Raw genomic sequence first — 72,089 nt, 5'->3', positions numbered from 1 at the left:
GTCAAGCAAAGAATTTCTTCTTTGGAGGGCTCCAGGCCTTCCAAACCACGGAGCTCATGGGTGAGCGAGCTATCCCTAGAAGTTGGGCATTGTACATGGATGTGGCGGAGTAGTACCCGTTGGTCGTACGCTTCCAGTAGATGGTGTCCTTAGTGTCCGCTGCAATGGGAATGGTCCTCAAGCCATCCCAGAGAGTAATAATTTTCCTGGTGCGAGCCATCATGTAGAGGTTGGGAAGCTTAATCTTGGAGAGCCATGTGTCTCCACGCATGGCTTCCTTGACCTTCCAGTTTTTTTCTTGTGGAGGCCTTAAAGATGAGCGGAGTGTTGACGATCGGCTTCTCCCCGTTAACCCAAGGGGAGTCCCAAAAGGGCGCACATGCTCCGTTGCCAATGGTGACGTGCGAGGATGCATAGAATAGGTCATGGTCCAACTCATCACACGGGTTCCCAACCCAACCCACATCTTGGAAGGCTATTTCCATTCAAATCATAGCCATCTAAGTCGAAGAGCCCTCACAAATTTAGCGAGATCAAGGATTCCCAATCCCCCAAGATCAGTCGAGTGGTAGACGTGTTGGGGAACGCAGTAATTTCAAAAAAATTCCTACGATCACACAATATCTATCTCTAGGTGATGCATAGCAACAAGAGGGGAGAGTGTTTCTTACGTACCCTCGTAGACCGAAAGCGGAAGCGTTATGACAACGCGGTTGATGTAGTCATACGTCTTCACGATCCGACCGATCCTAGCACCGTAGGTACGACACCTCCGCGATCTGCACACGTTCAGCTCGATGACGTCCATCGAACTCTAGATCCAGTTGAGATCGAGGGAGAGTTTCGCCAGCACGACGGCGTGGTGACGGTGATGATGAAGTTACTGGCGCAGGGCTTCACCTAAGCACTACGACAATATGACCGAGGTGGAAATCTGTGGAGGGGGCACCGCACACGGCTAAACAATCAACTTGTGTGTCTATGGGATGCCCCCTTCCCCCGTATATAAAGGAGGGAGGGAGGAGGAGGTCGGCCAGGGGTGGAGGCGCGCCAAGGGGGGGCAATCCTACTCCAAGTAGGTTTCGCCCCCACCCCCTTTCCTATTCCAACAAGGAGAAGGGGGAAGGAGGAGGTGGAGAGAAGGAAGGAGAGGGGGGCTCCGCCCCCTCCCCTTGTCCAATTCGGACTAGGGCAAGGGGGGAGCCACCTCCTGGTTGGCCCTCTCTCTTCTCCACTAAGGCCCATGAGGCCCAATAGCTTCCCGGGGGTGGTTCCGGTAACCCCCGGTACTCCGGTTTTATCCGAAACTTATCCGGAACACTTCCAGTGTCCGAACAACATGGTCCAATATATCAATCTTTATGTCTCGACCATTTTTAGACTCATCGTCATGTCCGTGATCTCATCCGGGACTCTGAACAATCTTCGATACATCAAATCACATAAACTCATAATACCAATCGTCATCGAACGTTAAGCGTGCGGACCCTATGTGTTCGACAACTATGTAGACATGACCGAGACACGTCTCCGGTCAATAACCAATAGTGGAACCTGGATGCTCACATTGGTTCCTACATATTCTACAAAGATCTTTATCGGTCAAACCGCATAACAACATATGTTATTCCTTTTGTCATCGATATGTTACTTGCCCGAGATTCGATCGTCGGTATCTCAATACCTACTTCAATCTCGTTACCGACAAGTCTCTTTACTCGTTCCGTAATACTTCATCCCGTAACTAACTCATTAGTCACAATGCTTGCAAGGCTTATAGTGATGAGTATTACCGAGAGGGCCCAGAGATACCTCTCCAAAACACGGAGTGACAAATCCTAATCTTGATCTATGCCAACCCAACAAACACCTTCAGAGACACCTGTAGAGCACCTTTATAATCACCCATTTACATTGTGATGTTTGGTAGCACACAAAGTGTTCCTCTGGTATTCGAGAGTTGCATAATCTCATAGTCTGAGGAACTTTGTATAAGTCATGAAGAAAGCAGTAGCAATGAAACTGACACGATCATAATGCTAAGCTAACGAATGGGTCATGTCCATCACATAATTCTCCTAATCATGTAATCTCGTTCATCAAACGACAACACATGTCTATGGTTAGGAAACATAACCATCTTTGATTAACGAGCTAGTCAAGTAGAGGCATACTAGGAACTATATGTTTTGTCTATGTATTCACACATGTACTAAGTTTCCGGTTAATACAATTCTAGCATGAATAATAAACATTTATCATGAATTAAGGAAATAAATAATAACTGTATTATTGCCTCTAGGGCATATTTCCTTCAATCTCCCACTTGCACTAGAGTCAATAATCTAGATTACATAGTAATGATTCTAACACCCATAGAGCTTTGGTGTTGATCATGTTTTGCTCGTGGAAGAGGCTTAGTCAACGGGTCTGCAACATTCAGATCCGTGTGTATCTTGCAAATCTCTATGTCCCCCTCCGACACTTGATGACAGATGGAATTGAAGCGTCTCTTGATGTGCTTGGTTCTCTTGTGAAATCTGGATTCCTTTGCCAAGGCAATTGCACCAGTATTGTCACAAAAGATTTTCATTGGACCCGATGCACTAGGTATGACACCTAGATCGGATATGAACTCCTTCATCCAAACTCCTTCATTCGCTGCTTCCGAAGCAGCAATGTACTCCGCTTTACGCGTAGATTCCGCCACGACGCTTTGCTTGGAATTGCACCAACTGACAGCTCCTCCATTCAATAAAAATACGTATCTGGTTTGCGACTTAGAGTCATCCGGATCAGTCAAAGCTTGCATCGATGTAACCGTTTATGACAAGCTCTTTTTCACCTCCATAAACGAGAAACATATCCTTAGTCCTTTTCAGGTATTTCATGATGTTCTTGACCGATGTCTAGTGCTCCACTCCGGGATTACTTTGGTACCTCCATGCTATGCTTATAGCAAGGCACACATCAGGTCTGGTACGCAGCATTCCATACATGATAGAACCTATGGCTGAAGCATAGGGAATGACTTTCATTTTCTCTCTATCTTCTGCAGTGGTCGGGCATTGAGTCTGACTCAACTTTACACCTTGTAACACAGGCAAGAACCCTTTCTTTGACTGATCCATTTTGAACTTCTTCAAAACTTTATCAATGTATGTGCTTTGTGGAAGTCCAATTAAGCGTCTTGATCTATCTCTATAGATCTTGATGCCCAATATGAAAGCAGCTTCACCAAGGTCTTTCATGGAAAAACTCTTATTTAGGTATCCCATTATGCTATCCAGAAATTCTATATCATTTCCAATCAACAATATGTCATCCACATATAATATCAGAAATGCTATAGAGCTCCCACTCACTTTCTTGTAAATACAGGCTTCTCCAAAAGTCTATATAAAACCATATGCTTTGATCACACTATCAAAGCGTTTATTCCAACTCCGAGAGGCTTGCACCAGTCCATAAATGGATCGCTGGAGCTTGCACACATTGTTAGCACCCTTTGGATCGACAAAAACCTTCTGGTTGCATCATATACAACTCTTCTTCCAGAAATCCATTCAGGAATGCAATTTTGATATCCATTTGCCAAATTTCATAATCATAAAATGCAGCAATTGCTAACATGATTCAGACAGACTTAAGCATCGCTACAGGTGAGAAAATCTCATCGTAGTCAACTCCTTGAACTTGTTGAAAACCTTTCGCAACAAGTCGAGCTTTGTAAACAGTAACATTACCGTCTGTGTCAGTCTTCTTCTTAAAGATCCATTTATTTTCTATGGCTTGCTGATCATCGGGCAAGTCCACCAAAGTCCACACTTTGTTCTCATACATGGATCCCAACTCCGATTTCATGGCCTCAAGCCATTTCGCAGAATCTAGGCTCATCATCGCTTCCTCATAGTTCGTAGGTTCATCATGGTCTAGTAACATGACTTCCAGAACAGAATTACCGTACTACTCTGGTGCGGATCTTACTCTGGAAGACCTATGAAGTTCGGTACTAACTTGATCTGAAGCTTCATGATCATCATCATTAGCTTCCTCACTAATTGGTGTAGGAATCACGAGAACTGATTTCTGTGATGTACTACTTTCCAATAAGGGAGAAGGTACAACTACCTCATCAAGTTCTACTTTCCTCCCACTCACTTCTTTCAAGAGAAACTCCTTCTCTAGAAAGGATCCATTCTTAGCAACAAAGATTTTGCCTTCGAGTCTGTGATAGAAGGTGTATCCAACAGTTTCCTTTGGGTATCATATGAAGACACACTTCTCCGATTTGGGTTCGATCTAGCTTTTTCACATAAGCATCGCAGCCCCAAACTTTAAGAAATGACAACTTTGGTTTCTTGCCAAACCACAGTTCATAAGGCATCGTCTCAACGGATTTTGATGGTGCCCTATTTAAAGTGAATGCAGCCGTCTGTAAAGCATAACCCCAAAATGATAGCGGTAAATTGGTAAGAGACATCATAGATCGCACCATATCCAATAAAGTATGGCTACGACGTTCGGACACACCATTTCGCTGTGGTGTTCTAGGTGGCGTTAATTGTGAAACTATCCCATGTTGTTTCAAATGAAGACCAAACTCGTAACTCAAATATTCTCCTCCACAATCAGATTGTAGAAACTTTATTTTCTTGTTACGATGATTTTCCAGTTCACTCTGAAATTCTTTGAACTTTTCAAATGTTTCAGACTTATGTTTCGTTAAGTAGATATAACCATATCTGCTCAAATCATCTGTGAAGGTAAGAAAATAATGATACCCACCACGAGCCTCAACACTCATTGTACCGCATACATCAATATGTATTATTTCCAATAAGTCAGTAGCTCGTTCCATTGTTCCGGAGAACGAAGGTTTAGTCATCTTGCCCATAAGGCACGGTTTGCAAGCACCAAGTGATTCATAATCAAGTGATTCCAAAAGTCCATCAGTATGGAGTTTCTTCATGCACTTTACACCGATATGACCCAAACGGTAGTGCCACAAATAAGTTGCACTATCATTATTAAACTTATATCTTTTGGCTTCAATACTATGAATATGTGTATCACTACTATCGAGATTCAATAAAAATAGACCACTCATCAAGGGTGCATGACCATAAAAGATATTACTCATATAAAAAGAACAACCATTATTCTCTGATTTAAATGACTAACCGTCTCGCACCAAACAAGATCCAGATATAATGTTCATGCTCAACGCTGGCACCAAATAACAATTATTCAGGTCTAAAGCTAATCCTGAAGGTAGATGTAGAGGTAGCATGCCGATAGTGATCACATCAACTTTGGAACCATTTCTCACGCGCATCGTCACCTCATCCTTAGCCTATCTTCGCTTAATCCATAGCCCCTGTTTCGAGTTGCAAATATGAGCAACAGAACCAGTATCAAATACCCAGCCCCTACTGCGAGCATTAGTTGAGTACACATCAGTAACATGTATATCAAATATACCTTTCACTTTGCCATCCTACTTATCCGCCAAATACTTGGGGCAGTTCCGCTTCCAGTGACCAGTCCCTTTGCAGTAGAAGCACTCAGTTTCAGGCTTAGGTCCACACTTGGGTTTTTTCTCTTGAGAAGCAACCTTTTTGCCGTTCTTCTTGAAGTTTCCCTTCTTCTCTTTTCCCTTTTTCTTGAAACTAGTGGTCTTGTTGACCATCAACACTTGATGCTCCTTTTTAATTTCTACCTCCGCAGCCTTTTGCATTGCGAAGAGCTCGGGAATAGTCTTGTTCATCCCTTGCATATTATAGTTCATCATGTAGCTTTTGTAGCTTGGTGGCAGTGATTGAAGAACTCTGTCAATGACACTATCATCAGGAAGATTAACTCCCAGTTGAGTCAACTGGTTGTGGTACCCAGACATTCTGAGTATGTGTTCACTGACAGAACTATTCTCCTCCATTTTGCAGCTATAGAACTTGTTGGAAACTTCATATCTCTCAACTCGAGCATTTGCTTAAAATATTAACTTCAATTTTTTGAACATCTCATATGCTCCATGACGTTCAAAACGTCTTTGAAGTCCCGATTCTAAGCCGTAAAGCATGGCACACTGAACTATCGAGTAGTCATCAACATGTGTCTGCCAGGCATTCACAATGTCTGCAGTTGCAGGCGCGGGTGGTACACCTAACGGTGCTTCCAGGACGTAATTCTTTTGTGCAGCAATAAGGATAATCCTCAAGTTACGGACCCAGTCCGTGTAGTTGCTGCCATCATCTTTCAACTTAGCTTTCTCTAGGAACGCTTCAAAGGAACGGTAGCACGGGCCATTGATCTACAACAACATAGACATGCAAAAAACTATCAGGTACTAAGTTCATGATAAATTAAAGTTCAATTAATCATATTACTAAAGAACTCCCACTTAGATAGACATCCCTCTAATCATCTAAGTGATTATGTGATCCAAATCAACTAAACCATGTCCGATCATCACGTGATATGGAGTAGTTTTCAATGGTGAACATCACTATGTTGATCATATCTACTATATGATTCACACTCGACCTTTCGGTCTCAGTGTTCCGAGGCCATATCTACATATGCTAGGCTTGTCAAGTTTAACCCGAGTATTCTGCATGTGCAAAACTGGCTTGCACCCGTTGTATGTGAATGTAGAGCTTATCACACTCGATCATCACGTGGTGTCTCGGCACGACAAACTGTAGCAACGGTGCCTACTCAGGGAGAACAGTTGTTAGTCCTGGCCATCTCAGGCCCGACCATGTCGGTCCACCCAGGCCCGGCCCTAAAATCCAGGGCCTAGGCCGATGGGCTTGCCCGTGGGCTAGGCTTGGGCCTGAGTTTTGAGCCCACCAGCAGGGCCTGGATGGGCTTGGGCTTGGCATATTGGCATTTTAAGGAAGAGGCCCGGCCCATGGCCCTAAGCCCTAAGGGATTTTCAGGGCTTTTTACTAGATGGGCCGGGCTTGGGCTTAAAAAGGAGGCCCGATGGTAGGGCCTGGGAGGGCCTGGGCCTCAGTTTTTTGCCGTGGGCTTTTTCAGGACCGACCCAAGCCCGTCCCGGCCTGGCCCATGGCCAGATATAACACTTGTACCTTGAAATTTAGTAAGGGGTCATCTTATAATGCTACCGCCGTACTAAGCAAAATAAGATGCATAAAGGATAAACATCACATGCAATCAAAATATGTGACATGATATGGCCATCATCATCTTGTGCTCATGATCTCCATCACTGAAGCATCATCATGATCTCCATCGTCGCCGGCGCGACACCTTAGCATCGTTGTTGTCTCGCCAACTATTGTTACTATGACTATCGCTACCGCTTAGTGATAAAGTAAAATAATTACATGGCAATTGCATGTGGAGGTACAACCCTTTGCTGTGGTGATTAATTTTACTTCCAGACACAATAATGAACAGTGGACTCTTGTCACTGTTTATGGGCCTTGTCAAGGGGAGCCTATGTTGGGGAACGTAGTAATTTCAAAAAAAATCCTACGCACACGCAAGATCATGGTGATGCATAGCAACGAGAGGGGAGAGTGTTGTCCACGTACCCTCGTAGACCGAAAGCGGAAGCGTTATGACAACGCGGTTGATGTAGTCATACGTCTTCACGATCTGACCGATCCAAGTACCGAACGTACGGCACCTCCGAGTTCAGCACACGTTCAGCTCGATGACGATCCCCGGACTCCGATCCAGCAGGGTGTCGGGGATGAGTTCTGTCAGCACGATGGCGTGGTGACGGTGATGATGTTCTACTGACGCAGGGCTTCGCCTAAGCACCGCTACGATATGACCGATGTGGAATATGGTGGAGGGGGGCACCGCACACGGCTAAGGAACGATCACGAAGATCAACTTGTGTGTCTAGAGGTGCCCCCTGCCCCTGTATATAAAGGAGCCAAGGGGGAGGGGCGGCCGGCCAAGGAGGGCGCGCCAAGGGGGAGTCCTACTCCCACCGGGAGTAGGACTCCCTTCTTTCCTAGTTGGAGAAGGAGAAGGGGGAAGGAAAGAGAGGGAGAGGGAGAGGGAAAGAGGGGCCGCACCCCCCCTCCCCTAGTCCAATTCGGACTCCTCATGGGAGGGGGTGCGCCACCTCCTGGGCTGCTGCCCTCTCTCTCCCCTCAGGCCCACTAAAGCCCAATACTTCCCCGGGGGGTTCCGGTAACCCCTCCGGCACTCTGGTTTTCTCCGAAATCACCCGGAACACTTCCGGTGTCCGAATATAGTCGTCCAATATATCAATCTTTATGTCTCAACCATTTCGAGACTCCTCGTCATGTCCGTGATCACATCCGGGACTCCGAACAACCTTCGGTACATCAAAACTTATAAACTCATAATAAAACTGTCATCGTAACGTTAAGCGTGCGGACCCTACGGGTTTGAGAACTATGTAGACATGACCTAGAACTATTTCCGGTCAATAACCAATAGCGGAACCTGGATGCTCATATTGGCTCCTACATATTCTACGAAGATCTTTATCGGTCGCATAACAACATACATTGTTCCCTTTGTCATCGGTATGTTACTTGCCCGAGATTCGATCGTCGGTATCCAATACCTAGTTCAATCTCATTACCGGCAAGTCTCTTTACTCGTTACGTAATGCATCATTCCGTAACTAACTCATTAGCTACATTGCTTGCAAGGCTTATAGTGATGTGCATTACCGAGAGGGCCCAAAGATACCTCTCCGACAATCGGAGTGACAAATCCTAATCTCGAAATACGCCAACTCAACATGTACCTTCAGAGACACCTGTAGAGCTCCTTTATAATCACCCAGTTATGTTGTGACGTTTGGTAGCACACAAAGTGTTCCTCCGGTAAACGGGAGTTGCATAATCTCATAGTTGTAGGAACTTTGTATAAGTCATGAAGAAAGCAATAGCAACATACTAAACGATCAAGTGCTAGGTTAACGGAATGGGTCAAGTCAATCACATCATTCTCCTAATGATGTGATCTCGTTAATCAAATGACAACACATGTCTATGGTTAGGAAACATAACCATCTTTGATTAATGAGCTAGTCAAGAAGAGGCATACTAGTGACATTATGTTTGTCTATGTATTCACACATGTATCATGTTTCCGGTTAATACAATTATAGCATGAATAATAAACATTTATCATGATATGAGGAAATAAATAATAACTTTATTATTGCCTCTAGGGCATATTTCCTTCAGTCTCCCACTTGCACTAGAGTTAATAATCTAGATTACACTGTAATGATTCTAACACCCATGGAGTCTTGGTGTTGATCATGTTTTGCTCGTGGAAGAGGCTTAGTCAATGGGTCTGCAACATTCAAATCCGTATGTATCTTGCAAATCTCTATGTCTCCCACCTGGACTTGGTCCTGAATGGAATTGAAGCGTCTCTTGATGTGCTTGGTCCTCTTGTGAAATCTGGATTCCTTTGCCAAGGCAATTGCACCAGTATTGTCACAGAAGATCTTCATTGGTCCCGATGCACTAGGTATGACACCTAGATCGGAAATGAACTCCTTCATCCAGACTCCTTCATTTGCTGCTTCTGAAGCAGCTATGTACTCCGCTTCGCATGTAGATCCCGCCACGACGCTTTGTTTAGAACTGCACCAACTTACAGCTCCACCGTTTAATAAAAACACGTATCCGGTTTGCGATTTAGAATCGTCCGGGTCAGTGTCAAAGTTTGCATCGACGTAACCATTTACGACTAGCTCTTTGTCACCTACATAAACGAGAAACATATCCTTATTCCTTTTCAGGTATTTCAGGATGTTCTTGACCGCTGTCCAGTGATCCACTCCTGGATTACTTTGGTACCTACCTGCCAAGCTTATTGCTAAGCATACGTCTGGTCTGGTACACAACATTGCATACATGATAGAGCCTACGGCTGAAGCATAGGGAACATCTTTCATTTTCTCTCTATCTTCTGCTGTGGTCGGGCATTGAGTCTGACTCAACTTCACACCTTGTAATACAGGCAACAACCCTTTCTTTGCATGATAAGAGGATACAGAAGTGTGAGTTTAACGTAGGAGATTATGTGTTATTGTTCAACTCTCGTTTAAGATTTTTTGCAGGAAAACTTCTCTCAAAATGGGAAGGTCCCTACGTTATCGAGGATGTCTATCGTTCTGGTGCTATAAAAATCAACAACTTCGAAGGCACAAATCCGAGGGTGGTAAACGGTCAAAGAATTAAACATTATATTTCAGGTAATCCTATCAATGTTGAAACTAATATTATTGAAACCATAACCCCTGAGGAATACATAAGAGACACTTTCCAGAACGTTCCAGACTCCGAAAAGGCATAGGTACGTGGTACGGTAAGTAAATCGACTCCAAAACAACTCTAATGGCAATTTTTATCAGTTTTGGATTATTTAGAGATTTTAGGAAGAAAGAAGTAGTCCGAAAGGGGCACGAGGCTCCCACGAGAGAGGAGGGCGCGCCCCCCCTGTAGGGCACACCCCAGGTGCCTCCCGGATTCCGTTTTCTTGTATGTTACATATTTTGGTCGGTAAAAATTCATTATATATACTCCCGAAGGTTTTGACCACCGTATCACGCAAATATCCTCTGTTTTTGTTTTGAGCTGTTCCTGTTGCAGATTTGGAACAAGATGTCGTCCCAAGATTCGGAGGGAGAGAGCTACATGGCTGATTATATTGCAAACCCAAAAGTATGATCCGAAGAGTAAGGAGGAGACAAGCTCTGATGAAGAGGACGATCCACTGCCTCAACCTGGTGATATGCATGTGGAGTTCAAGAAGTCAAGCCTCCCTAAGGTCCAATCTATCCCACCACGTTTTTTGCAGGACAGCAAGGCAACACTATGCAAAAAGATAATGAAACTTGAGCTCGAGAATGAGGATCTGAGGGAGGAAAATTTTAGCCTCAGACTCAAGCTAGAGAAGAAAAGTGCAACAACTCCTACTTCACCACCTCCGAAGAAATAATCACATGGGTATGGGCACTCCCCTTGGAAGCTGCCAAGCTTGGGGGGAGGTGCCCCGGTATCGTATCACCATCACACTCCTATTTTTACCGCTTTATTTAGTTCGATCCTTTTAGTAGTATCTTGATCTATTAGTTCGAAGTTTTGATATCAAGTAGTTTTGAGTTTTTCATTGTGATCTCTTTATGTAATCGAGTCCATGTGCTATCTATAATAAAGATTAGTGTTGAGTCAAGGGCTTTGATATGTTGCTATGATCTTGAGAAAGTAGAAAGAACAAAAGAGTTCATTTGATCTTATGGATAGTGATAACTTCACACATAGAAAGTATGAGTTATAAAAATTGTTGAGAGTTGATGAACGTAGCCTTGGTCATTGTTGCAATTAATAGGAACTCATAAGGAAAGAGGGGTTCACATATAAATATATTATCTTGGACATCTTTTATGATTGTAAAGCACTCATTAAGTATGACATGCTAAAAGAGTTGATGTTGGACAAGGAAGACAACGTAATGGTTTATGTTTTCCGACATCTCAGTTAAAGTATATTGTCATTGACCTTCCAAACATGTTGAGTTTGACTTTCCCCCTCATGCTAGCCAAATTTCTTGCACTAAGTAGAGATACTACTTGTGCTTCCAAATATCCTTAAACCCAGTTTTTCCATGAGAGTCCACCATACCTACCTAAGGATTGAGTAAGATCCTTCCAGTAAGTTGCCATCGGTGCAAGCAATAAAAATTGCTCTCTAAATATGTATGACTTATTAGTGTAGAGAAAATAAGCTTTGTACGAACTTGTTGTGGAAGTAATAAAAGCGACAGATTGCATAATAAAGGTCCACATACATGGGGCAATATAAAGTGAAGTTATTTTGCATTAAGATTTCATGCATCAACCCTAAACGCGCATGACAACCTCTACTTCCCTCTGCGAAGGGCCTATCTTTTACTTTATGTTTTTACTTTATGCTTGAGTCAAGGTGATACTCACCTTTCCCTTTTTATTTTTATCCTTTGGCAAGCTCCTCGTGTTTGAAAGATCATGATACATATATCCAATTGGATGTAAGTTGGCATAGGCTATTATTGTTGACATCACCTAAAGGTGAATATGTTGGGAGGCAACACAATAAGCCCCTATCTTTCTCAGTGTCCGGCTGAAACTCTATAACCACAAGTATTGCGTGAGTGTTAACAATTATAGGGGACTACGAGATAGTTGAGTATGTGAGCTTGCTGAAAAGCTCTATTATTGACTCTTTCTGATGTTACGATAAATTGCAATTGCTTCAATGACTGAGATTATAGTTTGTTAGTTCCCAATGAAGTTTTTGAAGCATACTTGACATTATGAATTGCTTATTACTTGAACATAGGAAATCATATGACAAAATCCATATATGTTGCTGTTATTAGAATGATCATGATGCCCTCATGTCCGTATTTTATTTTTTATTGACACCTCTATCTCTAAACATGTGGACATATTTTTCGATTTCGGCTTCCGCTTGAGGACAAGCGAGGTCTAAGCTTGGGAGAGTTGATATGTCCATTTTGCATCATGCTTTTATATCAATATTTATTGCATTATGGGCTGTTTTTACACATTATATCTCAATACTTATGGCTATTCTCTCTTATTTTACAAGGTTTACCATGAAGAGGGGGGATGCCGGCAGCTAGAATTCTGGCTGGAAAAGGAGCAAACGCTGGAAACCTATTCTGCACAACTCCAAAAGACCTGAGACTCCACAAAACAACTTTTTGGATTTAATAAGAATTTATGGGCAAAAGAAATAGGCCAGGGGGCCCACACCCTGTCCAGGAGACAGGGAGCGCCCCCCCTAAGGCGCGGACCCCTATCTCCTGGGCCCCCTGGTGGGCCTCCGGCGTCCATCTTCTGCTATATCATCACTTTCCCTCTGGAAAAAATGGTGGGCACGCTTATGGGACGAAACTCCGCCGCCACGAGGCGGAACCTTGGCGGAATCAGTCTAGGGCTCTGGCGGAGCTGTTCTGCCGGGGACACTTCCCTCCGGGAGGGGGAAATCATCACCAACGTCATCACCAATGATCCTCTCATCGGGAGGGGGTCAATCTCCATCAACATCTTCACCAGCACCATATCCTCTCAAAACCCTAGTTCATCTCTTGTATCCAATCTTGTATCAAAACCACAAATTGGTACCTGTGGGTTGCTAGTAGTGTTGATTACTCCTTGTAGTTGATGCTATTTGGTTTACTTGGTGGAAGATCATATGTTCAGATCCTTTATGCATATTATTACCCCTCTGATTATGAACATGAATATGCTTTGTGAGTAGTTACGTGTGTTCCTGAGGACATGGGTGAAGTCTTGCTATTAGTAGTCATGTGAATTTGGTATTCGTCCGATATTTTGATGAGATGTATGTTGTCTTTCCTCTAGTGGTGTTATGTGAATGTCGACTACATGACACTTCACCATTATTTGGGCCTAGAGGAAGGCATAGGGAAGTAATAAGTAGATGATGGGTTGCTAGAGTGACAGAAGCTTAAACCCTAGTTTATGCGTTGCTTCGTTAAGGGTTGATATGGACCCATATGTTTAATGATGTGGTTAGGTTTACCTTAATACTCCTTTTTGTAGTTGTAGATGCTTGCAATAGGGGTTAATCATAAGTGGGATGCTTGTCCATGTTAGGGCAGTACCCAAGTGCCGGTCCACCCACATATCAAATTATCAAAGTACCGAACGTGAATCTTACGAACGTGATGAAAACTAGCTTGACGATAATTCCCAATGTGTCCTCGGGAGCTCCTTCTTCATTATAGAATTATTCCAGGCTTATCCTTTGCTACATAAAGGATTGGGCCACCTTGCTGCACTTTATTTACTTTATTTACTTTTGCTCGTTACTATTTATCTTATCACAAAACTATCTATCACCTACTATTTCAGTGCTTGCAGAGAAAACCTTACTGAAAACTGCTTATCATTTCCTTCTGCTCCTCGTTGGGTTCGACACTCTTACTTATCGAAAGGACTACGATAGATCCCCTATACTTGTGGGTCATCAGTCAGATGCCGAAAACAAGGGGAAGGGGTCTCAAAGTGACGATGACGACAAGGATCCCGGACCATGGAATATAGGAGGACAGAAGAAATTCCCTCCCCAGGTGAAAACGGTGAATATGATATACGCAAGCCACATTCCCAAGTGGAAACATGCACTAAGGGAAGCCTATACAATGGAGCCAGTCGACCCAGAGTTTAACCTATGGCCCTCTTGCCCGATCACTTTCGATCGCAGGGACCATCCTACCAGTATCCGTCATGGCGGTTCGGCCGCACTGGTCCTCGACCCCATCATTGACGGATTCCACCTCACACGAGTCCTTATGGATGGACGCAGCAGCCTGAACCTGCTATAGCAGGATACAGTGCGCAAAATGGGCATCGACCCCTCAAGGATCAAGCCCACAAAAACCACCTTCAAAGGTGTCATACCAGGGGTAGAGGCCTGTTGCACAGGCTCAATCACACTGGAAGTGGTCTTCGGATCTCCAGACAATCACCGTACCGAAGATTTAATCTTCGACATCGTCCCCTTCCACAGTGACCATCAAGCACTGCTCAGACGAACCGCGTTTGCCCGGTTCAACGCGGTGCCACATTATGCCTACCGTAAATTCAAGATGCCCGGTCCGCACGGCGTCATCATGGTTAATGACAGGTCCGAACTCCCCCTCACCGCCGAAGAGTCTACAACCGCTTTAATAGCAAGAGCAACAGATGGCACCTTCCAGTCGAACCTCGAGTCGATGGCCAAGCTCCCGGACACCGCCAAAGGAGTCCAAACTACTGCGCGGCAGGACAGCCCAGCTCGCCCAGAGCTTAATTAAAAACACTCAGGAAAAAGATAATACAAGCCACATACCGCGGCTCAACCGCTCTGTGGCGCAAAACCATTTCTTGCATTTTCTTTGCAGGTTCACCTTTACGTAGGCCAGGATGGATGGCGTGGAAATAGTTCGAGCGCGTAAGGGAATCTCTAGATATTCCCCTCTATGATCATCCGACTACACCCCGGATCCGAACACAACTTCCTCATGCCGGGTATCAGCAGGTTCCACAATCATATTTCTTTTTCTCGCATCATCTGTACTCATACGCATTGACGTATCATTCAAATACAACATGTGAATTTATGCGATGCTCATCTGCTGCTATTTCTTATTTAAAACTCTTTTGTTAAAAGGCAGCTGCTTATCGCGATATGCCTTAATATGCCAGGGGCTTCATCATACCCATACTACAGCAAAAAAGTCCGAACACCTTCATGGCAGTTCGGCACCCCGAACTTATAGCATTATATGCATCAGCTCCAAATCATGTCTTGGGTCAATAGTTGGGTTTGCCCGGCTCCTATGTTTTGGTACCTTACGTTCCGCTATATCGGCTAAGGTAGCACTAGGAGGACTACTGCGATTGTGTCCCGGTTCTTCCGGACGAGCACCTCAGTAGAGAAAGCTGAAAACTGACTGTCATGATGTAGCGAGAGCTAGTCAGCTGTTTGAGAGGTTCTAAAATCTTTAAGAATTTCTTCCGCATAATGCCATAACCAATGCAGCGTGTGATGGATCGGCCGTTTCCGATCAGGCGCTTATAGAGCCCCTCGTGCGGTCTTCCGAACACCAGGGGCTGCGCCTACCTTCCTTGTAAAAACTCCTATGGCTAAGTGAGAGCGATAAAGCCCTATAGTCCGATTGCCTGGCTCGTTGTGCTGAACACCTCCTTTAGGGACCCAAAACTGGGATAAAGAGTGCTCAGGTTTATCCCAAACACCCCCGTACTTACTACGTGTGGGCGGAAGCTGACGACTGGACGACTCTCAGGATTAGTATATAAAACGGCCGCACAGGAGGAAAAACTTTCAAACGACAAGCAATAAATAATAGAAAATGACCTTGTCTAAATATTACAAAGGACAAACATGACCGTATTCATGGAAATATAATGTCCTTGGTGCATTGCTCCATCGCAAGGCGGGCTCCTTTCAAGGCACCTTCATAATACAGTTCGGGCTTGCGGTGCTCCTTCGCCTCTGGCGGTCCCTTGGTCATCAGCTTTTCTGCATCCATCTTCTCCCAATGCACCTTTGCACGGGCGAAGGCCATTCGCGCACCCTCTATGCAGACCGACCACTTGATGACTTCGAGTCGAGGGCAGGCACTCACAAGCCGCTTCACGAGCCCGAAGTAACTGCTCGGAATCGGCTCAGCGGGCCACAGCCGGATAATTAAATCCTTCATGGCTAGCTCGGCCGCCTTATGCAGTTCGACCAGCTGCTTCAGTTGATCGAAGAAAGGCACCGGATAATTCGGCGCCAGATACTGCATCCAGAAGAGCTTATCCGCAGTATTCCTCTCTTTGGCTCGGTAGAATTGGGCGACATCAGATATGCTGCGCGGCAGCTCCGCGAATACCCCTGTAGAAATCAAAATTCAAGCTATCAAACTTGATTTTATCCTCTCCAATACCCGCTTTGTACAAAAAGCCTTACCAGCCGCAATCTTCCTCGCCTCTTGGATTTCCTTCATGGCACCTTGGGCTTCCCCTAGGCATCACTGGCGGCTTGGCGAGCCTGGGAGAGTTCAGATTCTTTCCCTGATAAGCTCTGCTCCAAGGACTCGTATTTCTTCACAGCCTCCTGAAGCTCCTGCTCAGCTTCAATAACTCTAGCCTCATGCTTCTCATGGAGGGCCTGCTCTGGGGCTACCTTCTTGTCGGCTTCGGCCACAGCCTTCTTAAGAGCCTCAATTTCGGCCGTCGCCCCTAGACCACATTATAAAAATATTTTCATCATGCACACTTATTCATTTGTGCTAAATAAGCAAGGTTTCTGCATACCTTGGTTACCCTCCAGCTGTTTCTTCACTTGGCCAAGTTCTCCTTCGGCCCGCTCCATACTATGCCTCAGTCCGGATACTTCCGCAGCATGAGAGGCGGCAGTCGCTACAGACGCCTGCTTATTAAAAAGAGTGATAGATGTCATCAAGTGAGTCTCCTGCAAACATAAATTTGATCCTCTGTCCGGTTCTTTCTTTCACCGAACAGTGTATCAGGGGCTGCTATCTATACCATGACACTCTCCCAAACTTCATAAAACATACCTCAAAGCCTCTTATGAGGCTAATACAGGATTCATTCAGTCCACTCTCAGCAGACTGAATCTTCTCAATCACCGCACCCATAAGGGTACGGTGTTCATCAACGATGGAGGCATCCTTCAGCGTCGCCAATAAAGCATCCAACACCTCTGGTTGGACAGAGGTTACCGGTGGAATAGACACACCTCCTCCAGCTGACGGAGGTCGCCCGCCTGACCCTACGGCCTTATGGGTCTCCATGATCGTGTCCAGCTGGGGGATGGATTCAAGATAACCCCCGTCATCGATGTTCACGGGAGCCTTCTCTCCCGTATCTCCGGACCCTGAAGTTTGGCCTCCTAGCGCCGCCTTTGCGATCTTCCCCCCCCCCCTCCGTGGCCTGGGTCCTTCTGGGACGAAACCTCAGTTTCAGTCATATGTTTGGGGGAGGGGGCCTTCGGGGGTGTCCCACTCTCCATTGCATCCGAACCCAGTAAATCCTCTGACAAGGATTGTTCGGTGCGGGACCTCGCCGGACTGAAAAAGTACGGCTTAGATTAAAATATCACGCCGTGACAAGTCTGGACACATGAGCGTGTTCGGATTTTATACTCATGAGTTCACCAGGGGCTCGGCCCTGGGATCCCACTCCGGGCTGCTATCGGCGGCGGCGGTGGACTCCTCTCGAAGAGGAGTCTTTCCCCTCTTAGGCAAATCGGCCTCCAAGGATGTGGAGGCCGTCCTTTTCTTTTTTTTCCTGCAGGGGATTCGTCTTCCTCCTCCTCCCCGTCCTATTCGAAGGAAGAATGGGCATTGGAGTCTTCGGATTTTATGTCTGAGGCTCCACGGCGACGGAGGCCACCCCTGGTCTTCTTGGCCTCCTTTTCGGCCTTCTTCTTCGCTGCCTTATAAGGCGCCGGTGTTGGGATCTACGGTAGGGTGCGTCGACTGCAAATTCAAATTTTCCTACGCGCAGAACAACAGGAACATGCTACGGGAGATGGATCACAGTTTGTTACCACTAGAAGCGAAGTGTCGTGCAGCGGAAGAAGAGTTGGGGCAGCGCGTCCGCGTGGATCGTCTCCTCCTCGTCCGATCTCCCTCGAACAGCCGGTCGTCCGATCCCATGTACAAGTTCGCCGGAGCGGCACAAGTGCACCGCCTCTAACGGTATCCGCGCGTGCAGGAGGAACACCATGCTGCGGACTGCTAGGTCCGATCACACAGTCGGCAGCGAGTGGAGGTGGCTATTTGCAACACATGCAAACCCTAGTCGCAGCGCCGAAGCGATCAACCGCATGAGTGTGCCGCACCTCCACTTTATATAGGCGTCCATCACAGGCTCAACACTTGGGCCTCGTACGGACCCTAAAGCCCAAAGTCTACTCGGTCACGTTCCTAGTCCAGTTCGGATCACATCCGACCAGTGTCCTATGAACCGACCTCATAGGTTCCTTCCTTTAAGCGCGCGACCCCTTAGGTTCAAGTCGGCTTGGTCGCAGTTCGGATCACCTCCGTCCTGCACGGTTGGTAGCGGCCTCTAGCAAGGCATGCCGACCACCAAGAAGACTATGAAGCTGGTTAGGCGAACCTATACAACGTGTCACAGTTCTGTTCCCTTTGCCTCACGATATATGTTGTCGGGCTCAAGGCGAGAGTGTCATCCTTGTGCTAGCCCGACATCTTTCTCGTTCCAGTGATACCGACCACAAACCGGATTATCTCATAATCCCTGTCGCATGGCCATGCTTATCCTGGTCGGATCACACGAGGGGCCCAGAGCATATCTCTCCTGATCGGAGGGGCAAATCCCATCTTGCTCGACCATGTCTCGCAGCATGGGACTGGACAAACCCTGAAACCTACCTTTGTAACTACCCAGTCACGGAGTAGCGTTTGGTCGGCCCAAAGAAAGTATGTCACCATCCCGAGTACATGCGTCAGCTCAGGTCTTAGGAAATAGAACGTATGTTGTACTAGAGACTCACAGTTGACATATCGCTGCTTCTCATAGTTGGGTCTGTCCAACTCGGACCTTATCTCGACTCGGATCCGACTACGTCGAATCCGACCAGACCTTTCCAAGTCCAGATTATCCGGTTAGCATCCAATGCTCCATGGCTAGTGAGACCAAGCCATCGACCGTGTCATATGCTAGTCTAGTCGGCTGCGCATCCACACAACCCTTTCGACTAGGGACCTTTTAGGACACTCACCATACAATGCATAGTCCCACAAACAAGTCACATACTTGCCGATACACATCATTGATAATGTCCAAGGACTATCTTTATTCATAAACACATAGGAAATATCATCATACATGATTGCCTCTAGGGCATATCTCCAACAGTCTCCCACTTGCACTAGAGTCAATCAAATAGACATCGAATGCCCATAGCTCTAACGTGGCCCTCATGCTTGGGTTGTGGAAGCGACTTAGTCAATGGATCTGCAACATTTGCATCCGTGTGAATCTTGCATAACTCTACATCACCATTCTTTACGATCTTTTGTATCAGGTGATATTTCCGGTCTATGTGCCTGACCTTGTGGTGATTCCTCGGCTCCTTGGCTTGTGCAATGGCACCAGAATTATCACAATAAAGGTCCAACGGTTTCACCGAGGCTGGGAAAATACAAAGATCATCCAGAAAATGCCGGATCCAAACATCTTCCTTTGCAGCTTCACAAGCCGCAATGTATTCGGCTTCTGTGGTAGAATCGGCCACCGTATCCTGCTTGGAACTCATCCAGTGCACTGCTCCTCCGTTCAGGACGTACATCCGGACTGTGATCGACAATCATCTCTGTCGGTTTGGAAACTAGCATCGGCGTAACCCTTTACGATGAGCTCTTCCTCACCTCCATAAACTAGGAACATCTCTTTAATCCTTTTCAGGTACTTCAAAATAGTCTTTACCGCTACCTTGTGACTCTCACCTGGGTTGGCTTGGTATCTACTTGTTAGGCTTATTGCAAAAGCAACATCAGACCTTGTACATATCATGGCATACATGATGGATCTGATTGCTGAGGCATGCAGAATCCTACTCATCCTGCTTTGCTCATCAGATGTCGAAGGACTCTGAGTCTCGCTTAGCCTTATACCATGTGAGAGCGGTAAGAACCCTTTCTTCGCCTCACTCATGTTGAACTGCTTCAACACTTTATCTATGTATGTGCTCTGGCTTAAGCCAAGCAGCCTCCTTGATCTATCACTATAGATCTTAATGCCTAAAATATACACTGCCTCACCAAGGTCTTTCATCAAAAACTTGATATTCAATGATTCCTTGACCGTGTTTAGCATCGAAACATTGTTCCCGATCAACAATATGTCATCCAATACAAGATCAAAAACACTATCGAGCTCCCACTTAACTTCTTGTATAAACAAGAGTCTTCTTTGCTTTTGATGAAACCGAGATCAGTGACGACCTCATCAAAACGAATGTTCCAACTCTGAGATGCTTGCTTCAACCCATAAATGGATCTCTTGAGCTTGCATACCTTACTAGTGGTAGTCGAATCGACAAAACCCTCGGGTTGTATCATATACACGTCCTCAGTTAAATTTCCGTGAAGGAAAGCCGTTTTGACATCCATCTGCCATATCTCGTAATCGAAATATGCAGCTATAGCTAGTACGATCCTCACCGATTTCAGCATCGCTACCGGCGAGTAAGTCTCGTCGTAGTCAATTCCTTGAACTTGTCCATAACCTTTAGCGACAAGCCGAGCTTTGTGGATATGAACATTTCCATCCACATCGGTTTTCTTCTTAAAGACCCATTTGCAACCAATGGCCGTTACGCCAGGCGGCGGATCAACCAAGTCCCAGACTTGATTCTCATCCATGGAATTTAACTCGGATCTCATGGCCTCCAGCCATGCCTCTGAATCTGGGCTCACCATCACTTCTGCATACATGGCCGGCTCGTCGCTTTCTAGCAACAATACATCACGCACTCTGTGCAATCTTTCCGACCTCCGTAGTTCCGGTGCCGCTTCCACTACAGGTTCCCTGACTGACTCCGATATGACCTCATCACCAGCCGAGCCGTCCCCAAGTGGTCCTCGAATTTCTTCGAGTCGAACCGTCCTCCCACTGGCCTCCCGACTGAGAAACTCTTTCTCAAGGAAAACCCCGTTTCGAGCAACAAAAAATTTGTTCTCTTCCCGGTTGTAGAAGCTATATCCCAAGGTTTCCCTCGGATATCTCACGAATATGCATTTATCCGATTTAGGTGTAAGCTTGTCTGACATAAGTCGCTTGAAAAATGCTTCACAACCCCAAATCTTTAGAAAAGACAAACTGGGACTCTTCCCGGTCCACATCTCATGTGGTGTCTTGTCTACGGATTTTGATGGTACCCTGTTAAGTGTGAAAGCTGCTGTTTCTAGAGCGTATCCCCAGAATGACAAGGGTAAATCCGATTTGCTCATCATAGATCGGACCATGTCCAACAAGGTCTTATTCCTCCGTTCCGACACGCTGTTTCTCTGTGGCGTACCCGGAGGTGTGAGTTGAGGTACTATACCTCGACTTTTCAGATGATCGTCAAACTCCTGGCTCAGGTACTCACCTCCACGATCAGATCACAGAAGCTTTATAGTCTTGCCGAACTGATTCTCAACCTCATTCTGAAACTCTTTGAACTTTTCAAAAGTCTCCGACTTGTGCCTCATTAAATAGATATATCCATATCTACTCAAGTTGTCGGTAAAAGTCACGAAGTACTGATAGCCACCTCTGGCAGTTGTGCTCATTGGACCACACACATCACTATGTATGAGTTCCAATAGCTCAGACGCCCTCTTGCAACTCTTTGGGAAAGGAGACTTTGTCATCTTGCTGAGCAAGCATGCTTCACATGTCTTGAACGACCCGAAGTCAGACGAAGTTAGGAGCCCATCATCATGGAGCTTCTTCATGCGTTGCAGACTAATGTGTCCAAGCCGGCAATGCCAGAAGTATGTCAGATTTATCTCATTAGGCTTATGCCTCTTAACATTCACGTTATAGACCGATTCCTGTTCTAGATAGCCCATCAACAATGGGTGCATAGTCGTGGAACATACCATTCAAAAATATCAAACAACCATTGTCCTTTAAATTGAATTCATAACCTTGACTCATCAAACATGAGGCAGAAATAATGTTCCGACTAAGTGCAGGAATGTAATAACAATTATTCAATTCCATTATGAATCCGGAAGGAAGCTGGAGCTGCATCGTGCCGACCTCCAACGCAGCAACTCTTGCTTTGTTGCCGACCCTGATGTCAATCTCCCCTTGTTCCACACGCCTAGTTCTTACCAGGCCCTGCATCGAGTTGCAAATATGAACAACCGATCCTGTATCAAATACCCAAGAGCTACTAGGTATGTCAGCAAGGTAAATGTCCATAACATATGCAACAAGTGTACCTTTGCCTGAAGAAGCATTTCCGGCCTTCTTGCCATGCTCTGCAAGCCACTTGCTACAGTTCCTCTTCCAGTGACCGGCCTCCTTGCAGTGAAAGCAAACGGTCTTCGAGTCCGGTCCAGACTTCGGCGCAGCGGCAGAGGTTACCGTCTCCGTGCCCTTTGCCTTAGCCTTTTTCTTGGACCAACTCTTCTTGAACTTAGCCGATTTCTGCACCATCAGCACTTGATGCATGCCTTTCTTAATATCCTGCTCTGCCACTTTAAGCATCCCATGCAATTCAGTGAGCTTCTTATCCATGCCATGCATATGATAGTTCAAGATGAATGTCCCATAGCTGGGCGGAAGAGAACCCAAAACAGCATCAGTAGCCAGCTCATCCAAGAGCGGGAAGCCCAAACGATCCAAAGCTTGCACATATCCAATCATCTTGATCACATTTGGGCTTAGTGGATCACCTTCCTTCAGCTTGCAATCCATCAAGGATCGCTAGACGTTGAACCTTTCGGTTCTAGCCTGTGTCTGAAACATGCTCTTGAGACTCTCGATCATATCGTAAGCCTCAACATTTTCGAAATGCTACTGCAAATCGGGCTCCATACAAGCTAGCATCAGACAGTTCATATCCGTTGATTCATCAACGAGTTTCTGGTAGGCATTCTTGGTTGTGGCATTAGCATTATCGACAGGTTCCTCTGGAAGTGGATCCTCTAGAACATGTTCCTTTTTATCATGCTTGAGAACAATTCTCAGATTTCTGTACCAGGTGGTAAAGTTTGTTCCATTCAGATTATCCTTTTCCTGAATTGATTTCAATGCAAAGTTGGGTTGAGCAGGTGGTGCCATTGATCTACAACAGAAAATATGCAATCACTAAGCAATGTGTTTATGTAGAGTAGTTCTAGCCTAAACAGAAATACTCCCACTGAAGTTGGCATCCCTCCGCAAACTCTCAGTGATTCAGGATCTGACTAGTGCATGCGACTAGTGAGATTTAGCATCACTGCTAGCCAGCATACCTATCCGGTAAGCAAATCCTTGCTAATCGTATCTCTATACGACTCCTGTCGGTCGGGAAGGTATCTCATACCCCGGCTCCCAACCTTCTTTGCCACAAGACCCAAAACCGTTTTGATAGCCTTGTCAAGTTAACCTGATACAGTGCATGTCCGTGTCCGACACAAACCCTTCAGTTCAAGGACATCCAACAACACCCCAATTTTATGAGCCCACTACTAGACGTACTTGACGTGCGAAGGTGCAACATCGGGGATGGCAATTAGCTTGATATTCATGAGGGATCTTTCTACCATTCTAACATGCATAGAAACAAAGAAGCATAACAATCACAAATATAACACATATTGTGAAATAGTATGGCTCCTTCATGGACGTTCTTCCAGGTCGGCTCCGACTCCGATGACCATCTGCGAACTCCATCTTGTTTGTCACGCCGGGACGCCAAGCCACCAACCTGATCTCTATTATCCAACTACTACAACTAGTAATGAATTTTACATAGAGTCACAAGCCGACACGTAGGTCGTTATACAATATAATGACAGCACTTTGGCTCTTGCCGGCTGACAAACATGACACACAGATCACGTATAAATTACACACATGCATCACATACACATGAGCCGTACTATTCACATCAAACCTGCAAAACAAAGTTATGCATAGAATCGCATTCTACCGGTTTGTGTGTCGGGTACGAAATACACGGCGCTACGCACACGGTGTTACGCATTCGGAAATCACAGATCGCGTCTGAACTCCGTTCATGCTGAATTTTCTGATCTGACCGATCATATCGATCATCGCGAATCTGATTCGGATTTACGTTTCACTGTTAAACCCGATGGCGGATGACCGACCAGTAGGGGTAGATTGTGTCACGACCTCATCGATCCCGATTGACAGAAAACATAGCCTCAACGATCCCCATGTGCAGTTGATCACATTAACCGTGCACATAGCCGATCTTATCAACGACAACAGATCTCATCTGCCGCCTCCACATATCTAATATGCATACAATCTGAATCCAAATCCTATAGCAGAGGCTCTGATACCACTTTTGGGATCTACGGTAGGGTGCGTCGACTGCAAATTAGAATTTTCCTACGCATAGAACAACAGGAACATGCTACGGGAGATGGATCACAGTTTGTTACCACTAGACGCGCAGTTCCGTGCAGCGGAAGAAGAGTTGGGGTAGCGCGTCCGCGTGGATCGTCTCCTCCTCGTCCGATCTCCCTCGAACAACCGGTCGTCCGATCCCATGTACAAGTTCGCCGGAGCGGCGCAAGTGCACCGCCTCTAACGGTATTCGCGCGTGCAGGAGGAACACCGTGCGGCGGTCTGCTAGGTCTGATAACACAGTCGGCAGCGAGTGGAGGTGGCTATTCGCAACACATGCAAACCCTAGTCGCAGCGTCGAAGCGATCAACCGCATGAGTGTGCCGCACCTCCACTTTATATAGGCATCCATCGCAGGCTCAACACTTGGGCCTCGTACGGACCCTAAAGCCCAAAGTCTACTCGGTCACGTTCCTAGTCCAGCTCGGATCACATCCGACCAGTGTCCTATGAACCAACCTCGTAGGTTCCTTCCTTTAAGCGCGCGACCCCTTAGGTTCAAGTCGGCTTGGTCGCAGTTCGGATCACCTCCGTCCTGCACGGTTGGTAGCGGCCTTTAGCAAGGCATGCCGACCACCAAGCAGACTATGAAGCTGGTTAGGCGAACCTATACAACGTGTAACACTTCTGTTCCCTTTGCCTCATGATATATGTTGTCGGGCTCAAGGCGAGACTGTCATCCTTGTGCTAGCCCGACCTCTTTCTCGTTCCAGTGATACCGACCACAAACCGCATTATCTCATAATCCCTGTCGCATGGCCATGCTTATCCTGGTCGGATCACACGAGGGGCCCAGAGTATATCTCTCCTGATCGGAGGGGCAAATCCAATCTTGCTCGACCATGTCTCGCAACATGGGACTGGACAAACCCGAAACCTACCTTTGTAACTACTCAGTCACGGAGTAGCGTTTGGTCGGCCCAAAGCAAGTCTGTCACCATCCCGATTACATGCGTCAGCTCAGGTCTTAGGACATAGAACGTATGTTGTACAAGAGACTCACAGATGACATATCGTTGTGTCTCATAGTTGGGTCTGTCCGACTCGGACCTTATCTCAACTCGGATCCGACTACGTTGACTCCGACCATACCTTTCCAAGTCCATATTATCCGGTCAGCATCCAATGCTCCACGGCTAGTGAGACCAAGCCATCGACCGTGTCATATGCTAGTCTAGTCGGCTGCGCGTCCACACAGCCCTTTCGACTAGGGACCTTTTAGGACAGTCACCATACAATGCATAGTCCCACAAACAACTCACGTACTTGCCGATACACATCATTGATAATGTCCAAGGACTATCTTTATTCATAAACACATAGGAAATATCATCATACATGATTGCCTCTAGGGCATATCTCCAATAGCTGGGACCAGCATCTTCATCAGAAGTGGGCCGGCCGGTTCTTCTGGCAGCGGGGCCGGACAGTAGATCCGCCCTGCCTTCTTCGCCCAGCCCTAGGAAATTGATGGGAAAAACGTTAAGTATTTTCCTGAGGATGTGCAGATAAAACACATGAATTGTCAACGTACAACTACTTACTGAACTTGCGGGGCGGGACAGTTGGTACCCGCGGTCCTCGGCGGAGTCTGACCACGGTTTACCGGACTTAAAAAGCACCTTCCAGATGTCCTTATGCATAGAGCCAAAGAGCTCTAGCAGGGTCTGGTGCTTGGCCGGGTTGAACTCCCATAGATTGCAAGCCCGGTGTTGACATGGTAGAATCCGGCGAACCAACATCACCTGGACTACATTGACGAGTTTGATGTTCTTGTCTTCCATGTCTTGGACGCGCGTCTGGAGCTCTGATAGCTCATAAGACGAAGCCCAGTTCAGGCCCTTCTTGTGCCAGGACGTAAGTCGCAGGGGGCACAGGATCTAAACTCAAGAGCGGAGGCCCATTCCTTGCCACGCGGCTCGGTGATGTAAAACCACTGCTGCTGCCACTCCTTGACGGAATCATTAAAAGTACCTGTTGGCCATGTAACATCGGGCATCTTGCTCACCATGGCGCCTCCGCATTCGGCATGCTCGCCGCTCACTACCTTGGGCTTCACATAAAAAACCTTCAGCCATAAGCCGAAGTGCGGCGGGACGCAGAGAAAGGCCTCGCACACGATGATGAATGTCGAGATGTTGAGGAAGGAATTTGGGGATAGATCATGAAAATCAATCCCGTAATAATACATGATGCCACGAACGAACGGATGAAGGGGAACCCCTAGCCCAGGATAAAATGAGGGAGGAATACCACCCTCTCGTGGGGTTCCGGAGTGGGGATGATCTGTCCCGCCGTTGGAAGATGGTGGCCAATTCTATTGGCCAGATACCCGGCCCCCCGAAGCTTTTTGACATCCTTCTCCTGGACGGTAGAGGCCATCCACTTGCCTCCTGCTCCGGATCCGGACTTCGGGAAGCCTTTTTGGGCAGAGAAGAGGAGCGCTTGGGAACTAGGGCTCGGGCGAAAAGGAATGAATGAGTAGAGGAGGGCGTGGGTGAAAAAGGGAGTTCTTATCCCCTTATAAAGGCAACAAAGATCCTGCGCCTCCCCACTTGCTGGCTAAAATCGCTTATTCCCTAAGCGCCACGATTGATGGCACGGTCGGGTTACCCACACCCGTATTGATGAGAATCCCGTGATAAGGGGACACGATCTCTGCTTCGACGAGACGTGCCGATAAAGCTGCCTCGCGATATGTGCGGTGGCAGGTTGTGAAAAACGGTTTGAATAATGACCGGGCCGTGGCGTGATGTCACGCTATGAAAAAGTTGTCGGCAGATTAGATTTGTGGAATGTTGTACTCTCTATGGTGGTATGTGGAATTTGTTTTGCAGAGCCGGACACAATCCTTGTGTTCAAAATCTTCTATGGTGTATTCGGAGAAGGAACCCGCCTTGCAATGCCGAAGACAATCTGCGCGCCGGACTCATCGTCATTGAAGCCTGGTTCAGGGGCTACTGAGGGAGTCCTGGATTAAGGGGTCCTCGGATAGCCGGACTATATACTTTGGCCGGACTATTGGACTATGAAGACACAAGATTGAAGACTTCGTCCCGTGTCCGAATGGGACTCTCCTTTGCGTGGAAGGCAAGCTTGGCAATTAGGATATGTAGATCTCCTTCTCTATAACTGACTCTGTGTAACCCTAGCCCCCTCTGGTGTCTATATAAACCGGAGGGTTTAGTCCGTAGGACAACAACAATCATAATCATAGGCTAGCTTCTAGGGTTTAGCCTCTACGATCTCGTGGTAGATCAACTCTTGTAATACTCATATCATCAAGATCAATCAAGCAGGAAGTAGGGTATTACCTCGATCGAGAGGGCCCGAACCTGGGTAAAACATCGTGTCCCCTGCCTCCTGTTACCATTAGCCTTAGACGCACAGTTCAGGACCCCCTACCCGAGATCCGCCGGTTTTGACACCAACACTCGTCTCCGGCGATGAGTTCTAGACCGCGTGCACCCGCGCCCATCGAACCTGATTGGGCGCCGGTCTTGGAGTTTAGCTCCGCGGACATCTTCCAGCACTCGCCTTTTGGCGACGTATTAAACTTATTGAAGTCCCTCTCCTTGTCGGGGGACTCCCGGCCAAACTATGTCCAGCTCGAGTGGGAAGTGTACGACAAAGAACTTCGTTCCCCACCCACCACCCACTTCATTGCCACTGTCGAAGACTTAACCGATGCACTCGATTACGGCTCCAAAGACATCGACGGTATGGATGACGATGCCGGAGAGGAGCAAGCACAAAAACCACCACCTTTAGGGCAGTGTACAGTTACATCGTCATACGATATATACATGGTGGACACACCAAAGGAGAATGAGGCCGACGGCGATAACAACATGCCTGTCGATGAACCTCCTAAACGCCGGTGTCCCAAGCGCCGACCTCGATCCGGCAAAAGGAAAAACAGCAACATCGCCACAGACAATGATGGTAATCTGAACCAAGATGAGGACCCCGCAGACCCAGTGTTGGATCAGGGCGTGCGAGAGGACAGCGAACACAGTCCGGAGATGTTATCCGACCACAGCGACGCCGAAGATAGCAATTACCAACCTGTCTCTGAAGAGGAGATCAGCCTAGGCGACGACGAGTTCGTCATCCCAGAAGAACCATTAGAAAAAGAACGCCTCCACCAAAGGCTTATCGCCACTGCAAGGAGCCTGAAGAAGCAGAAACAACGGCTTAAAGCCGCACATGATACGCTCAACGACAGATGGAACAAAGTGCTAGACACTGAGGAAAAATACGGCGGTAACCGCCAAACAAAGAGCTATCCTAAATGTAAGCTGCTGCCCAAATTCGACGATGAGGCTATTGCACCTATTCCGCCAAAAAACAATACGGCCGCCAAGCCGGACCGACCATCTCGTGGTCGCGACAGAGCGGCTAGCAATGCCGTACACAAGCCCGCACCCCTCCCCGCAAAGGAAGGAAGGCTGCGGCCCAGGACCAGAAACACGATCTACGTGAGGACCTGGACAAAAAATAGCAAAACCAGGTCCATCTATGGATCCAGGGAACGTGCTCCTACACAGGATCATGATTATCAAACAAAATACGCCAGCCATTTACCATCTTGGGAACCAATACCGAACATTACAACCGTCGGACCCAATCCAGGACACAGCCAGATACAGGGGTGCCGCACACCCCCTATGCTTCACCGATGAGGTGCTGGAACACGATTTTCCAGAAGAGTTCAAACCCGTAAACATTGAGGCATATGATGGAACGACGGACCCCGCGGTTTGGATAGAAGACTTTATTCTTCACATCCACATGGCTCGCGGAGATGATCTCCACGCCATCAAATATTTACCCCTCAAGCTAAAAGGACCAGCTTGGCACTGGCTAAAAGCCTCCCTGAAGATTCCATCAGAAGCTGGGAGGAACTTGAGGACGCTTTTTGGGCTAATTTCCAATGGACCTATGTCCGCCCCCGGACGCAGACGATCTAAGTCACATAATCCAACAACCCGGAGAATCAGCCCGTAAGCTTTGGAACCGGTTTCTCACTAAGAAGAACCAAATTGTCGACTGTCAGGACGCCGAAGCCTTAGCGGCCTTCAAACACTGTGTCCGAGACGAATGGCTAGCCAGACACCTCGGCCAGGAAAAGCCAAGGACAATGGCCGCCTTAACTACACTCATGACTCGCTTTTGCGTGGGCGAAGACAGCTGGTTAGCCCGTAGTAGCACCAGTGATCCCGACACCTTGAGGCCCAGGATGGAAATGGAAAACCACGACGCAAAAAAAACAAACGTCGGAACAATGAAGAAAGCCCAGACAATACAATGGTAAACGCCGGATTAAGGGGCTCAAGACCCGGTTAACGGAAGAAGCCATTTAAAGGCAACAAAGACAGTCCATCCAACCTAGATAAAATCCTAGACAGGCCCTGCCAGATCCACGGCACTCCCGATAAACCAGCCAATCATACCAACAGAGAATGTTGGGTCTTCAAGTAGGCCGGCAAACTGAATGCCGAACAGAAAGGGAAGGGACCTCAGAGCAAAGACAAGGACGAATCTCGCCAGCCGAACACAGGGGGACAGAAGAAATTTCCACTGGAGATAAAAACAGTGAACATGATCTATGCCACTCATATCCCAAAGTGGGAGTGCAAACGTGCACTCCGAGATGTCTATGCCTTTGAGCCCGTTGTCCCCAAATTCAATCCATGGTCGGCCTGTCCGATCACTTTTGATCACAGGGATCATTCGACTAGTATCCATCACGAGGGTTTGGCTGCCCTAGTGCTCAACCCCATAATCGACGGATACCACCTCACTCAAGTCCTCATGGACGGCGGCAGCAGTCTCAACCTGATATATCAGGACACTGTCTGCAAGATGGGGATAGACCCGTCAAGAATCAAGCGAAGCAGCACTACCTTTAAAGGAGTTATACCGGGCGTGGAAGCCCGCTGCACAGGCTCTCTAACATTGGACGTTGTATTCGGCTCTCCCGACAACTTTTAAAGGGAAGAACTAATCTTCGACATAGCTCCATTCTGAAGTGGCTATCACGCACTAGTCGGAAAAATGGCCTTCGCCCAATTTAACATAGTCCCGCATCATGCTTATCTAAAACTCAAAATGCCTGGACCACGGGCGTAATTACGGTCAGTAGAAATACGGAGCGCTCTCTTTGTACAGAAGAATACACGGCGGCTCCAGCAGTCGAAGCACAAAACAGCCTATTCAAGCCGAGCAGCTCATCGGTCGTTAAGACCGCTGACACAGCTAAACGTGTCCGGCCCACACCTCAATGTGGAAGCTCAGGTAAACCTGAGCTCGATTAGCAGCTACGCCCCCATCGACCGCCCCATAAGGAGATACACTCAAAATCCCTTCGGCGGCTTCAGGGGCACTCTGCACGCAAAAGGTCCATAGTTGGGCTTAACCCTATTCGGACCCTAGAAGTTATCCTTCACGGTTCATTAAAACGAACCAGCTTTGCTCACGGCCACACCAAATTCTTTTACCTGTTTTTTTCCTTTTTCTTTATAGATGGCCATCATACTATACCCTTCAAGGACACTTCACAACGGAGACAAAGGCGCAGACGTGCAGCAGGGCCCCGCATTAAGGTTTCTTTTTTAGATTAAGACCCTGTGTAAACCTTTTTTATCTCTTGTTGTTTTGTAGTTTCCTGGCATGTAAAATGTCCAAGAAAGATACCGGCATTATCTGTAAACATACGACTCGCCGTACTAAAGTGGATTTTATAGAAGCAGCCCGGTTCATATCATGTTTTGAGATTTATGCTCTCACCACCTGTGCTCTTTCCCCACGTCGGATTGCCACACATGCTTTGATACCATGGGTCTATCACCAGGGACTGTATTCAGCCCAGTGTATATTGTAAAGTCCGAACACCTATAAGGAGTGTTCGGTGTCGCGAGTTTGGCCTTATATGCATCAGCTCCGAATCATGTCTTTGGTCAATAGTTGGGTTGCCCGGCTCCTGTGCTTACTACCTTACGTTCCGCTATATCGGCTAGGGTAGTAAAGGGAGAACTACTGCGATTGTGTCCCGGCTAGCCCGGATGATGAGCACCTCAGTAGAGAAAGCCGAAAACTGACTGTCATGATGCGGCGAGAGCTGGTCAACCACTCGATGACTCATCAGAATCTTTGTGATTCCCTCCGTATTAAACGAAGGACCATTACTCTGGTCTCGTATGTAAATGCCCGTATTCGGATAACCACGGACATACCAGGGGCTATATAGTAGCCCCACCGGCAAACTCCTCTGGCTAAGTGAAAGTGTTAAAGCTCTATAGTCCGATTGCCTAGTTCGCATCACTAACACCTCTTTAACGGACCAAGACGTTGGGTCATGTGTGATCAAGTGCTTTTCCGAACGCCCCTGCATTATATGCGAGGGGGCTGAAGCCGACGACTGCAAACTTTCAGATTGTATATATATTAAAAAAGACGGCCGCATAGGAGGCATTAAAACTTTTCGGGCAAAAAGTATAAAAACATAGCCTTAGATATATCATAATATTGTTATTACAATTTTGATACACCTCACTCAAACATTATATTCTTCGAGCACTGGCCCTCTATCAAGCAGGCACCCTCTAGGACATCTTCAAAGTAATGTTCTGGCATGTTAAGGTCCTTGCCCTCGGGTGGACTCTTCGCTACAATATCGCTGTCCTTCATCTTCGCCCAGTACATCTTGACACGGGCAAGGGCCATCCGTGCACCTTCAATGCATGTTGAGCACTTCACAGTGTCGATACGCGGCATGACATTAACAAGTTCCTGCAGCAAACCAAAATAACTATTCGAAATTGGCTCATTTGGCCACAGCCGGGCTATGACATCCTTCATGGCAGTACCGGACATCTTCTGGAGCTCGGCCCACTGGTCCATCTATTCATTCAACAGTGGACGCTTCGGCATGTCAAATTGCGATCAAAACAGTTTTTCCGTTGCATGTCCCTCTTGCGCGTGGAAAAACTGATTCGCATCGGCAGCACTCTTCGGCAGGTCCATAAAGGGGTCCGAAGAACTCCACCGTTGATTAAGCGGCGCATACTTCAGATCGCCAAACTTAGTTTGCAATAAAAAGGGCTTACTAGCCACGATCTCCCCAGCTTGTTGGATCTCCTCCCGAGCCGCTCTAGACTCAGACTGAGCTTCCTTCGCCTCTTGTAAGGCCTTGTCAAGATCGGCCGCTTTGGCTTAGTTCTCTTTCTCAATAACTTGGCATCGGCTAGTGGCATTCTTCAGCTCGAGTGCCATGGTAGATATCCTCTCCTCGCACTGATGCCGAGCAGTCTGCTCGACTTTCAATTCGGCGGCTACCTTTTTGGCAGTGCATTACTCATCCTGGCTTGCTCCTTGGCCCGGGAAAGTTCGGTCCGAAGGGTTTCAACTGCGGTGACACTATCTGCAATTATGCATATACAAAATGATCAGTATCATGCTCATGTTATAATACTAGCATGTACTGAATACCCCAAAGACATACCCTGTGCCTCGTCAAGCCGCCTGTTAATAAGCATGATGTCATCATCCACCACATCAACTTTCTGCTTCAAATGTGCTACCTCGGTAGCTTGGGCAGTCCCCACGGATGTAACAACCTGTGTTTCAATTAGTCAGATCATCTCCCTGGGGATATTTGATCCTCTAATCGCATTCCTTTGGATGTCAACCAGAGTCTCAGGGGCTACTATCTATACACAGGTGCAATTTGCACTTACAATAGAATTGAAATTACACTACGTACCTCAAAGACTCTTAGTAGGCTAGAAAAGGCTTCATTCAATCCACTTTTCGCTGACCGAACTCTTTCAAACACTGTATCCATCAAGGTATGATGTTCCTCTGAGACAGAGGCATGCTGCAATATGTCCATCATAGTATCCGATGCCTTCGGATCCGGAACAGGTGGCGTCGGCCCTCCGACATTGGATAGTCCAGGACTTTTATTGTTCCCTGTGGGGTCCGCATACCCCGGACCCTGGGTGGCCGAAGTATTACCTTCGGCCCCAGTCTTTACTTCCCCTTGCACCATTTGTTGATCGGGAAAGATCCTCCGGGATGACACTTCGGCGTCACCTGCCTTATCAGGCAGGGAGATCTGTTGAGGCATCTCGCTCTCCATCATCTCCGGAAGAAGATCCCCCGAAGAGGAGGACTGTTGAGGAGGGCTGCGTGCCAGACTGCAAACATGTGTTTAGAATGTTACCCCTACGGCCAGGAAAGAATGGGATATGTTTAAAACACCCGGGTTCACTTACTATCCGGCTAGGGGCTTATCTTTACGAGGTGACTGCGTATCAGCGTCATCCCCTGACAGGGATATCTTCCCTCGCTTAGAAGCTTATCTCTTCAAGTCTTCGGAAGAGGTCCGCTTCTTCCCATAAGGAGAAGGGATGTTAGCTTGCCCTTCCCTTCCGCCTTTAGAAGTGGAAGTCCCGGTCTTCCCGGACAAATTCCCTGGTGTGCCTCCAGAATGAAGGTCGCCTTGAGCTTCTTCGCTCTCCTCCTTATCTTCCCCCATCGGCACTTGATATGGTGCCGGAGCCAGCATCCTTGTTAACAATGGATCGGCAAAGTCTTCAGGAAGTGGAGCCGAACACCTGATTCTCTCTGCCTTCTTTAGCCAACCCTGGCCGAGTGGAGTTTTATCAATACATTGTTATGAGTAATCTAACTAAACTGTGTTCGGGAGTCAAGTACTTACCGAAGTGTCCTGATGATTGCAGTCAAGACCAAGGTCTTCTGTTGTATCTGGCCGCTATTTTCGTGCGCCGAAGAACAATTTCCACATCTCTCTGAGCATTATGCCGGAGAAGTGCTCAAGGGTCCGTGGACCTTCCGGATTGAACTCCCACATGCGGAGAGGACGCCTCTGGCACGGAAGAATCCGGCGGACTAGCATTACTTGGACGATATTGGTGAGGTCGGTGCCCTTCTTAATGAGGCTCTGAATACGACTTTGCAATGTATGCACTTCATCAACGGAACCCCAATCCAACCCCTTGTTGACCCATGATGCCAGCTGAAGCATAGGGCCAGATCGAAACGCGAGTGCAGCTACCCGCTTTGTACCACGGGGTTCGGTAATGTAAAACCACTCCCGTTGCCAAAGATCAGAAGATTCTGTGAAGGAGCCCTTCGGCCAGGGGGAAGTGGTGAGTTTGCTTACTGAAGCACCTCCGCACTCTGCTTGTTTCCCGCTGATTACCTTCGGTTTCACGCTAAAGGTCTTGAGACATAAGCCGAAGTGTGGGGAGATACGGAGGAAGTCCTCGCGCGCGGTGATAAACGCCGAGATGTGGAGGAAGGAGTCTGGAGCTAGATCATGGAAATATATCCCGTAATAAAACATAAGCCCTCGAACAAAGGGATGGAGATCAAACCCAAGCCCTCGGAGGAAGTGAGATATGAACACGACCCTCTCATAGGATCTGGGAGTAGGAATAACCTGCCCTTGAGTAGGAAGCCTGTGGTAAATTTCCACAGTCAAGTATCTTGCCTCCCCGAGCTTCGAGATATCTTCCTCTGTGACAGAAGAGGCCATCCATCGGCCTTGAAGGCTGGGTCCGGACATGGCTGGAGGCCCGAAGCGGCTGGATTGACCCTTGAGTGTTGGAACTTGAGGTGGGAGGTAGAAGGAAGAACTAGCATGGAAGAAAGAGGACATGCCTTAACCCGTTTATAAAGGTGACGAATATCAAACGTCCCCTCCGCGGCCTTAAAACATGCCTATTCCCAAGGAAACATGCCAACAGAACGGTTGGGTTACCCACGCCTGTGTTGATGAAAATCCCGCAATAAGGGGACACAATCTCTGATTTGATAAGACATGCCAATAAAAAACGCCTCTCGGAACATGGAGTGGCAGGCTGGAAAACGATTCAAAATAATGCCCGGGTGATGACGTAATGTCATGCCACCGAAATTGTCGACGGATTGGACTCGTGAAATATTATATTCTCTATGGGTGCGTGTGGAATTTTTTTTGCAGAGCCGGACACGATTCTTGTGTTCGGAATTTACTTTGAAGTATTTGGAGAAGGAACCCGCCTTGCAATGCCGAAGACAATCTGCGCGCCGGACTCATCGTCATTGAAGCCTAGTTCAGGGGCTACTGAGGGAGTCCTGGACTAAGGGGTCCTCGAACAGCCGGACTATATACTTTGGCCGGACTATTGGACTATGAAGATATAAGATAGAAGACTTTGTTCCGTGTCCGGATAGGACTCTCCTTGGCATGGAAGGCAAGCTTGGCGATTCGAATATGTAGATTCCTTTCTCTGTAACCGACTTCATACAACCCTAGCCCCCCCGATGTCTATATAAACCGGAGGGTTTAGACTCTAGGGTTTAGCTACAACAATCATAACCTCATAGGCTAGACTTCTAGGGTTTAGCCATTATGATCTTGTAGTAGATCAACTCTTGTAATACTCATATTCATCAAGATCAATCAAGCAGGAAGTAGGGTATTACCTCCATAGAGAGGGCCCGAACCTGGGTAAACATTGTGTCCCCCGCCTCATGTTACCATTAGCCTTAGACGCAAAGTTTGGGACCCCCTACCCGAGATCCGCCCGGTTTTGACACCGACACCTGGCCCTGATAGCTTTGATGGTCTTTTCTTCAAGAGATGCCGGCCTATTATTGGCAAGGATTTTCATGCCCTTGCTCAGGCTAATCTGAACTCCTCCTATATTACCCTCATCCCTAAAAAGTTGGCTCCTGAGGGAGTGGGGGATTATAGACCTTTATCTCTTACTGGATAGGGAGTTAAATTTCTATCTAAGATTGTGGCTAATAGATTTCAAGAAGTCATCATGGAATGTATTCCAAGAACCAAGTTGGTTTCATTAAATCCAGGACAATCTTGGATTGTGTCAGATGGACTTTGGAGTATCTTCATCAGTGCCATCAATCAAAAAGGCCTATTCTCATTCTCAAATTGGACTTTGAGAAAGCCTTTGACTGCATTGTGCACTCTGTGATTTCTTTGATCATGAAATTTAGAGGGTTTAATCAAAAATGGATTGGTTGGATTAGAGAACTCTTGACTACTGGAACGTCCTCTATTCTACTTAGTGGTGTTCCTGGCAAACAGTTCTTGTGTAAGAAGGGAGTCAGACAAGGGGACCCTGTCTCACCCTTGCTCTTTATTCTGGCTGCTGATCTGTTACAGTCAGTGGTTAACGGAATGCTAGCCCAGGGAGATTTGCAGTTGCCCATTCCCAATCATGATAAGGATTATCCAATCATTCAATATGCTGATGACACTTTGATTATTGTGTCAGCTATGGACAGTCAGTTATTGGCCCTCAAGAAAATGCTTCTTGTTTTCTCTCAATCCATTGGCCTTGAGGTTAACTATCATAAATCTTGCACGATTCCTATCAATGTCTCACAAGAGGAGACCAAGAGATTGGCTGATGTTTTTGGTTGCAAGGTTGGGTCTATGCCTTTTACCTATCTGGGGCTTCCAGTACGTACTACAAAACCAAGAATTGTTGATCTTATGCCTCTGGTGGATTGCATGGAAAGGAGAATGTCTGCAAGCTCCTCTTTTCTGGCTCAAGGGGGAGGCTACAATATTTGAGCTTTTCATTATTACTCTCTGCCCATTTTCTTTCTCTGCAGTCTGCTTATTAACCTAGGTATTTTGAAACAGTTGCAAAGAATCCAACGGCAATGTTTATGGAGAAAGAACATGAAAGAGACCGCCCCCTCTTTGGCTGCTTGGGACCTCATTTGCAGGCCAAAAAATAAAGGTGGGTTAGGGATTTTGAACCTTGGCATTCAGAATATGGCTCTTTTGCTTAAGCATGTCAACAAGTTCCTTAATAAGGCTGATGTTCCTTGGGTTAATCTAATATGGAATTCTTATTACCATGGGGTTGTCCCACAAGGTACATCTTCATGTGGCTCCTTTTGGTGGAGGGACGTTCTTAAACTGATTGATCATTTCAGAGAGGTGACTTGGATTAAGGTCAATCAGGGGGACAATGTTTTGTTTTGGTCTGATAAGTGGAAATTAGGAAACTCTGTTCTCCCTTTGCAACAGAGATTTCCTAGATTGTTTTCTTATTGCAAGGATTCTTTGGCCACTGTCAAGGAGGGTCTGGCTTGCCCAGATTTAACTACCTAGTTCAGTTTACCATTGTCTGAGCAAGCATATGAGGAACTACTCAATCTTAAAAGTTTGCTGCAACTTCTTGAAGTGCAGCCTAATTCCAATTATGTTTGGTCTTGGCATGGTTCAAACAAGCCCTATACCCTGAAGAGATTTTATATCCAAATGCATATGAAACTGTCTTTCAACCCTCTTTCGAATTGGGTTTGGGCCAGCTCCTGTAATATGAAAATCAAAGTTTTAGCATAGATGATGCTCATGGACAGGCTGAATACTAAGGACATGATAGAGAGGAGGCACTGACATATTGATGATGGTAACACCTGTGTGCTCTGTCACTTACAGGTTAAGGAGGACAGGGATCATCTCTTTTTCAAGTGTCTCTTCAGTCAGAGAGTGTGGACTTATCTTCAGATTGATTGGTCTCAAGGAAGCAACATGTCTGATATTGTTGTCAATGCTAGGAGAGATTTTAACAAGCCCTTTTTTGCTGAAGTGGTATTCACTGCTTGCTGGAATATTTGGTTGATCAGAAATGATAAAGTTTTTAGGCATGTTAGGCCTAGCTTTAATCATTTGTGGAGATCTTTTATCCATGATATCTCTCTTCTCTCCTTTAGGATTAAGCCTAGGTTCAAGGATAGTCTTGTGCGCTGGGTAACTTTTCTTCCACCTTGATGTTCTTTTTTTGTTACCTAGGTTAGTTTTTCTTTGCGGTTATCCTTCATAACCTTGTACATATTGTAATTGTTTAAGTGGAATAAAAAGTTCAAGCTGTGGGGGTGTTTTCCCTACAATGCACAGTCAAAAAAAAAACTATGGCCCCGGGTCTCTTTTCCATATTATTGAATCCCATTTACATCTTGCTGGTTTCCAATCTATTATTTTGCAATCTTTACTTTCCAATCTATACACCCCAAAATACCAAAACTATTTACTTTACCGTTTATCTATCTCTACCAGATCTCACTTTGCGAGTGACCGTGATTGACAACCCCTTTATCACGTTGGTTGCAAGTTCTTGATTGTTTGTGCAGGTATTCGGTGATTTGTGCGTCGTCTCCTACTGGATTGATACCTTGGTTCTCAAAACTGAGGGAAATACTTATGCTACTTTGCCGCGTCACCCTTTCCTCTTCAAGGGAAAACCAACGCAAGCTCAAGAGGTAGCAAGAAGGACTTCTGGCGCTGTTGCCAGGGAGATCTACGCCAAGTCAAGCCATACCAAGTACCCATCCTAAACACTTCTCCCTTGGATTACATTATTCGACATTCGCTTCACGTTTTCCTCTCCCACGCTTCTAAAACGATTGTCAAAAACCTTTGCCTTTTCTTTGCCTTCTTCCCGTATGTCTTTTTGTTTGTGTTTCCATGTGCCTTCTATTTGCTTGCATCTTTGCTAGCTAAAAATCTATTGATATGGATCCACTTAAAGTGTTCTACTTGGATCATCTTTGATCTATTTGTGCTCGTGCTGAAACCCCAACTAGTTTAGTTGAGGGAAAATCATTAGATGAGCATCCTCATTTTGTGCGTCACCGTTTGTCTGAAAAAGGGAGACTCTTATGGGATCAAATAAACATATTGATGTGTTATGCTTGGAATCTTTGTGAAATCTATGATTTTACTTGTTGCTCTAAGAACCCTAAAAAACACCTCCCCTACCTATGTGAGTTTAATAATAATGAAATCTTATCTTCTTATGCAAAGGGTGTTTATAGTTACTATGATATTTAAAAAATTGAAGAATTTGTTGCTTTTAAGGGTGCTTATGAAGTTGCTTCTTTGATTGAAAAGTATGATATTACTCTCTACGAATCTGAAAATTTTGATACTTAAATATTGCTATGAAAACTATTCTCATAATGTCTATGTCAAAGAATTTATTGAGAGAATGACTGTTTCTTTGGAAGAAAATGATATGCATGAATCAATAGATAATTATGATTACGATGATTTGATTGAAATATCCCTTGATGAAACATGACGCTTGCTATTCTTGTGGCCATGATGCCCATATTTATGGAGATGAATTTTCTATAGTCCCTTATGTTAAACATGAGATCGTTGCTATTGCACCCATACTTGATAACGCCTTGAATAAAAAGCATGCTTGCAATGATTTTACTATAAATTCCATTGATGTCAGTTGTGCTAAAAATATGCAAAACCCTAAGCTTGGGGATGCTAGTTTTGCTATGTCCGCTACTTGTTGCAATGATCATGATTGGGGTGATTTTTCTTATGATCTTGAAAATTTATTTAAGCCCCATGATGAATATGAGATTGATAATAGTGTTTGCGATATTATTGAAAATGGATTTGGAAGACTGTTAACTTTAGAACCCACATATTTGGAGAATGTTCAATCTTATGAAATTTTTGATGAAAGTGGGTTTGGAGAGGTCATGACTTTAGTTAATGTTAATTCCACTATTTTGGAAGAGTGTCAACTTTGCATGCATATGGATCGTGTTGAGAATATGTTATGTGATAGCTATTTTGTTGAATTTTCCTATGATCCCACATGTAATTATTATGAGAGACTAAAATATGGTTGTCGAAATTTTCAAGTTGCTAAATTACCTCTCGTTATGTTGAGATTGCTATTGTTTCTTTCCACTTCCTTGCATATGCTAGTTTTTGCTTGCTATGATAATTTGTTTGCCTGCAAGATGCTTATGCATAGGAAGTATGTTATACTTAGATGTGTCTGTCACGTGTTTCATGATGCTCTCTTTGCGCTTCATTCTTGTCTTTCATGTGAGCATCATCGAAATCTCAATGCCTAGTTAGGGGCGTTAAACGATAGCGCTTGTTGGGAGGCAACCCAATTTTATTTTTGTTATTTACCTTTTGCTCCTGTTTAGTAATAAATAGTTCATCTAGCCTCTGGTTAGATGTGGTTTTATGTTTTAATTAGTGTTTGTGCCAAGTAGAACCTTTGGGAAGACTTGGGTGAAGTCAATGCGATCTTGCTGTAAAAAACAGAAACTTTTACGCTCACGACAATAACTGTCATTTTTTACAGAAGAGTGATTTTAGGTTCATTCTTTTTGCAGAATATTAATAGAAAAATTCCTCATGACCACCAATTTATTTCAGAATTTTTGGAGTTACATAAGTATTCTAAAGTTACAGATTACTATAGACTGTTCTATTTTTCGTGCGTTGTTTACTTATTTTGATGAATCTATGAGTAGTATCGGGGGGTATGAACCATAGAGAAGTTGGAATATAGTAGGTTTTACACCAATATAAATAAAGAATGAGTTCATAACATTACCTTGAAGTGGTGATTTATTTTCTTATACCAACGGAGCTCATGAGATTTTCTGTTGAAGTTTTGTGTTGTGACGTTTTCAAGTTTTGGGTAAGGATTTGATGGACTTTGGAATAAGGAGTGGCAGGAGCCTCACCTTGGGGATGACCAAGGAATCCCAAGGTAAAATTCAAGGACAACAAAAACCCTAAGCTTGGGGATGCCCCGGAAGGCATCCCCCTCTTTCGTCTTCGTCTATCAGTAACTTTACTTGAGGCTATATTTTTATTCACCACATGATATGTGTTTTGCTTGGAGCATCTTGTATGATTTGAGTCTTTGGTTTTTAGTTTACCACCATCATCCTTGCCGTACACACCTTTTGGGAGAGACACGCATGAATCGTGATTTGTTAGAACACTCTATGTGCTTCACTTATATCTTTTGAGCTAGACAATATTGCTCTAGTGCTTCACTTATATCTTTTTAGAGCACGGCGGTGGTTTTATTTTATAGAAATTGATTAACTCTCATGCTGCACTTATATTATTTTCAGAGTCTTTTAGAACAGCATGGTAATTTGCTTAGGTTATAAAATTAGTCCTAATATGATGGGCATCCAAGATGGGTATAATAAAAACTTTCATATGAAGTGCATTGAATACTATGAGAAGTTTGATTCTTTATGATTGTTTTGAGATATGAAGATGGTGATATTAGAGTCATGCTAGTAGAGTAGTTGTGAATTTGAGAGATACTTGTGTTAAAGTTTGTGATTCTCGTAGCATGCACGTATGGTGAACCGTTATGTGATGAAGTTGGACCATGATTTATTTATTGATTGTCTTCCTTATGAGTGGAGGTCGGGATCGCTCGATGGTTAACTCCTACCAACCCTTCCCCTAGGAGCATGCATGTAGTACTTTGTTTTGAGGACTTGTAGATTTTTGCAATAAGTATGTGAGTTCTTTATGACTAATGTGAGTCCATGGATTATACACACTCTCACCCTTCCACCATTGCTAGCCTCTCTTATGTCGCGCAATTTTCACCGACACCATACACCCACCATATACCTTCCTCAAAACAGCCACCATACCTTCCTATTATGGCATTTCCATAGCCATTCCAAGATATATTGCCATGCAACATTCCACTGTTCCGTTTATTATGACACGCTCCATCATTGTCATATTGCTTTGCATGATCATGTAGTTGACATTATATTTGTGGCAAAGCCACCATTCATAATTCTTTCATACATGCCACTCTTGAATCATTGCACATCCCGGTACACCGCCGGAGGCATTCACATAGAGTCATATTTTGTTCTAAGTATTGAGTTGTAATTCTTGAGTTGTAAGTAAATAAAAGTGTGATGATCTTCATTATTAGAGCATTGTCCCATGTGAGGAAAGGATGATGGAGACTATGATTCCTCCACAAGTCGGGATGAGACTTCGGAATAAAAAAAGAGGCCATAAAAAAGGGAAGGCCCAAATAAAAAAATGCGAGAAAAAGAGATAAGGGGCAATGTTACTATCCTTTTTCCGCACTTGTGCTTCAAAGTAGCACCATGATCTTCATGATAGAGAGTCTCCTATGTTGTCACTTTCATATACTAGTGGGGATTTTCATTATAGAGCTTGGCTTGTATATTCCAATGATGGGCTTCCTCAAAATGCCCTAGGTCTTCGTGAGCAAGCAAGTTTGATGCACACCCACTTAGTTTCTTTTTGAGCTTTCATACACTTATAGCTCTAGTGCATCTGTTGCATGCCAATCCCTACTCACTCACATTGATATCTATTGATGGGCATCTCCATAGCCCGTTGATACGCCTAGTTGATGTGAGACTATCTTCCCCTTTTGTCTTCTCCACAACCATCATTCTATTCCATCTATCGTGCTATGTCCATGGCTCATGCTCATGTATTGCGTGAAGATTGAAAAAGTTTGAAAATACTAAAGTATGAAACAATTGCTTGGCTGAAACCGGGGTTGTGCATGATTTAAATGTTTTGTGTGATGAAGATAGAGCATAGCCAGACTATATGATTTTGTAGGGATAGCTTTCTTTGGCCATGTTATTTTGAGAAGACATGATTGCTTTGTTAGTATGCTTGAAGTATTATTGTTTTATGTCAATATTAAACTTTTGTCTTGAATCTTTCGGATCTGAACATTCATGCCACAATAAAGAAAATTACATGGATAAATATGTTAGGTAGCATTCCACATCAAAAATTAGTATGCTTGATACGTCTCCAACGTATCTATAATTTTTGATTGTTCCATGCTATTATATTATCTGTTTTGGATGTCTAATGGGCTTTAATATGCTATTTTATATTATTTTTGGGACTAACCTATTAACCGAGGGCCCAGTGCCAGTTTTTGTTTTTTTGCCTATTTTAGAGTTTGGCAGAAAAGGAATACCAAACGGAGTCCAAATGGAATGAAACCTTCGCGATGATCTTTCTTGGACCGAAAGCAAACCAGAAGACTTGGAGATGAAGTCAGAGACGCAATGAGGAAGCCACGAGGCAGGAGGGCGTGCCAAGGAGGTAAGCGCGCCCCCACCCTCGTGGGCCCCTCGTGGCTCCCCTAACCTAGTCCCTTCGCCTATATATACTCTTATACCCTAAAAACATCAGGGAGAGCCATGAAACCACTTTTCCACTGCCGCAACCTTCTGTACCCGAGAGATCCCATCTTGGGGCCTTTTCCCGTGATCTGCCGGAGGGGGATTCGTACACGGAGGGCTTCTACATCAACACCATTACCTCTCTGATGAACTGTGAGTAGTTTACCACAGACCTTCGGGTCCATAGTTATTAGCTAGTTGGCTTGTTCTCTCTCTTTGATTCTCAATACCATGTTCTCCTCGATGTTCTTGAAGATCTATTCAATGTAATATTCTTTTGCGGTGTGTTTGCCGAGACACGATGAATTGTGGATTTATGAACAAGATTATCTATGAATATTATTTGGTTCTTCTCTGAATTCTTATATGCATGATTTCATATCTTTGCAGGTCTCTTCGAATTATCAGTTTAGTTTGGCCTACTAGATTGATCTTTCTTGCAATGGGAGAAGTGCTTAGCTTTGGGTTCAATCTTGCGGTGTCCTTTCCCAGTGATAGTAGGGGCAGCAAGGCACATATTGTATTGTTGCCATCGAGGATAACAAGATGGGGTTTTCATCACATTGCTTGAGTTAATTCCTCTACATCATGTCATCTTGCTTAATGTGTTACTCCGTTCTTTATGAACTTAATACTCTAGAAGCATGCTGGATAGCGGTCGATGTGTGGAGTAATAGTAGTAGATGCAGACAGGAGTTGGTCTACTTGACACGGATGTGATGCCTATGTTCATGATCATTGCCTTAGATATCATCATAATTATGCACTTGTCTATCAATTGCTCGGCAGTAATTTGTTCACCCACCATAATATATGCTATCTCGAGAGAAGCCACTAGTGAAACCTATGGCTCCCGGGTCTCTTTTCCATATTATTGAATCTCGTTTACATCTTGCTAGTTTCCAATATATTATTTTGCAATCTTTACTTTCCAATCTATACACCCAAAAATACCAAAAATATTTACTTTATCATTTATCTATCTCTATCAGATCTCACTTTTGTGAGTGACCGTGAAGGGATTGACAACCCTTTATCGCGTTGGTTGCAAGTTCTTCATTGTTTATGCAGGTATTCGGTGACTTGTGCATCGTCTCCTAATGGATTGATACCTTGGTTCTCAAAACTAAGGGAAATACTTATGCTACTTTGCTGCATCACCCTTTCCTCTTCGAGGGAAAACCAACACAAGCTCAAGAGGTAGCACCTATGGGCAAGATGACTAAAACTCCATTCTCCGGAACAATGGAACGAGCTAATGACTTATTGGAAATAATACATACCGATGTATGCCGTGCGATGAGTGTTGAGGCTCGTGGCGGGTATCGTTATTTTTTGACCTTCACAGATGATTTGAGCAGATATGGGTATATCTACTTAATCAAACACAAGTATGAAACACTTGAAAAGTTTAAAGAATTTCACAGTGAAGTGGAGAATCATCATAACAAGAAAATAAAGTTTCTACGATCTGATTTTGGAGGTGAATATTTGAGTTACGAGTTTGGCCTTCATTTAAAACAATGTGGAATAGTTTCAAAGCTCACGCCACCTGGAATACCACAGCGTAATGGTGTGTCCGAACGTAGTAACCACACTTTATTAGATATGGTGCGATCTTTGATGTCTCTTACCGATTTACCACTATTGTTTTGGTGTTATGCATTAGATACAGCTGCATTCATGTTAAACAGGGCACCATCAAAATCGGTTGAGGTGACACTGTATGAACTGTGATTTGGCAACAAACCTAGCTGTCATTTCTTAAAGTTTGGGAATGCAATGCTTATGTCAAAAGGCTTCAACCTGATAAGCTCAAACCCAAATCGGAGAAGTGCATCTTCACAGGATACCCTAAGGAAACAATTGGGTACAACTTCTACCACAGATCTAAAGGTAAGACCTTTGTTGCCAAGAACAGAACCTTTCTAGAGAAGGAGTTTCCCTTGGAAGAAGTGAGTGGGAGGAAAGTAGAACTTGGTGAGGTAATTGTACCTTCTCTCAATTTGGAAAGTAGATCATCCGAGAAATTAGTTCCCGTGATGCCCACATCAACTTGAGAGGAAGCTAATGATAATGATCATGAAACTTCAGATCAAGTTGCTACAAAACCTCGTAGGTCAACCAGAGCACGATCTGCACCAGAGTGGTACGATAATCCTGTTCTGGAAGTCATGTTACTTGACCACGATGAACCTACGAACTATGATGAGCCCAGATTCTAATAAATGGCTTGAGGCCATGAAATCTGAGATAGGATCCATGTATGAGAACAAAGTGTGGACTTTTATGGATTTGCCCGATGATCGACGACCCATAGAAAATAAATGGATCTTCAAGAAGAAGACCGATGCTGACGGTAATGTTACTGTTGATAAAGCTCGACTTGTTGCAAAGGGTTTTCGACAAGTTCAAGGAGTTGACTACGATGAGACTTTCTCACCTGTAGCGATGCTTAAGTTTGTCTGAATCATGTTAGAAATTGCCGCATTTTATGATTATGAAATCTGGCAAATGGATATTAAAACTGCTTTCCTTAATGGATTTCTTAAAGAAGAGTTGTATATGATGCAACCAGAAGCTTTTGTTGATCCTAAAGGAGCTAACAAAGTGTGCAAGCTCCAGCGATCCATTTATGGACTGGTGCAAGCATCTCGGAGTTGGAATATACGCTTTGATGAGGTGATCAAAGCATATGGTTTTATACAGATTTTGGAGAAGCCTATATTTGCAAGAAAGTGAGTGGGAGCTCTATATCATTTCTAATACTATATGTGGATGACATATTGTAGATTGGAAATGATGTCGAATTTCTGAATAGCATAAAAGGATACTTGAACAAGAGTTTTTCAATGAAAGACCTCGATGAAGCTACTTATATATTGGGCATCAAGATCTTTAGAGATAGATCAAGACGCTTGATAGGACTTTTACAAAGCACATACCTTAATAAAGTTTTGAGGAAGTTCAAAATGGATCAGTCAAAAGGGTTCTTGCCTGTGTTATAAGGTGTGAAGTTGAGTTAGACTCAATGCCCGACCACTGCAGAAGATAGAGAGAAAATGAAAGTCATTCCCTATGCCTCAACCATCGGTTCTATCATGTATGCTATGCTGTGTACCGGACGAGATGTGTGCCTTGCTATAAGTTTAGCAAGGAGGTACAAAACTAATCCAGGAGTGGATCACTGGACAGCGGTTAAGAAAATCCTGAAGTACCTGAAAAGGACTAGGGATATGTTTCTCGCTTATGGGGGTGACAAAGAGCTTGTCGTAAGTGGTTACATAGACGCTAGCTTTGATCCTAATCAGGATGACTCTAAGTCACAAACCGGATACATATTTTTCTTAAATGTTGGAGCTGTCAGTTGGTGCAGTTCCAAGCAGAGCATCATGGCGGGATCTACGTGCAAAGCGGAGTACATAGCTGCTCCGGAAGCAGCAAATGAAGGAGTCTGGATGAAGGAGTTCATATCCGATCTACGTGTAATACCTACTGCATCAGGTCCAATGAAAATCTTTTGTGACAATACTGTAGCAATTGCCTTGGCGAAGGAATCCTGATTTCACATCAAGAGACGCTTCAACTCCATCCGAGATTTGGTCAAGGAGGTAGACATAGAGATTTGCAAAATACATACGAATCTGAATGTGGCAGACCCGTTGACTAAGCCTCTTCCACGAGCAAAACATGATCAACACCAAGACTCCATGGGTGTTATATTCATTACAATGTAATCTAGATTACTGGTGCTAGTGCAAGTGGGAGACTGAAGGAAATATGCCCTAGAGGCAATAAGAAAGTTGTTATTTTATATTTCCTTATTCATGATAAATGTTTATTGTTCATGCTAGAATTGTATTAATTGGAAACTTGATACATCTGTGAATACATAGACAAAACACCGTGTCCCTAGTATGCCTCTACTAGACTAGCTTGTTGATCAAAGATGGTTAAGTTTGCTAGCCATTGACACATGTTGTCATTTGATGAACGGGATCACATAATTAGGAGAATGATGTGATGGACAAGACCCATCCGTTAGCTTAGCATAATGATCGTTCAGTTTTATTGCTACTGCTTTCTTCATGTCAAATACATATTCCTCCGACTATGAGATTATGTTACTCCAGGACACCGGACGAATGCCTTCTGTGCTATCAAACATCACAACGTAACTGGGTGATTATAAAGATGCTCTACAGGTAGTCCTGGCCATCTCAGGCCCGGCCCTGTCGGCCCACCCAAGCCCGGCCCTAAAATCCAGGGCCTAGGCCCGATGGGCTTGCCCGTGGGTAGGGCTTGGGCTTGAGTTTTGAGCACACCAGCAGCGCCTGAACGGGCTTGGACTTGCCATATTGGCATTTTAAGGAAGAGTCTCGGCCTACGGCCCTAAGCCCTAAGGGCTTTTTACCAGATGGACCGGGCTTGGGCTTGAAAAGTAGGCTCGATGGTAGGGCCTGGGAGGGCCTGGGCCTTAGTTTTCTACCGTGGGCTTTTTTAGGCCCGACCCAAGCCTGGCCCGGCCCGGCCCATGGCCAGATATATCTACAGGTATCTCCAAAGGTGTTCGTTGGGTTGGCATAGATCGAGATTAGGATTTTTCACTCCGAGTATCGTAGAGGTATCTTTGGGCCCTCTCGGTAATGCACATCATATGAAGCCTTGCAAGCAATGTGACTAATGAGTTAGTTGCGGGATGATGCATTAAGGAACGACTAAAGAGACTTGCCGGTGACGAGATTGAGCTAGGTATGAAGATACCGACGATCGAATCTCGGGCAAGTAATATACCGATGACAAAGGGAATAACATAGGTTGACATAGTGGTTCGCCCGATAAAGATCTTCGTAGAATATGTGGGAACCAATATGAGCATCCAGGTTCCGCTATTGGTTATTGATCAAAAAGGTTTCTCGGTCATGTCTACATAGTTCCCGAACCCATAGGGTCGGCACGCTTAACGTTCGATGACGATATGTATTACATGAGTTATGTGTTTTGGTGACCGAAGGTTGTTCAGAGTTCCGGATGAGATCACGAACATGACGGGGAGTCTCAAAATGGTCGAGAGGTAAACATTCATATATTGGAAGGTGGTTTTCGGACATCAGAAGTGTTCCGAAATGTATCAGGTACATACCGGAGTACCGGAGGGGTTACTGTAACACCCCGGTGAAAGATATGGGCCATATGGGCCATAGGAGGGAGACTAACCAGCCCACAAGGGGTTGACGCTCCCCCACAAGGGAGGAGGCCGAATTGGACTAGGGAAGGGGGCGGCGCCCCCTTTCCTTCTCCTACTCCCTCTCCTTCCCCCTTTCCCCTTCCGGTAGAAGGAAGAGGGGCAAATCCTACTAGGAGCCCAAGTGGGACTCCTACCACTTGGGGCGCTCCTAGGGCCGGCCTCCTCTCCCTCCCTTCTTTATATACGGGGGGGGGGTCTAGAATACAAACAGATTGATCCAAGCCGATAGTTTACGCCTCCGGTCATATTCTCGCGGTGCTTAGGCAAAGCCCTGCGCAGATCACATCACCATCACCGTTACCACGCCGTCGTGTTGACGGAACTCATCTACTCCTTCGACCCTCTGCTGGATCAAGAGCTCAAGGGACGTCATCACGCTGAACGTGTGCAGAACTCGGAGGTGCCATACGTTCGGTACTCAATCGGTCGAAACGAGAAGACGTTCGACTACATCAACCACGTTAAGCAAATGCTTCTGCTTTCGGTCTACGAGAGTACGTGGGCACACTCTCCCCCTCTCATTACTATGCATCTCCTAGATAGATCTTGTGTGAGTGTACGAATTTTTTTGAAATTGCATGCTACGTTTTCCAACAAAACTAATAGCGGGAGGCCCAAGTATTTAATGGGGAAGGAGGCACTGGTGGCCGGCAAGTTAGCAAGGGTTGAGCCCAAGTTGAGATTTCCACACCGAATTGGGACAACTGAGCTCTTATGGAAGTTAGTCAAAGGACCATCACATTTCCAAAGCAAGTAAGGATCCACCTAAAGTTCTCGATATCCTTCTTGATGGGAGCCATAAAAACTTCCACATCATCGGCATAGAGGAAGTACGGAAGATGGCTCTTCGCCTCCTAATCTTCTGGAATAGGCCATGCCGGATAGGAAGGTCAAGCATTTACATCAAAAGAGGCAATGTCGATGATGAATCATAGCGGTGAAAGCATGTCTCCTTGACATAGCCCATGACCGTGCTTGATGTGGGGGTCCTGCACCTTGTTGAGGAGGATCCTCGAGGATGAGGGCAAAGTAAGGCGGTGATCCACTCCTGGTACCTAGGCGAGAAACCCCTCCGATGTAGGAGGTCAATAATGTACTCCATTAACCGAGTCGAAGGCTTTGCATATGTCAAGCTTAAAGAGGACTGCGAGAGTTTTGCTCTTGTGGAGGGAATGTACAAGGCACTTCACATACATGAAGTTGTCGTGAATGCATCTCCTTTTGATGAAGGCACTTTGCACGTTCGAGATGAGGGCGTGCATGTGTGGGCTGAGATGCATTGCAGGCACTTCTGCAACAATCTTCGGGACGGTGTCGATGAGGCTTATTGGCCTATAGTCAGAGATCTCCTTGATACGTCTCCAACGTATCTATAATTTTTTATTGCTCCATGCTATTATATTACCCGTTTTGGATGTTTATGGGCTTTACTTTACACTTCTATATCATTTTTGGGACTAACCTACTAACCGGAGGCCCAACCCAAATTGTTGTTTTTTTGCCTATTTCAGTGTTTCGAAGAAAAGGAATATCAAGCGGAGTCCAAACGGAATGAAACCTTCGGGGGCGATCTTTTTGGAACAAACGCAATCCAGGAGACTTGGAGTGGACGTCAAGAAGCAGCCGAGGCGGCCACGAGGGTGCCAGGCGCGCCCCCCACCCTCGTGGGCCCCTCGTGGCTCCCCTGACCGACCTCCTTCGCCTATATATACGTCCATACCCTAAGAACATCGAGGAGCACCACGAAAACTTATTTCCACCGCCACAACCTTCTGTACCCGTGAGATCCCATCTTGGAGCCTTTTTCGGCGCTCCACTGGAGGGGAAATCGATCACGGAGGGCTTCTACATCATCGCCAAGGCCTCTCCGATGAGTTGTGAGTAGTTTACCATAGACCTTCGGGTCCATAGTTATTAGTTAGATGGCTTCTTCTCTCTCTTTGAATCTCAATACAAAGTTCTCCTCAATCTTGTTGGAGATCTACTCGACGTAACAATTTTTGCGGTGTGTTTGTCGAGATCCGATGAATTGTGGGTTTATGATCAAGTTTATCTATGAGAAATATTTGAATCTCCTCTGAATTCTTTTATGTATGATTTGTTATCTTTGCAAGTCTCTTCGAATTATCAGTTTGGTTTGGCCTACTAGAATGATCTTTCATGCAATGGGAGAAGTGCTTAGCTTTGGGTTCAATCTTGCGGTGTCCTTTCCTAGTGACAGCAGGGGCAGCAAGGCACGTATTCTATTGTTGCCATCGAGGATAAAAAGATGGTTTTTTTATCATATTGCTTGAGTTTATCCCTCTACATCATGTCATCTTGCCTAATGCGTTACTCTGTTCTTATGAACTTAATACTCTAGATGCATGCTGGATAGCGGTCGATGTGTGGAGTAATAGTAGTAGATGTAGAATCGTTTTGGTCTACTTGTCGCGGACGTGATGCCTATATACATGATCATGCCTAGATAATCTCATAACTATGCACTTTTCTATCAATTGCTCGACAGTAATTTGTTCACCCACCGTAATACTTATGGTATCTTGAGAGAAGCCACTAGTGAAACCTATGGCCCCCGGGTCTATCTTTTATCATATAAGTTTCCGATCTACTTTATTTTGCAATTTTTACTTTCTAACCTATATCATAAAATACCAAAAATATTTATCTTATCTTATTATCTCTATTAGATCTCACTTTCGCAAGTGGCCATGAAGGGATTGACAACCCCTTTATCGTGTTGGTTGCGAGGTTCTTGTTTGTTTGTGTCGGTACGAGGGACTTGTGAGGAGCCTCCTACTGGATTGATACCTTGGTTCTCAAAAACTGATGGAAATACTTACGCTACTTTGATGCATCACCCTTTCCTCTTCAAGGGAAAACCAACGCAGTGCTCAAGAGGTAGCACTCCTCTGCCTCTTTTTTGTAGGAGCACAATGTTCGTGGAATTGAGCCACTTGAGGTTCGACGAGTGGAGGTTGTCAAAGCAAAGAATGACATGTATGATGTCATTCTTTATGGTAGGCCAACATTTCTTGAAGAAGGCACCAGTAAGGCCATCCAGACCGGGAGCTTTGTCACTAGGCATTTGGTTGATGGCCTTTGTCACTTCCTCCTCGGTGATAGGATTGTCAAGGCTAGAGAGGTCGTGGTCATCAAAATTGAGCTCGTCCACCTCAACATTTATCCTATGTGCCACTCGTAAGATAGCAACATTGTACATGCCCTAATAGACTTGGGAGAAAGGCCGATGCTACGTGACCAAGTCGGTAGTAGTCTGATCTGATGTTTGGAGCCATCGGATCATGTCCATTAGCAGCGCACCTCTCCCCTTCCCCTTCACACCACACATAGGTCAGTGGCCGCCACGCAACGCACCAACACCAATGACCATGCGGTAGCAGCTAGTGCTGCAAGCCGATGATCTTGCACCAGGAGGTGGTGTTGTAAGCCGTGACTCGTAGCAAGACATCAGCGTCAGCAATCTCTCACTTCCATTCTCCTTTGCAACATCTCCTCTAATGCCTTTTGATACGTCCATTTTGCATCACTATTTCCTATTATAATTTATCCTATTTCACTTATGATGCAAATCTAATGTATTTTCTCTCTTAAATGCAACTTATACAAATGGGAAATTGCCAACCAAGTCTAAATCTGGACCAAAATTACAACTGAAGAAAAAGAATTTTTTTTGGAGCTTCTAAAATGCCGGATTTTACTGAATTATTTTCAGAAAATATGAAGACCAGAGCCAGAAGATGGGGCCAGGGGGAGCTACTAGGGGCCCATGCAGCCAAGCCACACAGGTGGATGCCTAGCCATGCCACTTGGCCGCATGGACCCCTGGCGGCTCACCTCCCGACACCGTTTGGCCGTAAATTGTATTCGTACCTAGAAAAAATCATTGAAATACTCGGGACCTTGAAGGAAATATGTGCTAGAGGCAATAATAAAGTTGTTATTTATATTTCCTTATTCATGATAAAGGTTTATTATTCATGCTAGAATTGTGTTGATCGGAAACCTTAATACATGTGTGAATACATGAACAAACAACGTGTCCCTAGTGAGCCTCTACTAGAATAGCTCATTGATCAAAGATGGTTAAGGTTTCCTAACCATGGACATGAGTTATCATTTGATAAGGGGATCACATCATTAGGAGAATGATGTGATGGACAAGACCCATCCGTTAGCTTATCATAATGATCACTCAGTTTTATTGCTATTGCTTTCTTCATGTCAAATACATATTCCATCGACTATGAGATTATGCAACTCCCGGATACCGGAGGAATGCCTTGTGTGCTATCAAGCATCCCAACGTGACCGGGTGATTATAAAGATGCTCTATAGGTATCTCCGAAGGTGTTTGTTGAGTTGGCATAGATCGAGATTAGGATTTGTCACTCAGAGTATCGGAGAGGTATCTCTGGGCCCTCTCGGTAATACACACCATAAGCTTGCAAGCAATAGACTGAGGAGTTAGTCATGAAGTGATGTATTACGGAACGAGTAAAGAGACTTGTCGGTAACGAGCTTGAACTAGGTATGAAGATACCGACGATAGAATCTCGGGCAACTAACATACCGATGGACAAAGGGAATTACGTATGTCGTCATAACGTTTCGACCGATAAAGATCTTCGTAGAATATGTAGGAGCCAATATGGGCATCCAGGTTCTGCTATTGGTTATTGACAGGAGAGGTGTATTGGTCATGTCTACATAGTTCTCGAACCCATCGGGTCCGCACGCTTAACGTTCGATGATGATATAGTATTATATGAATTATGTGATTTGGTGACCGGGTGTTGTTCGGAGTCCCGGATGAGATCACGGGCATGATGAGGAGTCTCAAAATGATCGAGAGGTAAAGATTGACATATAGGACGAGGGTATTCAGACACGAAAGTGTTTCGGGGGGTACCGGGTACTTATCGGGTCACCGGAAGGGTTCCGGGCACCCCCGGCAAAAGATACGGGCCTTATGGGCCAAGAGGGGAAACGCACCAGCCACAAGGGGCTAGTACGCCCCCCATATGGGCCAGCCTAGGAGGAGAAGGAAATAGGGGAAGGGAAAGGAAAGAGTGGAATAGGATTCCCCCTTCCTTCCCTCTCCCCCCTCTTTCCTTCCCCCTCCGACAAATATGGCGGGGGCTGGGGCGGCCAAGGGCAGGAGACTAAGTAGGATTCGGACCTACTTGGGGTGCCCCTTGGAGTCTCCCCTCTCCCTCCCACCTATATATATGAGGGGGGGCTCCTAGCACACCCCAGACAATTGCCTAGCCGTGTGCGGCGCCCCCCTCCACCATTTACACCCCGGTCATATTTTCATAGTGCTTAGGCGAAGCCCTATGGAGATCACTTCACCATCACCGTCACCACGTAGTCATGCTGATGGAACTCATCTAATACCTCGATGTCTTGCTGGATCAAGAAGGCGAGGGACGTCACTGAGCTGAACGTGTGCAGAACACGGAGGTGTCGTGTGTTCTGTGCTTGATCGGTTGCAGCGTGAAGAAGTTCGACTACATCAAGTGCGTTGTGAAATGCTTCTGCTTACGGTCTACGAGGGTGTGTAGACACACTCTTCCCCTCGTTGCTATGCATCTCAATGGATAGATCATCGCGTGTGCGTATAATTTTTTTGTTTTCCTTGCAACGATTCCCAACAGTGGCATCATGAGACAGGTCTATGCGTAGATGATATGCACGAGTAGAACACAAAGAGTTGTGGGCGGTGATAGTCATATTGCTTATCACCAACATCTTATTTTGATTCGACGATATTGTGGGATGAAGCGGCCCGGACCAACCTTACATGTCAACGTACATGAGACCGGTTCCATTGACAGACATGCAACTAGTTCTGCATAAAGGTGGCTGGCGGGTGCGTGTATGTTTCTCCTACTTTAATTGAATCGAATTTGACTATGCCCGTTCCTTGAAGAAGGTTAAAATAGCAAACTTGACAAATCATTGTTGTGGTTTTTGCGTAGGTAAGAACGGTTCTTGCTAGAAGCCCGTAGTAGCCACGTAAAACTTGCAACAACAAAGTAGATTGAGGACGCCTAACTTGTTTTTGCAGGGTATGTTGTGATGTGATATGGTCAAGACATGATGTGATAAACGTTATTGTATGATATGATCATGTTTTGTAAAGTTATCGGCAACCGACAGGAGCCTTATGGTTGCCTCTTTATTGTATGAAATGCAAACACCATGTAATTGCTTTACTTTATCACTATGCGTTAGCGATAGTTATAGAAGCAATAGTTGGCGAGATGACCACGACACAACGATGGAGATCAAGGTGTCGAGCCGGTGACAATGAAGATCATGATGATGCTTTGGAGATGGAGATCAAAAGTACGAGATGATGATGGCCATATCATGTCACATAGTTTGATTGCATGTGATGTTTATCTTTTATACATGTTATTTTGCTTAGTACGGCGGTAGCATTATAAGATGATCCCTTCACTAAATTTCAAGATAAAAGTCTTCTCCCTGAGTATGCACCATTGCTACAGTTCATCGTGTTGAGACACCACGTGATAATCGGGTGTGATAGACTCTACATTCACATACAATGGGTGCAAGACAGTTTTGCGCATGCGGAATACTTGGGTTAAACTTGACGAGCCTAGCATGTACAGACATGGCCTCATAACACTGGAGACCGAAAGGACGAACGTGAATCATGTAGTAGATATGATCAACATAGAGATGTTCACCATTGATGACTACCCCATCTCACGTGATGATCAGACATGGGTTAGTTGATTTGGATCACGTGTCACTTAGATGACTTGAGGGATGACAATTTAACTAGGAGTTCTTAAGTAATTTGATTAATTGAACTTAATTTATCATGAACTTAGTCATGATAGTATTTGCATATCTATGTTGTAGATCAATGGCCCCTGCTATCATTCCCTTGAATTTTAGTGCATTCCTAGAGAAAGTTAAGTTGAAAGATGATGGCAGCAACTACACGGACTGGGTCTATAACTTGAGGATTATCCTAATTGCTGCATAGAATAATTATGTCCTTGATACACCGCTAGGTGAAAGGCCTGCTGCAGGAGCAGATGTTGATGTTTTGAATGTCTGGCAAGCTCGATCTGATGACTACTCGATAGTTCAGTGTGCCATGCTTTACGGCTTAGAACTGGGACTTCAAAGACATTTTGCTTCGTGGAGCATATGAGATGTTCCAAGATTTGAAGTTAATATTTCAAGCAAATGCCCGGTTGAGAGATATGAAGTCTCCAACAAGTTCTATAGCTGCAAGATGGAGGAGAACAGTTCTGTCAGTGAACCCATACTCAAAATGTCTGGGTATTATAATCACTTGACTCAGCTGGCAGTTGATCTTCCAGTTGATTGTGTCATTGACAAAGTTCTTCAATCACTGCCACCAAGCTACAAAGGCTTCATGATGAACTATAATATGCAAGGGATGAACAAGACAATTCCCAAGCTCTTCGCAGTGCATAAGGCTGCGGAGGTACAAATCAAAGAAGGAGCATCAAGTGTTGATGGTTAAAGACCACTAGTTTCAAGAAAAAAGGCAAGGGAAATAAAGGGAACTTAAAGAAGAATGGCAAGCAAGTTGCCACTCCCGGGAAGAAGCCCAAAGCTAGACACAAGCCTGAAACTGAGTGCTTCTACTTCAAAGGTACTGGTCACTGGAAGCGGAACTGCCCCAAGTATTTGGCGGATAAGAAGGATGGCAAAGAGAACAGAGGTATATTTGATATACATGCTATTGATGTGTACCTTACTAATGCTCGTAGTAGCGCATGGGTATTTGATACTAGTTCAATTGCTCATATTTGTAACTCGAAACAAGAGCTACGGATTAAACAAAGATTGGCTAAGGATGAGGTGACGAAGCACGTCAGGAATGGTTCCACGGTCAATGTGATCGTCGTCGACAATCTACCTCTACATCTACCTTCGGGATTAGTTTTAATTAAACCTGAATAATTGTTATTTGGTGCCAGCGTTGAACATGAACATTATATCTTGATCATGTTTAATGTGAGACGGTTATTCATTTAAATCAGAGAATCATGGTTGTTCTATTTAAATGAGTAATATCTTTTATGGTCATGCACCCTTGAAGAGTGGTCTATTACTGTTGAGATACACATATTCATAATTTTGATGCCAAAAGATGCAAAGTTGATAATGATAGTGCAACATATTTGTGGCACTGCCGTTTAGGTCATGTTGGTGTAAAGCGCATGAAGAAACTCCATGAAGATGGGCTTTTGGAATCACTTGGTTATGAATCATTTGATACTTGCGAACCATGCCTCATGGGCAAGATGACTAAAACTCCGTTCTCCGGAACAATGGAGCGAGCCAATGACTTACTGGAAATAATACATACCGATGTATGCGGTCCGATGAGTGTTGAAGCATGCGGCGGGTATCATTATTTTCTGACCTTCACAGATGATTTAAGCAGATATGGGTATATCTACTTAATGAAACACAAGTCTAAAACAATTGAAAAGTTCAAAGAATTTCAGAGTGAAGTGGAGAATCATTGTAACAAGAAAATAAAGTTTCTATGATCTGATCATGGAGGCGAATATTTGAGTTACAAGTTTGGCCTTCATTTAAAACAATGTGGAATAGTTTCACAAGTCACGCCGCCTGGAACACCACACCGTAATGGTATCCGAACGTTGTAAGTGTACATTATTAGATATGATGCGATCTATCATGTCTTTTACCGATTTACCACTATCATTTTGGGGTTATGCATTAGGGACAACTGCATTCACGTTAAATAGGGCACCGTCTAAATCCGTTGAAACGACACCGTATGAACTGTGGTTTGGCAAGAAACCTAAGTTGTCATTTCTTAAAGTTTGGGGTTGCGACACTTATGTCAAAAGGCTTCAGCCTGATAAGCTCGAACCCAAATCGGAGAAGTGTGTCTTCATAGGACACCCTAAGGAAACAATTGGGTACACCTTCTACCACAAATCCTAAGGCAAGATCTTTGTTGCCAAGAAAGGAACCTTTCTAGAGAAGGGGTTTCTCTTGAAAGAAGTGAGTGGGAGGAAAGTAGAACTTGATGAGGTAATTGTACCTTCTCTCAATTTGGAAAGTAGCACATCACAGAAATCCGTTCCCATGATGCCTATACCAACCGGAGAGGAAGTTAATGATGATGATCATGAAACTTCATATCAAGTTACTACTGACCTCATAGGTCAAACAGAGCACGTTCCGCACCAGAGTGATACGGTAATTGTCGGTGTCAAAACCGGCGGATCTCGGGTAGGGGGTCCCGAACTATGCGTCTAGGCGGATGGTAACAGGAGACAAGGGACACAATGTTTTTACCCAGGTTCGGGCCGTCTCGATGGAGGTAAAACCCTACTCCTGCTTGATTGATATTGATGATATGGGTAGTACAAGAGTGGATCTACCACGAGATCAAGGAGGCTAAACCCTAGAAGCTAGCCTATGGTATGATTGTTGTTCGTCCTATGGACTAAAACCCTCCGGTTTATATAGGCACCGGAGAGGGCTAGGGTTACACAGAGTCGGTTACAATGGCAGGAGATCTACATATCCATATTGCCAAGCTTGCCTCCACGCCAAGGAAAGTCCCATCCGGACACGGGACGAAGTCTTCAATCTTGTATCTTCATAGTCTTGGAGTCCGGCCGATGATGATAGTTCGGCTATCCAGACACCCCCTAGTCCAGGACTCCCTCAGTAGCCCCTGAACCAGGCTTTAATGACGACGAGTCCGGCGCGCATATTGTCTTCGGCATTGCAGGGCGGGTTCCTCCTCTGAATAATTCATAGAAGATTGTGAATGCCAGGATAGTGTCCGGCTCTGCAAAATAAATTCCACGTACCACCGTAGAGAGAATAATATTTACACAAATTCAATCTGCTGACGTATTTCGCGGCGTGACGTCACACCACTACCAAGCCTTTACTTGAATCGTTTTTATTATACCACCTCAGCGCGTTTAGCGAAGCGGTTTCCTTGGCACGTCTTGTCGAAGCAGAGATCGTGTTCCCCTTATTCCGGGATTCCCATCAATACGGGCGTGGGTAACCCAACCGCGCCATTGATTGTGGCGCTTGGGATATAAGCGAGTTTTACCAGGCCGGTGGGGACATATAGTTTCGTCCGCCCATATATAAGGGGATAAGGATCCACCTCTTTTACCTATGCCTTCTTCCTCCTTTGCTTATCCATCTCCGCGCACTCGAGCTCCAGCGCCCAAGTCCGCACATCTCACCTCGACCCTTTCCAGCCATGTTCGGAGCAAGAAGCAAGTGGATGGCCTCCTCCGTTACGGAGGGGCACATCGAGAAGCTGCGCAGCGCCGGATACCTATCCAGTGACATCGCGCATCGGCTGCCCGACGAGGGGCAGCTCATCCCCACCCCCAGGCCCCATGAGAGGGTCGTATTCCTTCCCCACTTCCTCCACGGACTGGGCTTCCCACTCCACCCCTTCGTCCGGGGGCTCATGTAGTACTACGGCCTGGATTTCCACGATCTGGCCCCAAATTTCATCCTTAATATCTTGGCATTTATCGTTGTGTGCGAGGCCTTCCTTTGCATCCAGCCCCACTTTGGCTTGTGGCTAAAGACCTTCAATGTCAAGCCGAAGGTTGTGAAGGGCAGCCAAGCGGAGTGCGGAGGCGCCATGGTGGGCAAAATGCCCAATGTCACTTGGCTCGAGGGTGCCTTCGTGGAGTCCATCAAAGGGTGGCAATCGGGGTGGTTCTACATCACCGAGCCGCGTGACCCTAATTGGGCAGCGGCCCCCAAATTCAGATCTAGCATCCCCATGCAGCTCACCTCCTGGAAAGAGAAGGGCTTGCTTTGGGATAGTTCGAAGGAGCTGATCGGACTCCAGTCCTGTCTCCAGACCCTGGTGAACAAGAAGCTCAAGCTTGTCAACATGATCCAGGTCATGCTCGTCCGTCGGATTCTCCCCTGCCAGCAACGGGACTTCAATTTCTGGGAGTTTGATCCGGGACGGCGCCGGACCTTAAGCAGGCTCTTCGATACTATGTACGAAGCTGCCTGGAGGGTGCTGTTCAAGGGCGCCGAAGCTCCCGCATCCGCTACCGAAGATCGCGGATTCAGCATGCACCGTCCAGCTGGCGAGGTAAGCTATATTATCCTTTAGGGGACATTTGCTTTTCATAGTTTGACTTTATGCGGGATCTAAACTCCCAATGCCTTTAACAGGAATGGCAGAAGACGTCCGGACAGGTTAACTGTCCGGCTCCCCTTCCAGAAGACCCAGCAGACACCCGTTTGACGGGGCTGCTGGTCCCGGCACTTTACGTGGTGCCGGAGAAGAAGGCCAAGAAGAAGGCCACGGGAACCGAAGGAGTTCCCGGCGTCAGGTGGTATCGGACTCATCATCCGATGACTCCGAGGCGGACTCCTCCTATGAGGACGAGGAGGAGAAGAAAGAGGCCTCTCCCCCAGCGAGGGGAGAGAAGAAGAGGAAGGCCTCCCCAACGAGGGAGGCCGAAGGGTCCAAGAAGGGAAGGACCCTTCCCCCGGACTGTTCCGCCAACGTCGGCGACGGCGAGGAGGAGTGGCCCTCAAGGGCCAAGCCCCTAGCAAGATCATAAGTATCCGGACTCCTGGATGATTTATAATTTTTCTTTTCGCCACGCGGTGCCTTTCTAATGCCGCATACAACCTGTAGTCCGGCCAAGGACGATCTTCCCGCTTTGTCGAGCGGGTCCTTGGGTACGTCGGATATGGATTCTCTTCCGACTGCCTCCACCCCTCGTGACGCTAACGACATCGAGGTGGGATCCCAGGAAGGGACCCGCCAGGAGGAGGAGGCCCCGGAGGTGCCGCAGGGCAACCTCCCGTACTTCGCACCGGACTCGGCACCGGAACCTGCAGTGGTTCCAGAGTCCGGCGAGCGGCCCCTTCGTAAGAAGGGCAAGATTGTGACGCCGGCGGCCTCCGTCCAACCAGAGGCACCGGATAACTTGCTGGAGGCACTCAACGGCGCTTCCATCAAAGAAGAACACCGCACTGTCATGAGTGCGGTGATTCAGAAGGTTCAGCTCGCCAAGAGCGGGCTGACCGAAGCCTGCAGCAGCCTTCTAACAGGCTTTGAGGTAAGAATTTTAAGATATGTAATATAATACTGCATAGACAGTAGCCCCTGATGCTCGGTTCGGTGTTCGGAAACAAAAGCCGGACTGAGGATCTAAAAAAGATATACGCAAGAGTCTAAAAAATATGTCAATATGGGTTTGCAGGCTGCGCTGCTGACCTCTGCCGCACTGACTGCAGAGGTCAATACCTTGAAGCAGAGCCTCGAGCGATCCGAGAGCGAGCTCGGCCGTGCCAAGAAGCAGCTCGAGGACAAGGAAGGTGAGTAACACCGTATTAAAGTTGTACCTTACAGAAAAGGATTTGGTTGCAAGAGGAATGACAAGGATAACTTGGGTACTACAGGGGCCATGAACGAGCTGGCGACCCTGAAGGAGGCGGTGTCCGCGGCTGAACGCAATGTGGCCGCAGAACGAGCCGAGCGAGAGAAGCAGGAGGCTCGGGTGGCGGAGGTACGGCAAGAGCTCCAGGCTCTCGTGGAAAAACACGAGAGTTTGGAGCGTGACTCGAAGACTCGAGAGTCCGAGCTTGCGTCGACACTTGAGAGTGCCAAAGCCGCTAAGGCCGAAGCCCAGAAGGCCCTCCAGGAAATTGAGGATTTGAAGAAAATAGCGGCGGGTAAGGCATTCTTCATGCAAAGCAAGCATGTTAAAGTGAATTACCTATTACTTACCCGGATTCGGAGCTCTCCAGGAACGTTTTCCGATCTGCCCCGCAGCGTGTCCGATGCTGCCGCTTTCTACAGAGCCGAGGAGGGGAGCTCAACGGAGAAGGTGTTCTGGTCTCAGTATGCTGAGGCCGGACATCCGGTGCCCCTTAGCGATCAGCTGAAGCAGCTGGTCGAACTCCACAAGGTGGCCGAACAGGCCATGAAGGGCCTCATAGTTCGGCTGTGGCCCGGGGAGGCCATGCCTAGGAGCTACTTCGGAAAGGTGCGGCGGCTGGTGGATGCGTGTCCCTGGGTTGAAGTCGTCAAGCACTCCGCCTGCATTGAAGGTGCCCGTCGGGCCCTTGCCCGTGCAAAGGTGCACTGGGGCAGGATGGACGCTGAGAAGCTTGTGATGGACGCGCCACCAGCGGGCAAGGACTATCGCACGCCCGAAATGTATTATAAGAGTGTCCTGAAGGGTGCCCGCATGATTGCGGGTGAGTGCTCCAAAGATGTAATATTTGAGTAGACTCGCATTTTGTTATCCTGTGCGCTGAAAACTTTGTTCATATGCGCTAAGCAACGCTTATTAATTTAAAATATTACCTTCTGTGCGGCTGTTTATTAAATCTGAGAGATGGCAAGTCGTCGGCTTCAGCCCCCATGCCACGATTGCTGGGGTGTTCGGGGTAAACTTGAGCGCTCTTGTTCCCATTTTTGGGTCCATCTAGGGAGGCGCTCAACACAACGAACGAGGCAACCGGACTTATAATGCTTGAACACTCTCACTTAGCCATAGAATTCTATAATTTTAAATTTCGGCGAAGCCCCTAGTGTTCGGAAGACCGAGTTCGGGGAGCTATCCACGCCTGGGCCAGACATAGCCGGTTCCTCGCTCTAAGCGGCAAGTCTTTAAGGACTCGAAAAAACCTCTCGAACAGTGACCAGCTCTCGCCGCATCATGACGGTCAGTTTTAGCTTTCTCCACTGAGGCGCTCGCCCATCTCAACCGGGGCGCAATCGTAGTGGTTCTTCCAGTGCTACCTTAGCCGATACAACGGAACGTAAGGTACCAAAACATGGGAGCCGGGCAAACCCAACTATTGACCCAAGACATGATTCGGAGCCGATGCATATAATGCTATAAGTTCCGGGTGCCGCACTTGTGAAAGTGTTCGGACTTATCACACCATAATGTGGGGAACTTAAGCCCCTGGTGTGTTTAGCCGTACCAAAGTGTACGGATGCAACATGTCGTAAATGAACATATATATAATAAAGAAATGCAGTTATAAGCAAAAAGTGACGCATTGTTTATTCAAGAAATACTGCCATGAATGCAGAACGATACAAATAGTGTGGTAAGCAAGGGATAGGACTATTAAACATGTCCCCCTCCAGGGGTAGGCTGCGGAATGGTGTATAAAACGGATTTAATGCTCGTAATTGAGACCACCTGGATACTCGTCGTAGCCTTTCTCCTCCCCTGGCTGTTGCATCGTGAGTTTGGCAGGCCTACTGCCGGACAGGGCCTCAGGTGAATAGAGTCCTGTGGGTAAGAAAAAAGAAAAAAAAGAAAAAGAGTGACACACTTGGGAGCCCCTGGTGTGGTTGAGCCGCACTCTGGGTATGTCGTGGTCGTGCCCCTCCCCCTATGCCCATGGTATCTCCAGAGCGTAATGATGTACGCGAAGGACCGGTCTTGCAATTTTGCAAGGGCTGGGGATGGGGCCGCATTGCTACGCATGCTCGGAACATGCCAGGTGGTCTTGTTGTAGGTTACTCCGGGCGCGTTTGGCCGTGTCCGGTTGCTTAACGGCCGGACTCGAAAATTGCCTTAAGAGGTTGCTCTATACTTCTGCCGCGAAAACCGCTGTGTGCTCCTCCGTTCGGAGGGAGCGTTCAGTGTTTCCGTTGACCGTAATGACTCCTCGAGGGCCTGGCATCTTGAGCTTGAGGTATGCGTAGTGCGGCACCGCGTTGAACTTTGCGAACGCGGTTCGTCCGAGCAGAGCATGATAGCCACTGCGGAACGAGACTATGTCGAAGATTAACTCCTCGCTTCGGAAGTTATCCGGGGATCCGAAGACCACTTCCAGTGTGACTGAGCCTGTACAATTGGCCTCTACACCTGGTATGACGTCCTTGAAGGTCGTCTTTGTGGGTTTAATCCTTGGGGGGTCTATGCCCATCTTGCGCACTGTATCCTGATAAAGCAGGTTCAGGCTGCTGCCGCCGTCCATCAGGACTCTAGTGAGATGAAATCCATCGACGATTGGGTCTAAAACCAATGCGGCGAATCCACCGTGGCGGATACTAGTAGGGTGGTCCCTTCGATCAAAAGTGATCGGGCAGGAGGACCATGGGTTGAACTTCGGGGCGACTGGCTCCATCGCGTATACGTCCCTGAGTGCACGCTTCCGCTCCCTCTTGGGTATGTGAGCTGCGTATATCATGTTCACCGTTCGCACTTGTGGGGGGGGAACCCTTCTGTCCTCTATTGTTTGGCGGCCGGATCTCTTCCTCGTCATCGCTATGCAGCCCCTTGTCATTGTTTTCGGCAATTAACTTGCCTGCCTGCTTGAATACCCAACAATCCCTGTTGGTGTGATTAGCTGGCTTTTCGGGGGTGCCATGTATCTGGCAAGAGCGGTCGAGTATTCGGTCCAAATTGGATGGATCCGGAGTAGTTCTTTTGAATGGCTTTTTCCGCTGACCGGGTTTAGAGCCTCTGAATCCGGCGTTGACTGCCGTATCCTCAGTGTTATCGCCGTTAATGCGGCGTTTGTTTTTGTGGCGACGCGACCTGCCGTTGCGGTCCTTGGTATCCGGACTGCCAGAATTTTTGCTGAGGTTGTTACTGCGGGCTAGCCAGCTGTCCTCTCCCGCGCAGAAGCGGGTCATAAGTGATGTGAGGGCTGCCATGGATTTCGGCTTCTCCTGTCCTAGGTGCCGAGCAAGCCACTCGTCGCGGATGTTATGTTTGAAGGCTGCAAGGGCCTCTGCATCTGGACAGTCGACGATTTGATTTTCCTTTGTTAAGAACCGTGTCCAGAACTGTCTGGCCAATTCGTCTGGCTGCTGAATTATGTGGCTTAGGTCATCAGCGTCTGGTGGTCACACATATGTGCCCTGGAAGTTGTCAAGGAATGCGGCTTCCAGGTCTTCCCAATACCCAATTGATTCTGCTGTCAAGCTGTTAAGCCAATGCCGAGCTGGTCCTTTAAGCTGGAGTGGGAGATATTTGATGGCGTCAAGATCGTCGCCGCGGGCCATGTGGATATGAAGGAGATAGTCTTCGATCCAAACCGCGGGGTCTGTTGTGCCATCATAGGATTCAATGTTCACGGGTTTAAACCCTTCGGGGATTTGATGATCCATTACTTCATCTGTGAAGCATAGTGGGTGTGCGGCGCCTCTATATTGGGCTATATCACGACGTAGCTCCAGCGAGCTTTGTCTACTGTGTTCGGCCTGGCCGGAGTTGCTGTATCCGGCGTGACGGTATTTGTCGCGCATCATGGGGCGCCCACGCGATCCGTAGATCGATCTTGATTGTCTTGCCTTATCCTCCAATATGTCTCGCAAGTCCGGCGCATTCCCACGTGGCTTCGTACTTTTCGAGCGGTGCCGGGGTACGGTTCTGGTGGAGGGCCTAGAGGCCTCTCTGTCGCGGCCACGAGGTGGTCGGTCAGCCGTATTGTGCACTGGTGATGCAGGTTTATATGCCTCCTCCTCTAATTGGGGGAGCAACTTGCGTTTGGGGTAGCTTTTGGAGGGGCGTTCGAGTTCATACTCTTCGGCCGCAAGGACTTCAGTCCATCTGTCGGCTAGCAGGTCTTGATCAGCTCTAAGCTGTTGCTGCTTTTTCTTTAGGCTATTTGCCGTGGCCATTAGCCTGCGTTTGAAACGCTCTTGTTCGACGAGATCCTCGGGCACGACGAATTCGTCGTCGTTGAGGCTTGCCTCGTCTCCGGAGGGAGGCATGTAATTATCATCCTCTACCTCTTCGTCTGCCGCTCTCTCATGAGGGCTGGCTTCTCCGTCCTCCTGTGCTGAATCTTGCTAGAGGGGGTTCTCTTCGGCACTCTCTGGGATGTTATTATCTCCGGTGCCGGAATCTCCATTCTTGCTGTGGCGAGATTTAGAGCGGCGCCGCTGACGCCGGCGCTTGGGCTGTTTCTTGGAGGAGTCTTCCTCCGTTGCTTCCTCGCCATTCCCATCCTTTGGGATGTCCACCATATATATGTCGTATGACGAGGTGGTTTTCCAGTGCCCCGTAGGCGCTGGTTCTTGGTCGTCTCCGGCATCGTCGTCCATACCGTCGATGTCTTCGGAGTCGTAGTCTAGCATGTCGGTTAGATCGTCGACAGTGGCTACAAAGTGGGTGGTGGGTGGGCTTTGAATTTCTTCGTCGTCCGCGTCCCAACCATCCTGACCGCAATTCGGCCAGGGCTCTCCTGATAGCGAGAGATACTTTAGCGAATTCAGGATGTCGCCAAAAGGTGAGTGTTGAAAGATGTCCGTGGCGGTGAACTCCATGATCGACGCCCAATCGGATTCGATTGGAGGGGGCGCAGGAGGTTCGGAGTCCAGCGAGGAGTCCGGCACCTCAGAGTCACGAGCGTCACAAGGGACAAGGTCAGTATTCGGCTCCATCACCGTAGGGGTAGCATCCCCCGAGGCGGTGTCTAGCCACCCGTCCTCGATCTGGGCAGCCGGCTCCGAATTGAGGATCGGAGCGGACTTGTGTGCGGCCTCCAGGGCACTGTCCGGCAGCAGAGCTAAATCATGCTCATCGTGACAGTGCGGCGCGCTCGGCTGTGGCTCGAATCCGTCGAAGATCAAGTCTCCGCGGATGTCAGCCGTGAAGTTTAGACTTCCAAATCTGACCTGATGGCCAGGGGCGTAGCTTTCGATCTGCTCCAGATGGCCAAGCGAATTGGCCCGCAGTGCAAAGCCGTCGAATACGAAGATCTGTCCGGGGAGAAAAGTCTCACCCTGGACTGCGTCGTTGTTGATGATCGAAGGAGCCATCAAGCCTGTTGGTGATGACACAGAGGAACTCTCAATGAAAGCACCAATGTCGGTGTCAAAACCGGCGGATCTCGGGTAGGGGGTCCCGAACTGTGCGTCTAGGCGGATGGTAACAGGAGACAAGGGACACGATATTTTTACCCAGGTTCGGGCCCTCTCAATGGAGGTAAAACCCTAATCCTGCTTGATTGATATTGATGATATCGGTAGTACAAGAGTGGATCTACCACGAGATCAAGGAGGCTAAACCCTAGAAGCTAGCCTATGGTATGATTGTTGTTCGTCCTATGGACTAAAACCCTCCGGTTTATATAGGCACCGGAGAGGGCTAGGGTTACACAGAGTCGGTTACAATGGTAGGAGATCTACATATCCGTATTTCCAAGCTTGCCTTCCACACCAAGGAAAGTCCCATCCGGACACGGGACGAAGTCTTCAATCTTGTATCTTCATAGTCTTGGAGTGCGGCCGATGATGATAGTTCGGCTATCCGGACACCCCCTAGTCCAGGACTCCCTCAGTAATCCTATCCTGGAAGTCAAGTTACTAGACCGTGACGAACCTACGAATTATGAATAAGCTATGCTCAGACCAGATTCCGACAAATGGCTTGAGGCCATGAAATCTGAGATAGGATCCATGTATGAGAACAAAGTATGGACTTTGGTGGACTTGCCCGATGATCGGCAAGCCATAGAGAATAAATGGATCTTCAAGAAGAAGACTGACGCTGATGGTAATGTTACTATCTCTAAATCTCGACTTGTCACAAAAGGTTTTCAACAAGTTCAAGGGGTTGTCTACGATGAGACATTCTCACCCGTAGCTATGCTTAAGTCTGTCCAAATCATGTTAGTAATTGCCGCATTTTATGATTATGAAATCTGGCAAATGGACGTCAAAATTGCATTCCTTAATGGATTTCTTAAAGAAGAATTTATATGATGCAACCAGAAGGTTTTGTCAATCCTAAAGGTGCTAACAAAGTGTGCAAGCTCCATCGATCCATCTATTGAGTGGTGCAAGCATCTCGGAGTTGGAATATACGCTTTGATGAGGTGATCAAAGCGTATGGTTTTATACAGACTTTCGGTGAAGCATGTATTTACAAGAAAATGAGTGGGAGCTCTGTAGCATTTATGATATTATATGTAGATGACATATTGTTGATTGGAAATGATATAGAATTTCTGGATAGCATAAAAGGATACTTGAATAAGAGTTTTTCAATGAAAGACCTCGGTAAAGCTGCTTATATATTGGACATCAAGATCCATAGAGATAGATTAAGATGCTTAATAGGACTTTCACAAAGCACATACCTTGACAAAGTATTGAAGAAGTTCAAAATGGACCAGTCAAAGAAAGGGTTCTTGCCTATATTACAAGGTGTGAAGTTGAGTCAGACTCAAAGCCCGACCACTGCAGAAGATAGAGAGAAAATGAAAGTCATTCCATATGCCTCAGCCATAGGGATCTATCATGTATGCTATGTTGTGTACCAGACCTGATGTGTGCCTTGCCATAAGCCTGGCAGGGAGGTACCAAAGTAATCCAGGAGTGGATCATTGGACAACGGTCAAGATCATCCTGAAGTACCTGAAAAGGACCAAGGATATGTTTCTCATTTATAGATGTGACAAAGAGCTTGTCATAAGTGGTTACGTCGATGCTAGGTTTGACACTGATCCGGATGACTCTAAGTCACAAACCGGATATGTTATATTGAATGGTGGAGCTGTCAGTTGGTGCAGTTCCAAGAAGAGCGTCGTGGTGGGATTACGTTTGAAGCAGAGTACATAGCTGCTTCGGAAGCATCAAATGAAGGAGTCTGGATGAAGGAGTTCATATCTGATGTAGGTGTAATACCTAGTGCATTAGATCCAATGAAAATCTTTTGTGACAACACTGGAGTAATTGCCTTGGCGAAGGAATCTAGGCTTCACAAGAGAACCAAACACATCAAGAGTCGCTTCAACTCCATTCGTGAACAAGTCAAGGATGGAGACATAGAAATGTCCAAGATACATACGGATCTGAATGTGGCAGGACCATTGACTGATATGTCTCCAACATATCTATATTTTTTTATTATTCCATGCTATTATATTATCTGTTTTGGATGTTCTGTATGCATTAATATGCTATTTTATATTACTTCTGGGACTAACCTATTAACCTAGAGCCCAGTGCCAATTCCTATTTTTCCTTGTTTTTGAGTTTCGCGGAAAAGGAATACCAAACGGAGTCGAAACAGAATGAAACCTTCGTGATACTTTTTCTTGGACCAGAAGACAACTAGGAGACTTGGAGATGAAGTTGGAGGAGCCACGAGGCGGCCACAAGGACGGAGGGCGCGCCCCCACTTTTGTGGGGCCCCCGTGACCCTCCTGACCTAATTCTTTCACCTATATGTTCCCATATATCCCCAAACCACCAGAGGCATCCACGAAAACACTTTTCCACCGCCGCAACCTTCTGTACCCGTGAGATCCCATCTAGAGACCTTTTCCGGCACCCTGCCAGAGAAGGATTCGATCATGGAGGGTTTCTACATCAACTCTATTGCCCTTCCGATGAAGCGTGAGTAGTTTACCACAGATCTACGGGTCCATAGCTAGTAGCTAGATGGCTTCTTCCCTCTCTTTGATTCTCAATACCATGTTCTCCTCAATGTTCTTGGAGATCTATTCGATGTAATACTTTTTTGCGGTGTGTTTGCCGAGATCCGATGAATTGTGGATTTATGATCAGCTTATCTATGAATATTATTTGCACCTTCTCTGAATTCTTATATGCATGATTTGATATCTTTGTAATTCTCTTTGAACTATCAGTTTGGTTTGTCCAACTAAATTGGTTTTTCTTGCAACAGGAGAAGTGCTTAGCTTTGGGTTCAATCTTGCGGTGTCCTTTCCCAGTGACAGTAGGGGTAGTAAGGCACGTATTGTATTGTTGCCATTGAGGATAAAAAGATGGGGTTTTCATCATATTGCTTGAGTTAATTACTCTACATCATGTCATCTTACATAATGTGTTACTCTGTTCTTCATGAACTTAATAATCTAGATGCAGGCAGGAGTCGGTCGATGTGTGGAGTAATAGTAGTAGATGCAGAATCGTTTCAGTCTATGTGACACGGACGCGATTCCTATATTCATGATCATTGCCTTAGATATCTTCATAACTTTGCGCTTTTCTATCAATTGCTCGGCAGTAATTTGTTCACCCACCGTATTATTTGCTATATTGAGAGAAGCCTCTAGTAAAACCTATGGCCTCCGGGTCTATTTTCCATCATATTAGTTTCCAATCTTCTATTTTCATATTAGTTTCCAATCAACTATTTTGCAATCTTTTACTTTTCGATCTATAAACCAAAAATATTTACTCTATCGTTCATCTATCTCTATCAGATCTCACTTCTGCAAGTAACCGTGAAGGGATTGACAACCCCTTTATCGCGTTGGGTGCAAGTTTGTTTGTGCAGGTATTCAGTGATTTGTGCGTTGTCTCCTACTGGATTGATACCATGGTTCTCAAACTAAGGGAAATACTTATCTCTACTTTGCCGCATCACCTTTTCCTCTTCAAGGGGAAAACCTACGCAAGCTCAAGAAGTAGCATTGACTAAGCCTCTTCCACGAGCAAAACATGATCATCACTAAGACTCCATGGGTGTTAGATTCATTACAATGTAATCTAGATTACTGGCGCTAGTGCAAGTGGGAGACTGAAGGAAATATGCCCTAGAGGCAATAATAAAGTTGTTATTTTATATTTCCTTATTCATGATAAAGGTTTATTATTCATGCTTGAATTGTATTGATCGGAAACCTTAATACATGCGTGAATACATAAACAAACAACGTGTCCCTAGTGAGCCTCTATTAGACTAGCTTGTTAATCAAAGATGGTTAAGGTTTCCTAACCATGGACATGAGTTTTCATTTGATAACAGGATCACGTCATTAGGAGAATGATGTGATGGACAAGACCCATCCGTTAGCTTAGCATAATGATCGTTCAATTTTACTACTATTGCTTTCTTCATGTCAAATACGTATTCCTTCGACTATGAGATTATGTAACTCCTGGATACCGGAGGAATGCCTTGTGTGCTATCAAATGTCACAACGTAACTAGGTGATTATAAACATGCTCTACAGGTATCTCCAAAGGTGTTTGTTGAGTTGGCATAGATCGAGATTAGGATTTATCACTCTGAGTATCGAAGAGGTATCTCTGGGCCCTCTCGGTAATACACATCATAAGCTTGCAAGCAAATGACTAAGGAGTTAGTCACGGGGTGATGTATTACGGAACGAGTAAATAGACTTGCCGGTAACGAGATTGAACTAGGTATGAAGATACCTACAATCGAATCTCGGGCAAGTAACATACCGATGGACAAAGGGAATTACGTATGCTGTCATAACGGTTCGACCGATAAAGATCTTCGTAGAATGTGTAGGAGCCAATATGGGCATCTAGGTTCCGCTATTGGTTATTGATCGGAGAGGACTCTCGGTCATGTCTACATAGTTCTCGAACTCGTAGGGTCCGCACGCTTAACATTCAATGATGATATAGTATTGTATGTGTTATGTGATTTGGTGACCGAATGTTATTCGGAGTCTCGGATGAGATCACGGACATGATGAGGAGTCTTGAATTGATCGAGAGGTAAATATTGATACATAGGACGAGGGTATTCGGACACCAGAAGTGTTTTGGGGGGTACCGGGTACTTATCGGGTCACCGGAAGGGGTTTCGGGCACCCCGGGCAAAAGATATGGGCCTTATGGGCCAAGAGGGGAAACACACCAGCCACAAGGGGCTGGTGTGCCCCCCATATGGGCCGGCTTAGGAGGAGAAGGAGAGAGGGGAAGGGATAGGAAAGAGTGGAATAGGATCCCCCCTTCCTTCCTGCTCCCCCCTCTTTCCTTCCCCCTCCGACAAATATGGCAGGGGGCGCGGCCAAGGGCAGGAGCCCAAGTAGGATTCAGACCTACTTGGGGCGCCTCTTGGCCTCTCCCCTCCCCCTCCCACCTATATATATGAGGAGGTGGGCACCTAGCAAACCCCATACAATTGCCTAGCAATGTGCGGCGCCCCCCTCCACCGTTTACACCCCCGGTCATATTTTCGTATTGCTTAGGCGAAGCCCCGCAGAGATCACTTCACCATCACCATCACCATGTTGTCGTGCTGACGGAACTCATCTACTACCTCGACGTCTTGCTGG

This window comes from Triticum dicoccoides, chromosome 3B (genome assembly GCF_002162155.2).
Source record: "Triticum dicoccoides isolate Atlit2015 ecotype Zavitan chromosome 3B, WEW_v2.0, whole genome shotgun sequence".
Lineage (NCBI taxonomy): Eukaryota > Viridiplantae > Streptophyta > Magnoliopsida > Poales > Poaceae > Triticum > Triticum dicoccoides.
This window is presented reverse-complemented; position numbering follows the sequence as displayed.